The sequence below is a fragment of the Benincasa hispida genome, chromosome 1 (genome assembly GCF_009727055.1).
Source record: "Benincasa hispida cultivar B227 chromosome 1, ASM972705v1, whole genome shotgun sequence".
Classification (NCBI taxonomy): Eukaryota; Viridiplantae; Streptophyta; class Magnoliopsida; order Cucurbitales; family Cucurbitaceae; genus Benincasa; species Benincasa hispida.
The window spans coordinates 69788526-69860614 of NC_052349.1; the positions used below are offsets into that span (position 1 = coordinate 69788526).

Consider the following 72089-nt stretch of genomic DNA (forward strand, 5'->3'; position numbering starts at 1 on the left):
AAAAAAAAAAAAAAATGCAACCCACCTCATTTTCATTGATAATGTTTACCAAAATCAAGAATGTGAATAGAAAGGTACTACAAAACTCCACATTTAGCAAGCCTAATTTCTCATTTCTCTCATTCTTGAAAAATGTCAATCTCATTTCTATTTCTTATTTTATGGCGCTCACACCATTTTTTTTTTTTTTTTTTTTTTTGTTACGTGACATTGCATCATTTTTACTTCTCTCTCCTAAAAATTATAATCCCTCAAACTTTTGTATCTCTCTTCTCTATTCCCTCTGTCTTTCCTCCCACATACTCTTCTTCTTCATCATATGTCATTTTCTCCTATTCTATCATTTCAAACCTCAAAAACTTCGTTTGCAACACCACTTACTCCTCCTCGGTGCTCCAACTGTATCAACTAAAATTTAATAGAAAAACAGATTATTATAGTTTTAAAAAATAGAACCACATGGCTTCTTCGACAGCATCTGCCAAAGCCATATGTTCTGTCTCTATTGAAGACAAAGCAACTCCTCTTTGAAGAGTAGATCTCCAGCTCACAACATTTCCATATAACATGACAGAGATCTTCTCTTATCAAGATCAGCAGCATAATCTGAGTCTAACGTACCTGACAAGTGCATCATCATCATTCAAGTTTTTGGTGTACAATAAGCCTCTATGTACAAAACTTTTAACATACATCAATATCCGCATGAATCGACTCATAATACTCATTGAATAAGTCAAATCAATGAGTTAATGCATTTTAATTTTTTAGAAACATAAAAGAGAATTCATCTAATCATCTATATTTCATTTTGACTTCTTTTGAAAGTAAACACTATCAATAAGTAATTTCTGATTATGATTTCATACAGTTGTAACTCCTAATATATAAACATTGAAGGAAAATCATTATGAGTTTGAATAATTTTATTCTAATTGACTTCATTCTCATTTCTGGTAAGTAGGGATTAAAGAATTTCTATTCCAAAAGTAATTTTGAAAGTTTATAAAAAGTCAGGAGTAATATTGAAACTTTTAGGTAAAGTTGAATATATAACAATTTAGCATAAAATACATAAACACACACAAATACAATTTTATGTTAAATAATACATAAATACCCATAAACTTTGGAGTAGATTTCAACTGTGCTATTGTAGTTTTTTATTTTTTTACCCTTTTTCATAATTTGTTAAATAAAACAAAATAAAATAAAAATCCTTTGACTTTGGAAATTTTTCTAATAAAACATATCAAATTTATGTTAAAATAAAGGATGAAAATTGATGTTAAAATTAGAAAATATGTTGTGTTTCTTTAGTTTCTAAACTTTCGTGTTTTTCTTTTTTTTATTCCTAAATTTCAAAAGTGTCCAACATATTAAAGATTTTTAAAAAGTGAATGATAGATATAAATTTGAATTTTGTTTTCAATAGAATTTCTCTACTCAATTTATTTGGTAACCATTTGGATTATGGTTTATGATTTTTAAAAAGTAAGTCTATTTCCATTCAATTTCTTACAATGTATTTAACTTTCTTAAATAAAAAAGTTGAATCCTTAGCCAAATTCTAAAATTAAAAACAAAATTTTAAAAATTACTTTATTTAGTTTTCAAATTTTGGATTAGTTTTTTAAAACATTAGTAGAAAGTAGATAACGTAAAACAATAAATTTAGTGGTGGAAGATTTGTTTATAGACTTAGTTTTCAAAAACTAATAACTAAAATTAAATGGTTATTAAACGAGATCTTAATTATGTGATTTTAATTTTTTTTAAAAAAACATCGAATTTGCCAAGGACCTATTAAAAATAGAATTGAAAATTAGGCATATGACTGAAATTTTACAAACTTATATTATTAAAATCAATTAACTAACCAATTAGTATGCATTAGCTTGATATCAATTCACGTGAATGATCTTGTAAATGATATCATGCATATCTTCTAATATTTATACATTAGTTAGTACATTAGATTGACTTAACAAAAAAGTATTTTTCAAAAAACTCATTTTTATTTAAATCTTTGGATTAAAAAAAGATTAAAATACACTTGGAAAATTATTTTGAGTTATTACTAAACACTCTAATTTCTTCCAAAATGATTTATTTTTTTTAAATTAAACACTTGAAAATATTTTCCAAACACACCATTCATCTTATTTTAACTAAAAAAAAATCATCAAATACTCTTTACAACAGATTTCATAGCTAAGGGTAGAATAAAACATAAATATTAAATTATAAAAAATAATATCCTTGAAATTACAATTTGTTTAAGAAATACTCCTATATTTTCAAAAGTTGTAATATTACCCCTAAACATTTTTAAACATTTCAAATATGCATCGAAGTATAATTTTTTATAGAATTTTGGACAGATATTAAGACATCAAATAGTATGACAATGATTTAGAATGAAAATTTAGATCACTGCGTTGTTTTATATCATCAAGACATGATTCGAAGTCCCAATTTTTATATGAAATTCCATAGAATTTTTATTCTAAAAATAATTTTAGAATACTTATGAAAGTGTTTGAGAAGTAATATTTGAACTTTTGAAAGTAAGTTTTTAAACAAATAACAACATTTCAAAGTTATGCAACTAGATACCCATAATTGGAACCTAAAAATCATACATGGAGAAACAAAGGGCCTTATTTGAAAGGCGGAGTAGGAAGAACAATACAAGTACACATACATGGAGAAATTAGTGTTGTTCTAACTAATGAGAGGGAAATGAGAAAAATGGGAAGTCTGTATTTCATTCTAGAAAACTCCATATAAATACATATCTTGAATCTAAAAATAGATTCCACAATGTTAGCAACTAATCCCACTAACTCCACAAAAATAGGAACTTAGACTTGACTACAACTAAAAATAATTTCAACTATTTCCTAGACTAGGAATTGACTAGACCAACTCAAAAACTAATTTGCAGTTTTGAGTTACTAACATTCACCTCCTAACTCAAATACTGCAAACACCTAACTTGCTCCTAAGAGCTTGAAAATGACTCACACAAAACCTAGGTTCAACAAGTGATCATCCATCTTGTTGTACCATGCCCTAGGAGCTTACTTCAACCATAGAGAGCCTTCTTCAACAAATAAACCTTCTGCTCCTGTCCTGGTATGATGAATCCATCTGGTGGCTCAACATAGATCTCATCTTCTAACACTTCATTTGGGAATGCTAACTTCACATCTAGCTGATACACCTTCCATCCATGCTAGGCTGACACGGCCAGTAGCAACCTGATTGTGTCTATTCTTGCAACTGGTGTAAAAGTCTCAGAAAAATCAATTCCCCAGACTTGTGCATATCCTTTTTGATGAAAATGCCCCAACCTTTTATGCTATAACTCAATGTCATTCACTTGACACTTGAAAGCTATCTGCTTCTTCTCGAGTGGATCCAACGAGAAGCTCTTGTGTTGCATCTTTATTTTGAACAACTCATTCTTATTGGAATCAGAAATGAGGCACTTTCCTTCTTCAAACAACACTTTCAATCCCTTCTCTACTAATTGACCAATGCTTAACAAGTTTTGATCAATTTCAGGGACAAACAACACTTCAGTAATCAACTTGCTTCCAGCACAACTCTCTATTGACACTGCCCTTCCCCTTTACTTCTAGATACTCACCGTTTCATATCTTCACCCTTGACTTGAATGACTTGTCAAGGTCCTTGAACAACTCTTTGTCACTTGTCATGTGATTGGTACACCCACTATCAACCAACCAACCATCACATTGAGTGATTGATGAGAAACAAATAGCTATAAAGAGTTGATCTTCTTCTTGCTGTACTAAAAGATGTGCTCCTACTTGCTGTTGAGTTTTTGCTTCCTTACAGAATCGTTCAATGTGCCCCTATAAATGACATCTTCTACACTTCACATCTAGCCTTCTCCAGCATCTGAAATATGGATGATTCTGCTTCCCACAGTGCTTGCATGTACTACCAGTATCCTTTGCAGCAGACTCTGAGCTACTGCTGCCACTTCTTGAAGGATCTCTTACCGAAGAGTTCCATGAGCGCGTTCGTATCACTCCGATATCATAGTGACCGAAATACAATATTATACATTCATACAAATAGTTATGCAAACAAACAATAATTATCGGCATGCTATGAACAACAAAATAACAAGGGAAAGAGTGTCATACTAGTTGAAGACGTTCTTCAGACTTCAGCACTCAAAGCAGCGAAAAACCTCAACACGATCTACCAATGCCCAGTGGAAGCGTCGACTGCAGCAACATGAACAACTGCGAACACGAATGTCGTAACGTCGCTGTAAGTGGGGTGTACAAATAACTAGTACAAAATAATAAACTAGAGTATAAAAGCCCAATACAAGAAAATCTCCCACTTACCCTAGTCCAGCCGCGGGCGATCCTGTAGACCCATACTCCGCAGGTAACCCTCAAACATTGTAGCCGTGAGATGTAGGATTGTATCAACATCACCAGAAGAATAAGGATCATCTAAGCACTCAAATTCTCTAATTTTGGCATAATATAAAGCATGCTTCTATAGGAAAAACGAGTTTTAAGACATACCTCTACTAGAACTTCTTCAAAGCTCCTTCTCCAGCTGCAATCTTCTCCATATTTTGTGTGTTTTGTTTATCAATTTACCAATTTTATCTAAAAATAAAAATTTGATTTTATAAAATCTATTTTGATTTTAAAAAAGAAAATTTAATTAATTTCATAAATTAATTATTAAATAAAACTTAATTAATTTAATATCAAATATTAAATTAATTTTAACACATATCCATCTTTATATATTTAAATCATATTTAAATATATAAATTCTCCTATTTCGTTTAATTAAAAAATTAAACATATAATTATATCTCATATAATTACTAATTCCCTTAATTCTGATTTGAACATTTCAAATTAACTTATCCTGCTATTCTAGAGCTACTCTGTTACGAGCTAGTAGGGGGACCTCGTGGACCTACAGATCATGGGCTCCAATGATCCGAGATTAATTGGCTAAACTCATTAGACCAAATTAATCCCCGTTAACTAATGGGTCATTCCACTAAAGTCCATAGTTGCACTCCCCTCACTGTAGATATATTATGTCCACATAATTTAACCATAATCAGCAAGTCGACCCTTCACAGGTTGTTCGTAATAACGGCTGGGTCAAATATCTGTTTTACCCCCGAGATTACGTCTTATTCCTCAAGTCCCTACTGATCCTCTAATGAATAACTGGTTTGTGATCCAATCACCAAACCAAACTCTCTCAGCCCAGTGAGAGAGTGAGGTCCCTTGTTCAAGACCTGGATTCAGTACTTGAGAGAACAACCTTTCTCCTATCCCTTAATCGGGTAGGTGTGAACTCCGTCTTGCACTCTATGTCCCCAGCTATCTATCGAGTCTTACCCCTGAAATGGGAGACTTATTGAGCCGGCGTTGTTGAACCAACCTTCAACTATGCAAATCTAAGAGCAATCCCGAATAAAAAAGAGTTCATAGTTAGCTCAGGATTAAGATCGAGTTACCTATGTCATTTAGGTGAAATAGTTAGTCTTAAACAGTAAACAGCGTTATAATGTAAGAGTGACTTATTTCTTGGTCCTAATCTTATGCAAACCCATTGCATAGGACGCCCCACTCCATATGTCATAACATGTACAAATTAAGATCACATCGTATGTACTATTTTACGACTCTTTGTAACAACTACAAAGTAGGCACATCCAATGGCGTTACCAGAATAAGGTACCCAACCTCATTCATGTACCATAGATCATTTTGACTATTTACTCGAACCCGATTCACACTTATGTCTCCACATAAAGTTCAAGTACTCATACAATAGTCATGGGTCTTAGTTTATTGGATTTAGACTTTCATACAATTTATGAGATCAATAACTAGTATATTGATAATAGAAAATGTTTATCATTTTACAAACTGTGAGATTTTAGGACATAAACCCAACATGAGAGCCGTCGTAAACGGGTCAGCAATATTAAAATGGTCTGGGTTAGACTGATCCATCTCATCTCCTCAACCTCTTGAGGCGTCTTAGAACACATGTCCGTAGACAAAGTGACTCCATGCCTGAACAGCAGTAGGCCTCTCTTGGAGTCCTGCATCGAGTACTTGAGTAACATCTTGTCAATGTACAATGTCTAAGACAGTGCTAGCACTTTGTTCTTACGATCCCAAATGATCTGTATACCTAGAACAAACTGAGCCTCTCCCAAATATTTCATTTAGAATTGGGTCACTAACCAGTTCTTAACTGCAGTCAGTAGATGTACATCATTCCCAATGAGTAGGATATCGTCTACATACAACACTAAGAAGACTACTGAAGCGTTGATGATCTTCTTGTAGACACAAGGTTCATTAATGTTTTGGTCAAAGGCATACGACTTGATCGCAGTATCAAATCGTATATTCCAAGATCGAGATGTCTGTTTCAGTCCATAAATGGACCGATTCAATTTGCAAACCTTTTACTCTTGATCTTGGGCTATGAATCCCTCGGGTTGCACCATGTAAATGGTCTCCTCAAGATTGTCATTCAGAAAGGCCGTCTTGACATCCATTTGCCAAATCTCATAATTATAATTGAAGAAAATCGGAATTGAGATTTCCATGAGCAGCGGAACAAGACTATTCCAAATTACAATCATGAATGAACATATATTTACAGTCGACTTCAAATAAGCAGTTATGCAAATTATACAGAAATTACAGCATGAAAATCTCAAATGAACAATGAGAAAAACTCTATGCACATAAGCAGAAACATCTCCGCGCAAACGCTCAAACAACAGCAACCTCGAACGCCCGATCTACATGACTGCAACACAGCAACGAACACAGTGATGACGGCAGAAATGCACGTTATTATAGGCCTTTTATTTAGAATTATGAGGGCTGATAAATAGAATGTGCGATGATTATACTAAGAATTCATGTGAAAAGTGAGCTTGCATCGATCAGCATGTAAAATCTCAGCTAACCCACTATTAAGCGTTATTTTGCGTCCAATTGTCTATTTTTAAAGCTATCGCAGGAATCGATCGCATGTGGTGAATTTCACCATCGCAGAGGCGATTGCATACGTTCGACGCATGGATGTTGCGGCCATTAACCGCATGCATCCATCGCATAGAGGTTGCGACTACAGAGTAATAACAATAATAGAGGGATTATTGCAAGGGTGGTGGAATGCGATGATACTTTGGAAACCAAGCATGAACGCATACCTTGGGAGTATCAAAAGTTGATGTTGATATTTCACCTACCACGCTGTTAGTAGTAGAGATTCAGAGCAGGTCCATCATGCCGTTACCAGTAGAAATTCAGAGAAGGACCATTAATGTTGTCGGCGATCAAGCTTTATAAATAGAAGCCTTAGAGCCCAACTTGAAATCATCCGAGGTTTCTGCCGCAGGGCAGATCCTTGTGATCATAGACAAAAGCATGAGAAGACATTCTTTGAGAGTTCTTCATTCCTCCAACCATTCCGAGTGACGACCGGAGCTTCGCTGGAGATAGATCTCGAGAAAGACTACTCTACCGCCCATCCATGGCACCCCCGACAACCTTGACACACATCTGATGGAAGCAAGACATTGCCCATCTGGCCCTCCATTTCTCTTCTATCTCTGTATTGTACTACATTTTGGCTTAAGACATTAATACATTTTATGATTAATGAATTTCTCTATTTCCTTCGATTCCATCTTCATTTACCTCTACTTTATTATCCTTTACTTTCATTGCAACGAATAAATAAGATTGCTAGAGTGTCGCATATTTAATCATGCGGCATAGACATATGAAGCATCCAGCAAACCATCAAAAGGTGTGCGTTGCGCGCGTGTTGTGAGAAAATCCTCTTTACTTAGTGTGATTTTGTAGTAACACTTGTCTATGAGCAGAATCAGCAGCAACTAACTACCTGAGAGGGTAAGTAGTTGAACTCACTAAGCGAAGTAAGTAGTGTTTCTAGGGATAGGAATAATCTTATGTCAACCATGCTTTATGTGATTACCTTGTCTTATGAGTGCATCATTCATTATTTGGGCATACTTGAGAGAGTAGTCTAATAACAAAATCTAGACTTGGGAGAGTCAGATTAGATCACATAAGCAAGAATAGAGGCTTAGGAATAAGTTCTGTTTCTATTACACAGCGTATGCACCCTATAGATAGGATATGATAGTATACGGTCACATCGCATACGTCTAAAAGTAGAATACGGTGGTATGCGGTCATTTTGTTTATGTGTGGGAACGCGTGAGCAAGAATAGACTTAGACATAAGTCCTATCGACATTATCACATATGCATTGCATGCGTCTTAGTCAATTATGTGTAGCATAATTGCATAACTTGTGCTAGCTGGGGTTACCCTTGCGATCAAGCTTATTGATGCGATGAAGTCATCCCCTCCACCATTTTATCTATTTTTTCATACATCTTATTACGCGTTAACAGTTGCCATGTCTCTAACTCTTATAATCATACTTCCATTGCTTAATCTATTTAGTTAGGAGTAGGAGTAACGCATAGCCCTTAAACTTCAATATTCTTTTATTCTTCGCCTTAACACATTACTTCAAAATATTTAGCTACAAATCCCTGAGTTCGACTTCGAATCACCCGTAGAAACTTGCGATCTCGTTATACTTGGCGAGAGAGCAAGAAAACTTGTGGCAGGAATGCATGGTCATCACATAGATCCTTAGACGCATATTGCATATCCATTAGTACAACGCATGACCAGTGACGCATGGAGAACGAACAATGAATGCATATTTATTTACTCCATTTTCCATGCATCACACAACATGAACACTTTGCGCTCGTCCTCATCGATCTCCTCGGCACGAACTTTTCACACTCATCCTCAACCATCGCCTTGGCCACGAACTCCTCAGTAACACGAACGGCCTCCACAGCACCACGAACGACCTCCAGAAAACCTCGACGGTGTCGAGTTAAGTCTGACACCACCAAAAAGGTGTCCTTGGAATTCTCGGTGTGAGAATCCAGAGGGTGGGATCTGTTTGGACTTGTATGAGGCAGTAACGAACGAGGAAACAACATGCGTACACGACTGGGCAAGTGGGAGATTACAGAGACCTATCGCATAGGTGTGCCCAATCGTTTAGATAAAGCTATGCAATCATATAGCAAAAGCTATGCAATCGTTTAGCTCGCTCTATACTTACAGACTCTACACGATCGTTACCTTGAGCCAGCGATCGTCTAGCAAAGCTATGCGGTCATTTAGTAAATACTACACAATCGTTTAGCTCTACTCTGCATGATCGGTTAGCTCGCCCAAGCCGTCATTTAGTAAATCCAAATTTACTTGACGACCTCGTGAGTTTCTTTTACATGGAGAGAAAACTCAAAACCTTTTCAAATCTTTTGTAAAACCTTCTTTTTAAAATAGAAAACCATTTTTCTTTTAAACTCACGGTTACCATGATTCAATAACCACCCACTACTTTGGTTATTTAAAAGAAAAAGAATTAATTATCAAATAATTAATATTATTATAAACATAAATGATAATCCAACCTTATCATACTATATTTATAACCTATAGTTTTAATATTTCATCTCATGAAACATATAAACCATAGTTCTTTTTCTATTCCATGGTACTTAATGTAAATCTCATGTACATCAATCCTCCACTAAATGTATCTCATACATCAAACCGATTATATCATATATAATCAAAATACCTCAAATCAATTTGAACATTTCAAATCAACACTAAGAACAGATCCTCAAGTGAATCCATTGAGCTACCAAGGAGACCTCATGAACCTATAACTCGAAGCACCAACGGTACGTGAATAACTGACTAAACTCTTTAGTCACAGGATTCACAATCCATTAACTGTCAAGCACTCCAATAAAGACCAACAGCTGAACTCTTCTTACCATAGATATATTATGTGTCCATCTTAACCAATCAACAGTGCGACAACCCTTTACAGATCGCTCGTAAATACACCTGGGCCAATAACCATTATGCCCCTATAGTTACATCTGTCTTTTTAAGTACCATTGCTTCCTCTAATGAACATAAGTCATAATCCTACTATGACTGAGTCTTCTTTTCCAAAGAGAAGCTGTGACCACTATGTTGAAGCCCTGGAATGAACCCTTAGGAGAGCAATCTTTCTACTTATCCCTGCTTCAAGAAAGGAGTGAATTCCATATTATGGATTGAGATTCCAGCTCCTAGATCAGGCAAGTCCCCAAAAAGGTAGGCATGTTGAGTTTGCAATCTGACCACTCTCACCCATATTAATCAAAGGACTGCCCTCAAAGGCAAGAGTTCCCAAAACACTCGGGATTGAGGTCGTGTCACCTATGGTCGTTTAGGTGAGATGCAAGTCTCTAGTATCAACGACGTTATATACAGAGTCTAGTCATCTCGTGGTCCAAGTCTTATACAAACTCTTTGTATAGGACACCCCCACTTCACGTCTCCACATGAATGGTTAGAATCTATGATCTGTAATAGTTTATAACACTTGCAAACCTCTACAAAGCGGACCGTATCCGTAGTCTCACTAGGATCAGGTATCGTACCTTAATCCTTATACTATAGACCTATTTAGGTTATCACTTAAGGCATGATCCACTTGTATATCACATATACATGCTTAAGTTCACATAAGATAACCAAAGAGCTTTATTTCTTGGATATGAGTAAATGCGAGAATTAAAATAACACTATTTCTTCATTAAACAATGTGTATCTTATAAAAAAAACGAGACTCCGGGAGAATTAAGACATCAATCCCAACAATCTCCCACTTGTCCTAATAACTCGGGAGGACTAATGTACAATACAATATAAAAATGTACAAATATACAATAAACTAGGGCATACCCCAATATCATTCTCACTTGCCCTAGACAAGATAGTGCATGTCCTGCAGACCCAGACTCTCTAGGTGACCCTCGAACACTTTAGCCGTGAGGGCCTTTGTAAAGGGATCAGCAACATTGTGCTCCGATGTGATCTTCGTGACTATCACATCACCGGTGATGCACAATCTCCCTAATCAAGTGATATTTCGTTCTATGTGTTTACCCAGATGATGATTATGAAGCTCCTTCAAATTTGCCACAACCTCACTATACACAATAAAAGATGATAGGAAAATCTATATTTGGAACGACTTCCAAATCTGAAAGGAACATTCCTAAGCCAAACAGCCTCCTTAGCTGCTTCACAAGCCGTACGTATTCAGCTTCCATAGTGGAGTCCGCGATGCATCCTTGCTTGATGCTTCGCTAAACTATAGCCTCTCCATTAAGAGTAAATACTGACCCCGATGTCAATTTGCGAGAATCTCAATCGGTCTGAAAATCAGAGTTCGTGTATCCTGTAAGGATCAGATCCTTATCTCCATACACAAGCATATAGTCTCTCGTGCTCCGAAGATACTTAAGGATCGTCTTGACCGTCGTCCAGTGATCAAATCCTGGATTGGACTAATACCGACTGACAATCTCTATTGCATAGCAAATGTCGAGTCTAGTAAACAACATTGCATACATCAAGCTTCCTACAACAGAAGCATAGAGAATTCGTCTCATCTCCTCAACCTCTTGAGGTTTCTTAGGACATTGATCCTTTGACAGAACGATTCCGTGCCTAAAGGGTAACAAACCCCTTTTGGAATCCTGCATCCTGTACCTGATCAACATTTGATCAATGTATGATGCCTGAGATAGGGCTAACCATTTGTTCTTACGATCCCGAATAATCTGAATCTCGAGAACATACTGTGCCTCACCTAAATCTTTCATTTGGAACTGGGCAGCTAGCCAACTCTTAATGTCAGTTAGATACCCTACATCATTCCCAATGAGTAGAATATCTTCCACATACAGTACCAGGAAAGCTACTGAGTTGTTGATGATCTTCTTGTAAACACAAGGCTCATCAATGTTCTGGTCAAAGCCAAATGATTTGACAACAGTGTCAAATCTGATATTCCAAGATCTAGATGCTTGTTTCAACCCATAAATGGACCTATTAAGCTTACAAACTTTTTGCACTTGATCTGGAACTACAAACCCCTCTGGTTGAGTCATATAGATGGTCTCCTCAAGATTATGATTAAGAAAGGCAGTCTTGACTTCCATTTTCCATATTTCATAATCATAAAATGTGGCTATGGACAGGAGAATCCTGATAGACTCCAGCATGACAACAGGTGAGAAAGTTTCCTCATAGTCAACTCCCTCAACCTGGGTATAACCATTTACCACGAGTCTAGCCTTAAAGGTTTGCACCTTTCCATCTACACCTCTCTTTCGCTTGAAGATCCATTTACACCCAATAGGTCTTGCCCCATCAGGTGGATCAACAAGCTCCCAGACGTTATTAAAGTACATAGACTCCATTTTCTGGTTCATGGCCTTAACCCATTTATCTTTGTCAACAACCTCCATTGCTTTCTTAAAAGACAACGGATCCTCGACCCTATCATTCGTAATGACGTTTTGGGCTTCAGTCAAGCCCATGTAGCGATCTGGTGGGTTCATAACCCTCCCACTACGTCGAGGCAGTCTCAACTCTTGAGCTGGATGACTAGACGTCCTAACCTCAACAACTCTTGTTAATCTGTCGGCCTGTTTAACAACTCTTGTTGAACCTTCAGCAGTCTCAGTCTCACTAGAGATCTCAAGTAAAACGAGCTTACTTCGTGGCTTATGATCTCTCATTTGGTCTTCTTCCAAGAATATGGCATTAGTGAAAACAAACACTTTGTTCTCACTCGAATCATAGAAGTATCCTCCTCTCATTTCCTTGGGGTAGCCCACAAAGAAGCAAACCTTTGAACATGGTTCCAACTTCTTTGGGTTAGTCACAAGCACATGTGTCGGACAACCCTAAATTTTGAAGTGGCGTAAACTACCTTTACGACCTCTCCATATAACTAAAAAGGTGTTTCATAAACACTTTTCAAGGGAACATTGTTTAGAATATAACATGCATTCTGCACTACATAACCCCAAAACGAGTCTGGAAGATGAGCATAACTCATCATAAACCGAACCATGTTCAACAAGGTCCTGTTTCTTCTTTCTGGTACACCATTCTGCTGAGGTGTACCAAGGGCCGAGAGTTGGGACGCAATCCCATGTTCTATCATATAGTTCTTGAATTGGAGATCCATATACTCTCCACAACGATCAGATCGTAGTGTTTTTATCTTCTTACCTAACAAGTTTTCAACTTCAGCCTTATACTCCTTGAACTTGTCAAGGGCCTCAGACTTATGTTGCATTAGGAAAAGATACCCAAACCTTGAATAATCATCTATAAAAGAGATGAAATATTCATACCCACCTCGAGCTCTAATATTCATCGAACCACAGAGGTCTGAATGTATAAGCTCAAGGTTTCTTTGGCTCTGTAACCTTTTCCAATAAAAGGTTGTTTGGTCATCTTGCCTTCAAGGCATGATTCACATACCGGCAAGGAGTTTTCTTCTAAACTCTTTAGAAGTCCACTTTTCACCAATTTCTCAATCCTATTGAGGTTGATGTGACCTAACTTTAGATGCCAAAGATGGGCGTTTTCCGTTGGAGAAACCTTTGGTCTTTTAGCTGTTGTTGCCGTACTGAACATTTCAATGTTAAACAAGGCTTTTATGACTAACAACCTTAGTACATATAAGTTATTTTCTATTGAACCATAACCAATATCCATTCCATTCTTGAAAATAAACACTTTATTCTCAGAAAAAGAGATGGTATAGCCTTGTTCAATGAGACATGAAACCGATATTAAGTTCCTCTTAATATGAGGAACTACAAAAACATTATCCAGTAACAGATAACATTTCTTGTCAACAAATAACTTCAACCTGCCTATAGCAACAGCTGAAACAACCTCACCAGTACCAACTCGAAGAGTCACTCTCCCTGTGGCAACGTTTGCCATGAACTGAATCCTTGATAAGAGGAACTGACATGATTGGTATCACCTAAATCAAGGATCCAGGCAAAATCATCTACCAGACATGTCTCCAAGACCAATAAATCATATTTACTGTCTTGTCTCCTCTTTTGGAGAGTATTGGAATCGAGGATGTTTGCCACAAAATTCGTTTCACAAGATTCTTTCCACTATAAATAATCGGTCATTTTTAAATGCTTTAAACGGAAATACTAACAAGTTGCTGAAAAGAAAAACACATTGACCTACGTTAGGTTTTAAGCAAATACCCGTTGCAAAACAAAACAACATCCAATAAGGTTTTAGCAAAACTAACATGAATTCCGTGTGACATCTAGTTTCGCAATGACGCTTCAAAGGTTTAGGACAAAAGCCGCCGAAGGGAGGTTAGTTATCCCTCCTCTGAATTGAGAAGTTCTCAACCAGTCATTAATACCAAAACAACTCTTGTTCCTATAACGACAAGCTATCATTGATTTTGCCAAGAGATCATTAACTTACTTAACAATCTTCCGTAAGTGTGACCCGTCATTTTAAGCCCTAGAGGTCCGTCCTAAAAGGTCAATCCGAAGGAAAAAATCCAATTAGGGCAAAACCTAAAGCGACCTTATCCATTTCATGAGTTCACCTTGATATTGACCAACTGCACAAAACCCATCTGAAGGGGGACGCTCCGAAGGCGACATGAAGGTGTACAGAATGATCTCACGATGTGAACCAATGACAGAGACCATAAGATGTGTTGACTCACACCCTTCACCCACTTACTATAAATACTCTTCCCGTTCACCTTGATATTGACTCATGCAAACACCATCTGAAGGGCGATACATCCTGGGCATCTCGAGGCCAAACATGAATCTCATGGTGTGAACATACATGAAGAACGTGAGTGAAATCATAGACATATCTGATACGCCTCTTCCTCCCACTGAGTATTTTATAACCTAGGGTTTAGCTTACTTAGAAAAAACACGTCCTAGGATTTTAACTAAGTGACTTTTAGGTTTTTCCAAGAGTAACTTTTACTTTGGATAGTTGAACAACTTTTGATCATCATCCATTAAAATCTTTAACGGAATCTTTGACCAAATCGTCGTATGCTTGTTGAAAATCTATCTAATTCACCTTTCCAGGTAGGTTCCCAGGTAGGGGTGTTACATTTCTGTCAACTTAAGAACCCCAGCCTAGTCAGAACCCGCCTTAGACAAAAGGTCCCTTATAGATAGGTTTACAATAAATTTAATCTTTTATTCAACCAATTTAATCCTATTAAACTGATTTTAAAAGATTAATCTAGGTTACTAAACTTTTTAGAACCATTTGAACTTAGGTCTATCTCAATCTAATATTAAAACCCTTTTAAAAACTTGAGTTCACCTTAAGTCCACATGCAACTATGAATTATTGATTTTAGGTCTAATTTCCTTTATAACACTTATAAACGGAAACAACCACTACAATGCAAAGCTAACACATGCAAGGCATTCATAACGATTATAAACAACCTAAGTGTCATGCTCAATGCATTGTCCATTCATTGCTACTTTTTTTATATAACACTTATACAAAACAACAATGAAACAAGCAAAACATGCTTCCATTCACCCTTAGACTATAACATTTCTAATAAAAGGATGATGCATGATAATGCACAATGCATTCAAAATATACCTTTTATATTTCATGATGCATGCACATGCTTTCAAGTAATTTCTTTATGCTCGATTATAACATTTATAATCCATGATGCATGAATAATTTCACAACCTAAGGTGGGTTTTTAACTATATGACAAACACTTTGGCATATAAGCACCATACATCACATGTATAAGCAATAAAGTTGATGAACTGGGTAAAATTCCCTTAAAACACAAAAGAAAAGCCAACTATTACAAAGATAAGGAGTCTTCAGTTCAAACACGCGAACCGGGTCTTGAACCGCTCGACAAAGCATTGCTTCTCCTACCATCGTGTACTAAGCACCCCCCGATCATCTACACGATAAAAAAAACACTTCGTTCTATCGCTTACCAGCGCTCTAAAGCTAAACGATCGTTTAGCAATGACTATACGATCATTTAGAAAAATCCAAACGATCGTTTAGCTATTACTACACGATTGTGTACCTTTACTAAGCGATGAAGCCTGAAGTACATAATCGCTTAGCGCGCCCCGCATAGCGCCCGCCTTCCGCGATCGTCTAAGCCACTACGATGTTGCGAAGCACCATCGCTAAGCGATCGCTTAGCTAGCGCCTCCATATTACATACGCACGATCGCATACGTAGTAACAAAGCGATGAAGCTTGCTAATTACGCGATCGTTTAGTGCACGTCTTTTACTAAACGACGAGCATCGCATGCTCCCACTACGTTCGTCTACCTCCAACGCCTACGCAATCGCGCAACTAACACCACGCGATATGGTAAACGATTTACCCCATCACTTAGCATTAGATAAACGATCACTTAGTTAAATCCAACGATCGTTTACCTGAGGCTACACGATCCGACCAACGCTTGGTCTTCTTCTTCGTTGAGAACTGCACCGCCATGCGCCGAAGCTTCAACACGAACGACTCAACGAACTTGAACTTTTCGAATTATAGACTCGATAGCCTTGTTAATTTCGCCCAAAAAACACAAGGGCCTTTACAATTAACACTTTGTAATACCGAAAGCTTTAACAAAAAAGGCAATTTAAACCCGAGACGTTCATCAAATACATCCACAAATGAAGAAAAGGATTAACCACAAATGTAGAAACCCACCGCGACTGAAATTGCGTTCAATTCAGATCTATAATTTGGAATATCAGAGAACCTGGCTCTGATATCAATTGAAGGAAATTAGAATCGAGATTTTCATGAGTAGCGGAACAAGACTATTCCAAATTACAATCATGAATGAACATATATTTACAATCGACTTCAAACAAGCAGTTATGCAAATCATACAAAAATTACAGCATGAAAATCTCAAATGAACAATGAGAAAAACTCTATACACATAAGCAAAAACGTCTCCATGCTCCATTATGCGAACATTCGAACAACAGCAACCTTGAATGCCCAATCTACACGACTGCAACATAGCAACGAACACAGCACGAACACTTCGCGCTTGTCCTCAACAATCTCCTCGACACGAACTCTTCGCACTCGTCCTCAACGATCGCCTCAGCCACGAACTCCTGAGCAACACGAACAGCCTCCACAGCACCACAAACAACCTCTAGAAAACCTCGACGGTATCGAGTTGAGTCTGACACCACCAACAAGGCGTCCTTGGTATTCTCGGTGTGAGAATCCAAAGGGTGGACTCTCTTCGGACTTGGTATGAGGCAGACGAACAGAGGAAACAATGATCGCATACACGACCGGGCAAGTGAGAGATGGCGGAGACCTATCGCATAGGTCGATGCCCAATCGTTTAGATAAAACTATGCAATCGTCTAGTAAAAGCTATGTGATCGTTTAGCTCATTGTTTAGCTCGTTCTGTCGCCTATAGACTATACACGATCGTTTACCTTGNGCTCATTGTTTAGCTCGTTCTGTCGCCTATAGACTATACACGATCGTTTACCTTGGGCCAGCGATCGTCTAACAAAGCTATACGGTCCTTTTGTAAATATGGCACGGTCGTTTAGCTCTACTCTGCACGATCGTTTAGCTCACTCAGCCGTCGTTTAGTAAATTCAAATTTACTTAACGACCTTGTGAGTTTCTTTTGCGTAGAGAGAAAACTCAAAATCTTTTCAAATCTTTTGTAAAACCTTCTTTTTAAAATAGGAAAACCATTTTTCTTTTAAACTCACGATTATCATGATTCAATAACCACCCATTACTTTGGTTATTTAAAAGAAAGAGAATTAATTATCCAATAATTAATATTATTATAAATATATATGATAACCAATTTATCATACTATATTTATAACCTATAGTTTTAATATTTCATCTCATAAAACATATAAACCATAATTCTTTTTCTATTCAATGGTACTTAATGTAAATCTCATTTACTTCAATCCTCCACTAGATGTGTCTCATACATCAAACCGATTATATCATATATAATCAAAATACCTTTTGTCAATTTGAACATTTCAAATCAACACCAAGTACTGATCCTCAACTGAATCCATTGAGCTACCAAGGGGACCTCATGGACCTATAGCTCGAAGCTCCAACGGTACGTGAATAACTGAATAAACTCTTTAGTCACAGGATCCACTATCCGTTAACTGTCAGACACTCTACTAAAGACTGACAGCTGAACTCTTCTTACCACAGATATATTATGTGTCCAGCTTAATCAATCAGCAGTGCGACAACCCTTCACAGATCGCTCGTAAGTACAACTGGACCAATAACTGTTATGCCCCTGTAGTTACATCTGTCTCCTTAAGTACCATTGATCCTTCTAATGAACATAAGTCATAGTTTTACTATGACTGAGTCTTCTCTTCCAAAGAAAAGTTGTGGCCACTACGTTCAAGCCCCAGAATCAGCCCTTAAGAGAGCAATCTCTCTACTTATCCCTGCCTTGGGAAATGAGTGAATTCCATATTGTTGATTGAGTTCCCAGCTCCCAGATTAGACAAGTTCTAAAAAAGGTAGGCATGTTAAGTTGGCAATCTGGCCACTCTCACTCATACTATTCAAAGGACTGCCCTCAAAGGCAGAAGTTCCCAAAACACTCAAGATTGAGGTCGTGTCATCTTTGGTCATTTAGGTGAGATGCTAGTATCTAGTATCGATGGCGTTATATACAGAGTCTAGTCATCTCGTGGTGCAAATCTTATACAAACTCTTTGTATAGGACACTCCCACTCCACGTCTCCACATGAATGGTCAGGATCTACCATCTGTAGTAGTTTACAACACTTGCAAACCTCTACAAAGCGAGCCGTATCGGTAGTGTCACCAGGATCAGGTATCCCACCTTAATTCTTATACTACAGACCTATTTAGGTTATCACTTAAGGCATGATCCACTTGTATATCACATATAGATGCTTAAGTTCACATAAGATAACCAAAGAGCTTTGTTTATTGGATATGAGTAAATGCCAGAATTAGATAACACTTATTTTATTCATTGAACAATGTTTACAAAACAATGAGACTTCGGGAGAATTAGGACACCAATCGCAACAATAATAAGTTGCAATGGACAGAAGGATGCATATCGACTTTAACATGGCAACAGGCGAGAACGTCTCATCATAGTCGACTCCCTCTACCTAGGTATAACTCTTTGCCACAAGTCGAGCCTTGAAGGTCTGTACTTTCCCATCAGCACCTCGTTTGCACTTGTATATCCATTTACAACCTATAAGGCGAACCCCATCAGGCTGATCTACAAGATCCCATACTGAGTTGAAGTACATCAACTCCATCTCGAAATCCATGGTCTTGACCCATTCATCTCGGTCAACATCCTCCATTGCTTTCTTATAAGACAGCAGATCCTCAAAGTCGCCATCTACTACCATAGCAAGGATTATCATGAAACCCAGATAGAGAACGAGTGGGTTTGCAACCCTCCCACTACGACGAGGTTCCCTCAATTCTTGAGGTGGAACTAACCTACTAGATGAACTCTTATCAACAACTCTTGCTGATTTAGCAGGCTCTTCAACAACTCTTGTTGAAGTTTCAGTAGTTTCATTGAAAAGCTCACACAACATGACTTTGTTTCGAAGACTGTGCTCCCTTATATGATCTTCCTCCAGGAAAGTAATGTTTGTCGAAACAAACACCCTATTTTTCGTCAGATCATAAAAATAACCCCCTCATGTGCCTTTGGGGTAGCCTACAAAGAGGCATAACCTCGACCGTGGTTTCAACTTCTTGGGATTAGCCTCAAGCACATGTGTAGGGTAACCCCAAATGCAGAAGTGACGTAAACTAGCTTTACGCCCATTCCACAACTCCAGAGGTGTTCTTGCAACACTCTTGAAGGGAACACAGTTGAGTATGTATACCGCAATCTCCACTGCGGAACCCTAAAATGAGTCCGGTAAAGAAACGTAACTCATCATCGAGCGAACCATGTCTAACAAGGTCCTATTTCTCCTCTTCACTATACCATTCTGCTGAGGTGTACCCAGCGCTGAGAGTTGGAAAACGATTCCTTATTCTATCAAATAGTCCTAGAATGTCAAGTCCAAAAACTCTCCATCTCGATCCGATCGAAGTGTTTTAATCCATCTATCTAATACGTTTTCAACTTCAGCCTTGAACTCTTTGAACTTTTCAAAGGATTCAGGCTTCCGTTGCATAAGATAACAATACCTGTACCTGGAGTAATCATCAGTAAAACTGATAAAATACTCATAGTCACCTCGGGCTCGCACATTCATAGGACCACAAAGGTCTGAATGTACTAACTCAAGAGGCTCCTTGGCTCTATAACCTTTTCCAGTGAAAGGTCGTTTAGTCATCTTACCCTCAAGGCAAGATTTGCTAAACCACTTTTAAATCAATCAGTTTTGCAAAACAGTTTCAAGTACCCTACATTATAGACTTCTATTTTGCAATGATGCCATAGTGAGGCAGGACAAACGTCACCGGTGGGGTGATCAGTTGCCCCTTCGCTGGGATGAGATATTTTCAACCATTAGGCAGAACCAATTCTTGGAACTGAACCTAACAGCCACCATTTTTCGGTCCAGAATCGTTAACCTTTAAAACTATTCCGCGTAAGTGTAATCCCTCGCTTTCGGTGCTAGAGTCCCAACCTAATGAGCCCACCGTAGGGAAGAAGCAGATTAGGACAAGAGACTAAGTTACCTTATCCTCTTACAGGAGATCAAATAAAGAAACGCGCAAAACTACCATCCTTTAGAGGGACACTCCTAGAGTGCCTCGAGGCGATGCGCAGTAACTTTATTCAACCTAACAAAGGAGACCGAGGGATATGCTTTCACACTTCCCGCTCCCACTTACTATGAACACTCTCTCCATCCACCTTGATATTGATCAACCCAAACATCATCCGTTAGGGAGACACACTAAAGGTATCGCAAGGCCGAGGGTAGATCTCACGGTGTGGACTATTTAGGAGAAACGTGAAAGGTTTAAGTAAAGCATCTTATACCCCAAGTACCTTCCACTGAATGTTCTACCTAGGGATGCATTAACCTAGACAATCCGGCTACTGATTTTAGTCTAAGTCGTCTTTTTAAACTCTACTCATAAACAACGTTTATCTATGAAATATGAACAAGTTCAAGTAGTCACATTTAAACACTTTAATGGACTGTTCTTAACTTGCATGCATGCATCAAATCTATCTAATTTACCTTTCCAGGTAAGTTCCCAAGTAGGGGTGTTACATTTCCGTCAGCTTAAATCCCCAGCCTAGACAGAACCCGCCTTAGAAAAAAAAGGTCCCTTATAGATAGATTTGCTACACTTTAACCTTTTATTAGCCAATTTAATCCTATTAAACTGATTAAAAGATTAAAGCCTTAGGGTTGTTAATCGTATTAGAACCGTGATCTTAGTTTTATGTGATCCAAGTTTTAAACACTTTAAAAACATGAATTAAACCTAAGTGAACATGCATGTCTTTCTTATTTCTTTTAGTTCTAATTTCTCTTTAACTTTTAAAAAGAAACAACTAAAATCATTATGCATAACGAGGTGTTTATAATATTATAAAATAATCTATGTGTCATGCTTCATGCAATGTCCAGTCATTACTATATATAACTTTTATATAACGCGTAACAACCAAGCAAACATGCTATCATTCACCCTTGTACTATAACAATTATAATACAAAGATGATGTATGTCAATGCTTTTTATTCATGCATAAATGTAACTCTTATATTATATGATGCATGAGCATGCTCTTATATAATTAAATCATGATTCTCTAAATTATAACAATTACAATAAAGAAATGATGCATGACCATTGCATAACCTAAGGTGGGATTTACTATATGTGCATAGCATATGACATATAAAAACATACATCGCATGTAATAAATAAAGGATTAATGAATCGGGATGAGCCTTTACAAAAATCGGAATGAAGAAATCCTATCTATTATATTTTCCATCGAGCAAACCGATTCACAGGCGAACCAGGTCTTGAACCGACAAGAGGACGCCATCGTGTACCAGTAGGTAGACGATCGTTCAACGCGCACTAGACGATATGAGCATTATTTAAACGATCGCGTAAATGACGACGAGGTAGCGAAGCCTGATCGTCCATGTGATCGTGTAGCGCGACAACAGGTAAACGATTTACCATTTGTTACTAAACGATCATTTAGTCAGTTACTAAGCGATAAAGCTTGCTGACCTAAATGATCGTCTAGCGCGTGCGTGCATTAAACGATACTCAGTGATCGCGTACATGATCGTTAAAATGATACGATCAACTCTTGATCGCATACCCCATCGTTTAAACGATACGTTTATCAGCGATCGCGTACCACATCTTCTACACGATGCGATCAACCCTAGATCGCCTTCTTCTTCGAAGAACCACAACGGTTGCCCAGAACTTCTTCGACGAACGACTCAAAACTTCAAAAAAACTTTGAATACATACTCGATAATGATTACTAATGCCCAAAAACGCAGGGGCCTTTACAAACAATCGCAAATGTAAAAGGATCTAAATCAAACCGAGGCTACTCATCCCGAAAACATCCATTAATCCGCACATCCACAGCAAATTTAACCATTAAATCAGTGTAGAAATGCACCCACCATAAATGTAAATCTCATTTCATTTCAACGGATGAAATCGGAGTATTAGAATCTGTCTTTGATACCAATACAAGGTTCTCTTACCGAAGAGTTCCATGAGCGCGTTCGGATCGCTTCGATCTCATAGTGATTGAAATACAATATTATATATTCATACAAACAGTTATGCAAACAAACACTAATTATCGGCATGCTATGAACAACAAAATAACAAGGAAAATAGTGTCATACCAGTTGAAGACATTCTTCAGACTTCAGCACTCAAAGAAGTGGAAAACCTCCACGCAATCTACTAATGCCCAGCAGAAGGGTCGACTGCAGCAGCACGAACAACCGCGAACACGAACGCCGTAGGGACGACACCACCAAAAAAGAGCCCTGGGTATTCTCGGAGTGAGAACCCAAAGCGTGGTCTTTGGTGAATTTGGTAGAGGAAGGAGGAAAACCAGATCATGTAGGCGATAAGCAAGTGGGAGGGAAGAAGACGCTATCGCATAGCAAAATGCTTATCGTTTAGGAGAAGCTACACGATCGTGTAGATTTTATTGAACGATCGTTTAGGAAAAGGTATACGATCATTTAACAAAATCGACACACTATACAATCGTTTAGAGAAGCTATGTGATCGTGTAAGAACAAGTGTGCGATTGTTTAGGCGCGAAGTGGACGATTGTTTAGGCGCGAGGCAACTATCGTATAGGCTCTCGAAAATCTTAAGCGATCGTTTATCTTTTCACCAGCGCGCACTTATGAATTCTCTTGGGCAATCGATTGAACGATTCAAAAATGAAAATATTTTTCATTTTAATTCATCAATTACAATAACTAACGTTACCCCACTAACCCATGTTCGAACGTGAATTTTGGATTAATTATCATATAATTAATCGATTAAAATATTAATAAATATAATCATATTATATTTTTAACCTATAGTTTGATATCACATATCTATTATAGTATTTTCTCCTCTACTTGATATAAATCATATTTATATCTAATTTCCTCCAAAATAATGTATCTCATACATTTAGCCAATTATATCATATATAATTAACCAGTCCAATTATATCATATATAATCGAACTTCCTCTTGTCAATTTGAACATTTCAAATTAACCCAAACAATGGTTCTCAACTTTATCCAGGCTACCCAAGGGACCTAATGGACCTCTGGCTCGAAGCTCCAACGGTCAGTGAATAGCTGACTAAACTCTTTAGCCACGAGATCCACCATCCGTTAACTGTCAGACATTCCACTAAAGACCAACAGCTGAACTCTTCTTACCACAGATATATTTCTGTGTCCATCGGATATAACCAATCATGAGTACGATGACCCTTCACAGATGCTCGTAAGTACAGCTGGGCCAAATTACCGTTTTGCCCCTGTAGTTACATCTCACTCCTTAAGTACCACTGATTCCTCTAATGAACAATACAACATAGTTCAACTATGTGTGAATACCTCTCGGGCCAAGAGAAGGTGTGTGGCGCCACATCGTTCAAGCCCCAGAATTAGCCCTTAAGGGAGCTATCTATCTACTTACCCCTACCTCAAGGAATAAGTGAATTCCATCTTGTGTAGCTGAGTTCCCAACTCCCAAATCAGACGAATCCCCAAAATGGTAGGTTTAAATCGACGACCTGGCCACTCGCACCTATACAAATCAAAGGACCGCCCTCAATGGCAGGAGTTCCCAACTCATTCAGGATTGAGGTCATGTTACCTATGGTCATCCTAGTGAAGTGAAGTCTCTGTCATGAACGGTGTTATATAACGAGATGTTAATACTTCGTGGTCAGGTCTTATACAAACTCTTTGTATATGACGCCTCCGCTCGCATGTTCCCAACACGAATGATCAGGATTAGACCATCTGTGACAAGTCACAACACTTGTGACCATTCCACAAAACGGGCCGCATCCGTAGCGTTACCAGGATAAGGTTTCCCTCCTCTATCCATATACTACAGACCATTTTGGTTATCACTCAAGACATGATCCACTTGTATGTCACCACATACATGCTTGAGTCACATACAGATAACCAGGGATTTTATGTTTATTGGTTTGTGGTAAAGCAAATAAAACAAGCAACTGAGCAAAATTACAAGCTGAAAAGTAAATATCATATATTAACAACACAAGCGTTCGTACAAACTGTTTACAAACTACAGGATACGAGACTTTAGGGCATCAACCCCGACACTTCCCTTCTTCTCTCTTCCACCTTCTCCCTGCTGCACTCTAGCTTTCAATGCCCTCTCAATGCTTCCTTCTTGTCTTATCAACCTCCTCTGCTCTTGTGCTTACAAAGCATTAACCACTTCTATCACCTTGAGTTTTGAGAGGTCTTTAGTATTTTCTAAGGAAGCAATGGTTGCTTCATATCTCTCAGGTATTGAAACTAGAATCTTCTAAACCAATCTATTGTCAGATAAATTGGTTCCTAATGCGCTTGCCTTGTTAGCAATCCCAATCAACTTATCTGAGTACTCTTTAATGGACTCATAGTCCTTCATTTGCATTCTCTCGAATTCTCGCACCAAGTTCAACACTTTCATGCCTTTAATCCTCTCATCACTTTCATACTCACTTTGGAGGAACTCCTAGATCTCCTTTGCCGACTTCAAGGCCATCATTCTGTTGAATATGATGGGAGACACAGCTGCATATAGGCAAGCTCGAGCTTTTGCCTTCTTGGTGACCCTCTCCTTGTGAGTCTTGATCTGATTTATTGTTGGGTTATCAGGAAATGGAGCAATCTCATAGTCTTGCTCAATTGCTTTACCAATAATCATAACCCTCCATGTAGGCTTGCATTCTGATAGCCCATGCCTGGTAGTTTTCACCACCAAACACAGGTGAAGCCAATGAAGAAAGCCTGTTTGATCCTAATTCCATCTCTAACAACTCTCACAGTGTATCACTCAGTTTCTCTCGGAGATATTTCATTGATTCTCACTCACAGATCCCTTAAGAATTGAGGGCTCTGATACCACTATTGTTCTAACTAATGAGAGTAAAATGAGAAAAATAGGAACTGTGTATTTCATTCTAGAAAACTCCATATAATTACATATCTTCAATCTAAAAATAGATTTCACAATGTTAGCAACTAATCCCATTAACTCCACAAGAATAGGAACTTAGACTTGACTACAACTAAAAATAACTTCAACTATTTCCTAGAAACTAGGAATTGACTAGACCAACTCAAAAACTAATTTGCAGTTTTGAGTTACTAACAATTAAAGAGCTAGGGTTTGGAATTAATGGAGAAGAAGAAGAAGGCATCTGCAATCTGTTTGATGATTATATCACATGGCGGAAGGTTGTTCAAAGCAAGAAGAAAAACATTTCTCCGAGGATGAACATCAATCAACTGGTTCACAACATCTCGCATTGCAAGTCTTTTGTTAGGATCTTGTTTTGTGCATCTTCATTGGATTAACAATATTCATTATGTATTTGTAAGAATGAATGATTACCTGGTGCAAGGAAGATGTTCCTACTTGACCAGAGGTCGCAATGTTTTGCTTGTTTCTTCCGTTATAAACCAATGCGATAAGCAGAAGAACAATGAGTAAAAAACCAAGAGACATCGCCGCAACTTGTACATTGCTAAGATGAGAGCTTAAATGAATTGCACAAAGTTTGATACTGCTACTTCTGTTCCAACTTAAGCCTTCTAGTTCATCTAGCTGATGCACAGTCCAGGGTTACCAATGAACGATGAGGAATTCAGAAGATTCATTAGTGTTTGTGGCACAGAACCTCTGAACATATTATATGAAATGTCAAGGTCCATAAACGATGAATTAAGTTCACCAAGAACACCAAGATTTCCAGTCCAATTATTGTGAGATATATCCAACCCCTCTACCTTGATCAGACTTGCTAGCTCAGAAGGTAGTTGGCCAGTTAACCCATTGTTACTTAGATTCAAGGAATAAAGTAGATTCTTCAAAGCTCCAATAGATGAAGGAATTCACCTCCAAACAAATTGCCACCAAGATCTAGCAGTAAAAGGTTTTGAACCTCTGATATTACATTTGGTAGGCCTCCAGTAAATCGGTTCTCTTTTAATATCAACGTGGATATAACTTTCCACCTGGCCAGACTATGAGGTATAGAACCATTCAATAAATTAAATCCTACATCAAACCCATCCATTTTGGTACAATTTGACAGGGAATATGGCAAAGGCCCTCCTTCCAAGAGGTTGTGAGACAAGTTCAAACTTTGAAGATTCAAAAGATTTCCCAACTCATTTGGTATATGACCTGTAAGCTTGTTGTTTGAGAAATTAATATAGGTGAGAACGGTGCAATTTACCAAACTTGATGGAATTGTTCCATTCAGATTATTTTCATTGACATCCATGTGCAATAGGCTGTGATTTCTCATAAATTATGCAGAACCCCCGTGAGGTTATTCCATTGCAAAATCAACCTTAAAAGACTTAAACAGGTTCCTATATCTGAAGGTATGCTACCTTGAAATTGATTGAAACCTAAATTTAATACGCCTAATGTCTTTCCAGAGCATAGATTGGTTGGAATTGGACCAGTAAACTGGTTATTAGTGAAATCTAATTCCACTAAGCTACTATTAAATCCCAAACTTTGAGGTATGACTCCAGAAAAATGGTAGATAGGGAAAGAGAAGCATACCATTAGGAAGAAATGGTGGGAAAGAAGAAGAAAACCCAAAGAAGAAGTCTGAAATGAAAAACTGAAACAAATCTAGGTATGGATGAGCAGTGGCGGCAATGCATGGTGTCTAATATATGGTTTGATCCCGCCATTGTCACTCGGTCTGAACTGGATGCGCAGTTTCCTGTATTTTTCCCCTCTCAACTCCACTCATCTCTACAAATATGTTTCTCATGGATTCTTCGATTTTTATTTTTCTCCATAATCATTTCCGTTCTTTTATAAACACGGAAAATATCTTTTTCTCCGTTTTGGGTCTAGTTTTCATTTACTCTTTAGATTTTGCTACACATTTAAATTCCATTTAGTAATCATTTTCTTTGTTTTTTTTATTTTTGAAAATTAAGTCTCTTTCTTTCTCATTTGTTATCATGATTTGCATATTTTTTTTCTTTACTACAATAGTTGAATTCTTTGCCAAATTCCAAAAACAAAAACAAATTTTCAAAAACTACTTTTTCTAGTTTTCAAAATTTTTGTTTCGTTTTCAAACAATTGGTATGTTGGAAAATAGAAGCATGCACAGTGGAAGCAACAGATCATAATGTTCTAATTACAAATAATTAACTAAAGATTAAGCATGCAAAGAGAGTTAGAGATACAACCTTCGTAGTTTTCACGATAAACTTCGTCTTCGTGAGCAATCGGCATCACCAACGGTAAATCTTCGATATTCTCCGATTGAAGAACACAGTTGTAGGACCGAATTATTAGTGAAAGATAGGAAATTTCACTAATTAAATTTGGAGAGTCAAAGAGAGTTTGTGGAAGAATGAAAGGTGGAATAATTAAAGAAACATTAGTTTTTACTTTTGGACATCAAAACCAATTTATAAACAAAACACATGCAAAAATCCTTCTTGTATGGCTTCCACCTCAGACTCCATTAGCATGAAAAAGATAAGTTTCAAGCTTAGCAAGAGCCACTTCAAAACCCACTTAATTAGTGGGAAAAATCCAACAATTAGATTCTTCCATTAACTAATATTTTATTAAAAATAAATTATATCATAAAATTTTTTTTGACAAAATATGAAATACTATTGTCATATTTTAGGAATTGTTTAATTAAAATAATTTAATTAAATAAAATAAACAAATTTAATATCACATATTAAATTTTTTAAGACACCTAGCTTTGATAAATCACATTAATCAAGTTTAAAAAATATTTTCACGCTAATGAGTAAGTATATTCTCCAAAATAATTAATTAATTATTTCATTGTAAATTATATCTTATATAAAATACAGTTTTCCCTTCAAATTCTCACTTCACCTAGTTCATCAATTTTGTCCGTAGTGAGCTAACAAGGACATCCGAGGGACCTACAGACTGTCTCTTATACACATCTAGATGTGTATAAGAGACAGGTCAAATTCTTTAACCTAGTTAATCAACATTCGTTAACTAACAGAACTATCCACTATAGCCTGTAGTTGCACTCCCCTCACTGTAGTTATATTACGTGCTGTCTCTTATACACATCTAGATGTGTATAAGAGACAGACATTTGTTAACTAACAGAACTATCCACTATAGCCTGTAGTTGCACTCCCCCCACTGTAGATATATTATGTGTCCATTTGATAAAAATCGTCATCGATAAGTTAATCCTTCACAGGTTGTTCGTAACCACAGCTAGGTCAATTACCGTTTTAACCCTAAGTTACATCTTTTCTTCTTAAGTACCACTGTCCTACTAATGAACAATTGATTTAGGATCTTAATCAATAAATTCATTCCCTTGCAGGCCAATAAGAGGACGGACCCCTTATTCAAGACTTGGAATCAACCCTTAAGGGAACAACCTTTCTACCATTTCTAAAAGGGGTAGAAGTGAGTTCTATCTTACAAATTCTATGTCCCTAACTATCTACCTAGACTTATCCTTGAAATAGGAGGCATATTGAGCAGCGCTGTTGAGCTTGCCCTCGCCTATGTAGATCAAGGGACAATCCCAAATAAACAAGTATTCATAGACAGCTTAAGATTCAGATCAATTTATCTAGATCATCAAAAAGTGAAATTAATTGGTGTTAATATGTAACAATGATTATTTCGTAGTCAGTCTTACACAATCTCATCATGTAGAACACCCTCACTCACATGTCTCTACATGATCGAACTGATCACATCGTTTATGACACTTTACAATATTTGTAACAATCATAAAGCAGATTTTCTTCAATAGTATCTCCAGAAATAGGTACCCAACCTAATCCAAGTACTATAAACTATTTAGGCTATTTTACTCGAACTTGATCCAGTTTATGTCTTCACATAAAGTCCAAGTATTCATTACAATAGCCAAGAGTTCGTAGTTTATTGGATTTAGAGTTATCAATTTATTTTCATTCAATAACATTTGTCTGAATAAACTTCATATATGTTTATTGTTTACAGACTACGAGTTTTAGGACATACAACTCAACAAACTCCCAGTTGGACTAAAACTCCTAATGGGTTACACAAAGTTAAGTACTGTGAGAGAAATCTAAATACAATAAACTAGGGCATTCCATACCCACAATTTCTCCCACTTGCCCTATTTATTCTACCCATAGTCCTAAACTCTTCAAGTGACCCTCGAAAATCTTAACGGGGAGGGCCTATGTAAATGGATCAACAATATTTTGCTCAGACGCTATTTTTCTCACAATAACGTCTCCTCTTAGCACGATCTCTTTGATGAGATGATATTTGCGCTCAATATATTTTCCACGCTTGTGACTTATAGGTTCTTTGGAGTTCGCTACTGCACCACTATTATCGCAATACAAAGTGATTGACAGATGCATGTTTGGAACAACTTCTAGATCAGCTAGAAACTTCCTAAGCCATACTGCTTCCTTGGCTGCTTTCATGTAGCAACAACTCTACTTAATACTTCTCCACACTATCGCTCCTCCATTTAGAGTGAACATTGATCCCGAAGTAGATCTCCTAGAGTCTATATTGGTCTGGAAATCGGAGTCAGTATATCCTGTAAGGATCAAATCATTATTTCCATATACGAGAACTTGAGGATATTCTTAACAGTAGTCCAATGTGCATAACCAAGATTGGACTGATACCTACTGACAATCCCTATTGCAAAGCATATGTCTGGACAAGTACAAAGCAGTGTATACATCAAACTTCTGACTGTTGATGCATAGGGAACCTGTCTCATATCCCCAACTTCTTGAGGTGTCTTAGGACATTCTTCCTTTGACAAATGTATTCCATTCCTAAAAGCTAAAAGTCATCTTTTGGAATCCTGCATCTTAAACCTAGACAACACCTTGTCTATATAAGATGTTTGAAACATAGCTAGCTTTCTGTTCTTTCGGTATTTGGATCCTAAGAATATACTGCGCCTCTCCCAGATCTTTCATTTGAAATTGGGTTGCTAGACAATTTTTTATATCAATTAAGTATCCTACATTATTCCTAATAAGTAGAGTATCATCTACATACAAAACTAGAAATGCTACAGTGGAGTTGATGATTCTTTTGTATACATACGGTTCATCAACGTTCTGTTCAAAGCCATAAGATTTGACCGCAGTATCAAATCTTATATTCCAAGATCTAAACGCCTATTTCAATTCATAAATAGATAAACCTTTTGCTCTTGACCCTATTTAATAAACCCTTCTGGTTGGACCATATGAATACTCTCTTCAAGATTACCATTTAGAAAGGCATTCTTGACATCCATTTGCCAAATTTCATAATTATAAAAAGTGGAAATGGATAAGAGTATCCTTATTGATTTAATCATAATAACAGGCGAGAAGGTTTCTTCATAGTCTACCCCCTCAACCGGGGGTATAACCCTTTGCTACTAACTGGGCTTTATAGATCTGTACCTTCCATGTATGGTCTCTTTTACGCTTGTAGATCCATTTACAGCCGATAGATTTTACCTCATCAGATTTATCTACAAGTTCCCGACTAAATTAAAGTACATAGACTCTTTTCAAGGTCTATGCTTTTAATCCACTAATCTCAATCAACATCATCAATTGTTTGTTTATAAGTTAATGGATCCTCTAATCCATCATCAGGTATGGTGACTTCGATTTTAGTTAAACCCATACAGCGGTCAGGCTGTCTCACATCCCTCTCATTACGTCGAGGCTCTCTCAACTCTTGAGTAGGATGTGATGGATCATATGTCCTTGATTTATCAACAACTCTTATTGATAAGCGAGCTTGATCAAGTACTTATGTTGATCCATCTGTAGCATCTTTCAAAATCTCTTCCAATACTAGTTTACTGCGAGGTTTATGATCTCATATGTGGTTTTTCTTTAGGAATGTGGTATTTTTTGATACAATTACCTTATCATCTTGAGGATCATAAAAATGACCACTCGTTCCTTTAGAGTAACCCACAAACAGGCATAATTTTAAATGATGTTCCAATTTCTTAGGGTTTTGCACCAACACATGTGTCAGGCAACCCCGGATCCAAAAATGAAATAAACTAGTTGTATGCCTATCCATAACTCATAAGATGTTTCTGAAACACTCTTAGAGGGAACGTTATTCAAAATGTAAGCTGCAGTCTCTACTGCATACCCCCAGAACGAGTTAGGCAACTGGCATAACTCATCATGGATCGAACCATGTCTAACAAGGTTCTGTTTCTAAGCTTCAAAGCTCCTATCTCTTGATTATGCGTTCTAATCTGACTCTCCCGAGCCTAAATTCTAACCTGACTTTTCCAAGCCTAGATTCTATCCTTAGACTACCCTCTCGAGTATCTCTAATGGACGAATGACACATACATAATACAAGATAATCGCATAGAGTGAAGATCCTCAGTTATGCTAGCTAAGTGCTTCTCAACCCATTTGACAGATTTAGCTACTCATGCATAATAAACAGAGAGTGAACAGATATAAATAAGTAGATTCCATTTATATAGATAAGTTCAAAGTACAAAATGACAGTGGAAGATAAGGATAGAGAGCCTGGTAGCAATCCCTTGCTTCCAGAGGATTTTACACTGTTAACTCTATTCTGTTCAAAAGATATTCCTAGTAGATTCCATTTCTATAGATAAGTTCAAAGTACAATATCCCTTGCTTCCGCAGGAGTTGGCCCTCTCTCTAGTTTCAACGCTTCCGGCACTCTTCCAAGTTCACCGGAACGATCTCTCAGTACAATCTCACTTCTCTCACTTAAGCCTTCTAAAATAAAAGAAAAACTAAGAACAAGGCTACTTCTAACTATGGAGAAAATTATCTAACTGTCGAACTCTCTAACTCGCCGAACTCCTTTACTCAAGGTGACTTCTGGTATTTATAAAGGTTCGGGGTGAAAGGCTTCTTCTCTCTTATGATTGCACTGATGGGATGGCATTAATTCTCTGTCTGAAGCGTCGAATATTTGTCACCGAAAAGTTGAGTGTACTTGCTATAGTAGATCGTTAACGGCTTGTCAACTTAATTCGGAATCAACCGTCATTAGCTTTCTGTCCCATCGTGATTTATTATGCTTTTCACTTAGATGCGCCCACCAAGTTGCGCCAGCTCTATGCGGCAACCTTCTTGAGCAGATATTTGCGAGCGCAAATCATCACATAGCCTTGCGGTAACCCAATCTTTTGATGCACCTTGCGTTAACGCAATCTCTTGATGCGCTCGTTTAGCCTGCGTTAACACAATTTCTTTATGCGCTCGGCCGTTGATTTCTTTGGATCACATTTTCCGCCTTGCGTCAATGCATATTCTGCAAAAAAATACATAAGTTAATTGATTTAATGCGTTTGACGCATGCGACCGCAATATTGTGAATTTAATGCTTTTGGACGCAATCTTGTATATTTTTATCAACGCAAACCTGCATTGTTTAATAACTTAGCATTGTAATAACGTGCATTTTTTTCTGTTATCAATATGACTCACACAATGACAAAGAGTTATCTTCTAACTTGTTTAGAAGTTCACTTTTAACTAATCTCTCAATCCTATTGAGATTAGTGTGACCAAGTCTCAAGTACCAAAGATCGGTACTTTGAGAATTGCGTTTCCTTTTTCTTTGAGTTTCAACTATTTTAAACATTTTTGTGTTATATACAACTCAACTTTAGATGATTTAACTTGTATATGTTACTTTCTAAGTTTGCGGAACAGAATTGTACACCTCTTTTTGTAATGAACGCTTCATTATGACCAAAATTTACATTTTACAAATGTTCTAAAAAACAGGAAATAGATATCAAATTTCTTTTACAAGAAGATACATAAAGAACATTTTCTAAATACAGATATCTATTTCCAAAAGTTAAATTAACTGCTCCCACTGCTTTCACTGAGATACGCTCCCTGATCCAACCCGAAGAGTAATCTCATCTTCTTCAAGCTTCCTCTAGGAACTAGTTTCCTGAGAAGAAAAACCAACATGATTAGTGACTCATGAATCCAATATCCAAGTAGAATCTTCATTCTCCACTATACATGTTTCAATAACTAGTAAATCTAATTTACCTTATTTTTCTTTTTCAGCTTTCTTCTCTACAAGATATTTAAGAAAATTTCTTTTCCAATGCCCATTTTTGTTGCAATGGAAACATTTTCTTTTATCAACTACCTTTTTCCCATTCTATGCAGTTGAAGCCTTCCCCTTCCTAGTTTAGTTCCTTTTCTTTTGAATACCATTATTCTTGGAAAAAGAAGGGCCAGATTTATTCCCAAAAGACGATTCTTTCTGGGGTTTCCTCTTTGAGGTGGAAGCAACATTTGCTTCTGCCTCTAAACCTTTATTTTTCAATAAAGATTCATAAATATGGAGTTTGTTGAGAAGAGTCATCAGGTTTTACTCTATCTTATTCATCATAGCATTCGTTTTGAATTGAAAAAAGCTCTTCAGAAGAGATTTTGCATGATGAATCCAACTTGACTCTTCTCATTCGGCTTCGTTCACTTCTGCAATATTGAAGTGAACCATCATGTTCAAAACATGTTCTCTTATGGAGGTTCCTTCCTTCATTCTGTAGTTGTAAATGAATTTAATTGCATCATGCATGGCAGGTGTGGACGGTTGTCCAAGGAGGCCCTGCAAAGTGGCCATGATCTCTCTTGCAGTAGCTAACCTCTCGTGTTTCTTAGACAGTACATCAAATATACTGACTAAAATATAAACCTGAGCCTTCTCATTAGCTTTGACCCATCTGTCATATGCATCATGAACTGTTCAGTTTGCATTGGGACTTGGGATTGGAAGACACTCCTCCATTAAAACGAATTGGAGATAATCTATTACTAGTATCATGTTGATATTCGACTTCCAAGTTTCGTAATTATCACCGTTAAGTTTTTTTTAAGCTCGCAGTTGAATAATTGATGTTGTCATTCTTTGAAAAGTAAACAATTTATTAGTGAATTGACTAACTCTAAATTTTAATCAAATTTATTAAGCAAATAGTACACACTCATTATTCTTTTGCTACGATACTTCTGTGAGTCAGAATAGCCCCCACCAAAGGACAATCAACTGCTCCTTCACTAAATCAAAACATTCTTGACTAAATACTAATATAGAATAACTCTTATCTTTTACTTAATTACCTCTTATTTGGTCAAGAACTTTACTAACCCTTAGTAAATCTTGTAAGTATAAACCCGCCATTTTCGAATTACAGAGATCGAAATCAAACAAGCCCTCAAAGGAGAAAAAATTATTTGAAAACGGACCTAAGTAACTCTATCTATTTATGGAGTTCATGGTGTTCTGAATCCTATGTTACAACCCTCCGAAAGGATCGTCGCGGTTAACGACTAGCTAGTGTCGCCTATAAATGACAACAGGCGCAACATAGAAATATGACGGTATGACCTAATAGAAGAGGTCGTAAGACGTGTTGACACACATCTTTCACCCACTTACTATGAACTACTTCCCCTATTCATCTTGTTATTGACCCATGCAAACACTTTTCGAAGGGAGATTGCTACAAATAGTAACTCGAAGCCGAGCATGGATCTCACAGTGTGAACACTTAGAGACGTGAGAGCCAAAAATAATATATCTCATATATTATTAATCTCCCACTGAAATGTTCTATTTTATAAAAATGAGTACTGACTTGGTTATTAACCAGCTAATTTTATACAACCTAAGTCTAGGTAATTTTTCCTAGTATAACTCTTATACTGGGAATTAACCTATGATGTCTAGGTGATAAACTATTTTTATTACCTTACACCACTCACACATGCTCATAAAACTAGGGTTATTGACTTAGACGCCAGTTTGATCTCCAGGTAGGAGGTGCTCTATAAACCGTCAACTTAAGTACCCCAACCTTAGACATGATCTCCCCGGGTAAGTAAACAACTCTTGTTTTACAAGTAATTGACCTATTTTAACTCTTAAAAAATCGATTGAATTGCACCAGTTAACCCTAGGTGAGCATGCAATTTATCTTTGTTATAGATTTTAAAAGTATATGTTATTTTATAACAATCATAAAAAAATTATAATAATTATAACCCTAGAACATTCATCTATAACATGCTTCCTTAAAGAAAATCATGCTTTAATATAACACTTATATTAAATTATGAAAATCTAAGCATGCATACTATATGCATTATAACATTTATAACATATAACAAATGCATGCTACATGTTTATTCTATGGTGGAGTTTTTAAAACTATATGGCATACTTTATACACACATATTAAAAACAATATCATACATCACATGCATAATACTTAAACAACACTAAAGTGGACCAGTTTTGGCATTGAAACAAACTAACTACCTAAATTATTACAAAAATAACCAAGTAGCTCCCTTGAACCGGCCTCAAACCTTTTGAACCAACCCGAACCGGCTCAAAAACTCCAAAAAAAAACAGGTTGAACCGATCAAACTGGCACAACCAAGTCGAGCCAGACCGATCAACCCTTACATTCAGGTCAACGAGCTGGAGCAAACTGGGTGCACAGATTAGCATTAGGTCGCGAAGTAGGTCGGGGCACCGGACGGGTCGAATCGGATGAAGGCAGGTGCGCGTAAGAGCTTCAACGAACTGGGTCGAGTTCAATGTTGCGGGTCAAATCGAAATGGGTGTAGACAGGGGACGCGCATAAGACTCACCGAACCAGGTCGAAATGCGGGCTGCGGGTCGAGTCGTTGGGTCTGAGAACAAGATTTCGGGTCTGGAAGGTTTTTCTTCACCTTTTCTCTCGGCCAACTTGAGTTCAACCACTTCTTTTGAGCAAATGAAAGCCTAAAAGAACTCTAATGACTCCATAAAAAATATAGACCCTTTGTAATACATTAAAGCTCATTTACGTGTGAGCAATTACAATTTCATCAACAAATTAATGAGAAAACAAATGCCACAACCGTAATGTATCCACTTTAGTCCACATTCATCACATGAATAACACCCATCAAATGTAATAGAACGTTATAAGCATGCTTTGATACCAATTGTTGGAAAATAGAAGCATGCACAGCGGAAGTAACGAATCATAACACTCTAATTACAAATAATTAACTAAGGATTAAGCATGCAAAGAGAGTTAGAGATACAACCTTTGTAGTTTCCATGATAAACTTCGTCTCCGTGAGCAATTGGCACCACCAACGGTAACTCGCTATTCTCCGATTGAAGAACACAGTTATAGGACCGAATTATTAGTGAAAGATAGGGAATTTCACTAATTAAATTTGGAGAGTCAAAGAGAGCTTGTGAAAGAATAAAAGGTGGAATAATTAAGGAAGCATTAGTTTTTTAATTTTAGAAAATCAAAACCTATTTATAAACAAAACACATGCAAAAATCCTTCTTGCATGGCTTCCACCTCAAACTTCATTAGCATGAAAAAGATAAGTTTCAAGCTTAGCAAGAGCCACTTCAAAACCACTTAATTAGTGGAAAAAATCCAACAATTAGATTATTCCACTAACTAATATTTATTAAAAATAAATTATATCATAAAACAAATTCTTGACAAAATAGGAAATACTATTGTCATATTTTAGGAATTGTTTAATTAAAATAAACAAATTTAATATCACATATTAAATTGACTTTGACACCTAATTTTTATTAATCGCATTAATCAATTTTTAAAAACACTTTCATGCTAATATAAAATATACTTTCAAAATAAATAAATAATTAATTAATTGTAAATTATATCTTGTATTTATACAATTTTCCCTAAATACCAAATTTGAACATTTCAAATTCTCACTTCACCTAATTTTTCAATTTTGTACGTAGTGAGCTAGCAAAGAGACTCGATGGACCTACAAATCATGGATTCCAACAATTTGAGACTAACCGATCAAATTCTTTAACCTAGTTAATCGACATTCGTTGACTAACAGGACTATCCACTATAGCATGTATTTGCACTCCTCTCAGTGTAGATATATTATGTATCCATTTGATATAACCGTCATCAATAAGTTGATCCTTCACAGTTTGTTTGTAACCTCTGCTAGGTCAATTGTCGTTTTACCCCTGAATTCTTTTCTCCTTAAGTTCCACCGTCTCTCTAATGAACAATTGATTTAGGATCTTAATCACTAAATCCATTCCCTCTCAGGCCAACGAAAGGATGGGGCCTCTTGTTCAAGACCCGGGATTAGTCTTAAGGGAACAACTTTCTACTATCCCTAAAATGGGTAGGAGTGAGTTCCATCTTGTAAATTCTATATCCCCAGCTATCTACACGGTCTTATCCCTGAAATGGGAGGCATATTGAGCAGCGTTACTGAGCTTACCCTCGCCTATGCAGATCAAGGGAAAATCCCGAATAAACAGGAGTTCATAGACAACTCAGGATTCAAATCAAGTTATCTAGGCCATCAAGAAGTGAAATTAATCAGTGTTAATAGTAAACGGTGTGAATACGTAACAGTGATTATTTTGTGGTCAGTTTTACACAATCTCAAAGTGTAGAATAGCCCTGCTCACATATCTATACATGAACGAACTGATCACATCGTCTATGGCACTTTACAACATTTGTAACAATCATAAAGCGGTCGCATTCAATAATATCTCTAGAAATAGGTACCCAACCTAATCCAAGTACTATAGACTATTTTACTCAAACTTGATCCAGTTTATGTCTCCACATAAAGTCCACGTATTCATTACAATAGCCAAGGGTTCATAGTTTATTGGATTTAGAGTTATCGATTCATTTTCATTCAACAACATTTGTCTGAATGAACTTCATATATGTTTATTGTTTATAAACTACGAGTTTTAGGACATACAACCCACCATGGTAAAAAGTAGATAACAAAGGAATAAATTTATAGGTGGAAGTAGGGTCTTAATTTTCAAAAACAAAAACTAAAAAAATTAAATTGTTACCAAACGGGGTCTTAGTGTTTATGCTTTAAGTTTTGTTTTAATTCAGTTCTTAAGTTTCAAAATATTATAATTTTGGTCTTGAGATTTGAGTTTGGTTTCAATTTGGTCCCTTAGTTTCAAGATCTTATATTTTTACCTCAATTTTTCATTAAATAATCATTTTTAATCATTAACGTCAATATCTATTAATTAATTTAAATTAATTGAGAAGTGAAATTTTAGATCTAATTCAATAGTGATGAAAAATAGTGTAACTTAATTAATTATAATTTTTTAAATAATTCTAAATTAACTAATCGATATTAACACTAGAAATGGATAATGAGTATTTAGTGAAAAATCGAAGTTAGGAGTGTAAATCTTGAAATCTAGGAACCAAATTAAAACAAAACTCAAATCTCTAGTAAAATTGTAATATTTTAAAACCTACCAAATTCAAAACTTGGACTAAATGTATAATATTTTGAAACTTAAGAATCAAATGGAAACCAAACTCAAAACTTAAGGTTACCTTTTTTTCCTTTTAAATATATAATAATGTTTGTATTCTTACAACTTTTTTTCCTATTAGCCAAATTAAAAAAAAAAAAAAAAAAAAAAAAAAAGTTTTTAAAATGGTTTTTTAAATTTTTAAAATTTGATTTAGTTTTTAAAAATATCATTGAAAGTAGTAACAAAATAAAGAAAAAAAAATAAGTTAAAGTGGCATTTATAAGGTTAATTTTGTGAATTCTTTTTTATCTCTCTGTCTAGTAGGGGTGTTAATGGATTGGATTGGGTTGAAAGACTTTTCAGACCCAATTCAATTTTTCGAGTTATAAATTTTTTCAACCCCAATAACTCTTATTAAAAAATGAACTCACCCAACCCAACTATAAAATATTTGGGTTGGGTTGGTTCGAGTTAATCGGGTCATTTATTTAAAATTTTATTCTAAAAAGAAACAAAATATAAATATGTAAAAATCTAATTTAATTATTTTCATATATTGAATTAAGATTAACAACTCAATTTCAATTTATATAGTGAAATTTTTTTTCTAAAGTGGAAAAAAAAACTAATTTTGAGAGTTGTTGAAGAATAAATTATTCAAAAAATATTGAAATTAAATAAAATTAAACTCAGTATATGTATAAATAATTGTGTTATGTGTAATATAAAACATATTTTAAAGTTAATAATAAATTTGGGTTAGTTCGGATTGATTTGGGTTATTTTAGGTGAAACCATGAACCAACCCAACTAATAAAATTTTCATTTATTTGAACTCAATCCAATCCAAATAAATTGATAACTCAATCCAAATTGCATGGATTAGATTTGGTTGATCAATTTTTTCGAGTCATCGAATTTTTTGAATACTCCTGCTGTCTAGTCTATTTGTTTGTGTTCATTTAGTTGTGATCTGTAGTATCGTGTGGAAGGAAAAAATAAAAAGGTTTAATTGAATAGCTCTACCAAAATTTCAAATTGATAATGTGTTTCTTTATCTTTATGTATTATTAAAAAAAAAAAAATAACAATGCTTCCACCTTGATTTTTGAGTCCATAAATAGAAAGTCAAGAATATCTTTTTAAGAGGATAAAGTCAAGAATATCTTTTTCAGAAGGATGTAGTCCATAGTTGAATGGTACATGTAACTTTCTTTTTTTTCTAATTATTTTATTTTAAAATGACAATAAATCTATGACAAATGTTAGTTGATGCTTGCAAAAAACATGGAGATAAACAAAATAGAAAATTGAAATTGTGTATAAAAAATATAAAGATGAAATTGGAGAGCTTTGAACTAGGGACAAAATATTTTTATTATGTGAGATTCTCTACTTAAAATGTAAGAAAGAGATTAGAAAAGAAAGTTTTTGAAGTAACTATTAAATTTGTCTTCTTTTAAAAAAATTCTTAAGTGGAATTTTTCGTAAGAATTGAAAAATGGAGAAATTTTTATAATTTCAATTGTTACGAGAAATTCATGTGAGTTTTTTTTTCAACTCAAAACTAAGAATGGTAAATAAGAATTTGAAATTTTGATTAGAAAAATATATTCCCTTTTGGAATTTTCTGTAAGTTTAATTGAAATTAAAATTTGTTAAAAAAAAGAAAAAGAAAAAAACTAAAGCTTATAGGAATTGAAGTTGGGTACAATATCACGATGCTCCAATGGATTCTTATTTATACACTTTTTTTTAGTCGATTTTGGGGAGCTCAATTAGAGACAATGAGTCTATATTCTATTTTGTCACACCTTTTGTCCCAAATTATCCTACCTAACCTAGGACGTGGCATGCAGACAATAGATTCTAACTAAAACATGGAACCATTGTCAAACTAAATATATATACATATATATTTCAAAACAAGTAATTAGCAAAAACTTTAATTGTAAACATAATTGAAAATAAATTTTACTAAATCAAATTCTATAATAATTTCAGTAGAGTTTTTGCCTGAAAATCGAATAAACCACACCTAAAAAGAAAACACAGCCCAAATATTTTGTTCCAAACTCAAAACTACTATTGAATTTTTTTCCTTCATTGAAGTACGTCGGCAACTTCTTGATTTGCACCTCGGAATGGATGATCGACCTCCAAGGTACTCTCTGTACTCTTTTGCACCTTCACTCCATAGCCAAAATTCACTATGAAGTGTAAAAACTCAATTATAAAAATGGCAAGTGAAACTTTAATTTTATAATAGAAATCACGATAGCACCGCAGTGTTGTTGCCTAGCGTAGTGGCGTTGGACAGTGTTGCCCCTAGTGCGTTGCAGTGCTATCGAGTGAAAAATCTTTGTAGCTTCACAGCGCTACCCAAAAACTCGCTTTCAAGTTTCCAGTGTCAAGGGGAGTGCTACAACGCTCATTCTCGAGTGTTTTAGCCTTTTTTTTCCCTTCATTTGTGGAAATAGCCCCTAAGTACCTATATTAGGCATAAATTGACTATTTTCACTCCATTTAACTCCAAATCTCACTCTTTTGCTCAATTTCTGAAAATTACTAACAACCAACCTCAAATCTATGCATATTAAATGAAAATACCATAAATTAAAAGTAACTAAAGCAATTTTCAAGTACTTTTAGGCCCAATCAATTTTAATTTATTTGTGCACAAACTAATTTACAATTTATGCTAAACTAGGCTATTGATCAAATAATCAATGATATTTTAGGCTTAATCATCTTTATATTTGATCAAACCTAACATTGTTATCAGGTGGCTAGAAAGAAAACATGTGGTACTATCAAAATCCACCGATATTTTTGTTTTCAATTTCTATATGGGACAAGTTAGCCTTAAATTTAACCATGTATGATTTCATCATTTATTTGGTAAGCAAGTTGTATTTGGTCTAAAATCAACAATATAATTAAAAGAAGAGGAAAATCGAACTACTCACTTGTATTTCATTAGAGTACACAAAAATACAAAAAAGTGGCTTAAATAATTATTGAAGACGGTTGGGGTTGAGCAGGTGGCAGACAACATTACCAAATTTGCATTTAAACATATGCAATTTCTTTTTTACCCTAAGATACAATAACCTTAATCACGTTTCTCCATTCTTAAACTCGAAAGAAGGACAAATAAATGAATAAACAAGACAAAATAAAAAGAAAAGGCCAGTAACCTTAAAATACAATATAACCTTAATCAAAATCCACCCCAAACTCCAACTGCCCTTATTAGTTAAATTATTTCACGACCAAAAGAAAAAAAGAAAAACATAAAAACATAGGTAGGAAACGACATGTCGGCAGCGAGTGTGGGTGAGTTTGATGATTTTATAGGTTTAAAAAGACAAACTCTTCAACAGCAGGAACTTGTCCAATTTTCTTTAGAGTGTCCTTGTTGGGTTCTTCATCCACACCAATTGCCATAATCGCCCTCTTCCTTCTCGTCGTTCTCCCAACGCTCATGAAATTCACATTCACATTATTCTCTCCCAGAATGCTTCCCACCCGTCCGATCATTCCCGGTTGGTCCACCTGTCTGCACAGGATTAAATTCCCTTCCAAACTCACGTCCACGTCGAACGGTCCTACACGTGTCAGATGCGGTACTCCGTATTTCACTTTCCCTTCTATCACCACGTCACCGCTCTCCGTCACCGCGCTCGCGAACTTCGAGTCCACGTGCGACACCGTGATCTGGATTGATTCCACTGGAAACTCCGGCGGCGCGTCTACCAGCACCCGCTCCTCGCTTATCCGAAGCCCCTTTTGCTTGGCCGTGAAATCCGCGTTCACCAGGTTTATGTGGCTGTCGGATATGGGCTCGATTATGCCTTTTGTGATCATCGCTCGTAATAGCCTTGTGTCTAAATCGTCTGGGACTCGCCCTGATTTGTATAATACTTTTACTGATTTTATTCCGCTACCTCCGGCCACCAGCTGCACCGCCAGCCGCCCCAGTTTCTCCGCCAGTACCACGTACGGTGCTAACTCCGACAGTACCTGCTCAATCATACAATAATCACGCTTAATTTAACTCCAATTCCAAAATTATAAGAATTTTGCATCATTTAATTACCTCCGGAGCGACCATGGGAGCGTTCACGGCGGTGGCAGAAAGTTCACCGTTCAATGCTCCGACCACGGCTTCCGCTATTTCAATGGCAACACCTTCCTGAAATATTTTTATTTGTCATTTCAACAATAAATCCAGAAAACGAGGAGATTGAACAAAAAAAAAATAATAAAAAAGTGGACAATTATTCTAATTTTTCGTGATTCAAAAAGTATTTCCACAAAATTTTGTATATCCAAGTAACTCAATTCAAAATGTCTTTATAATCTCTCCTATAATCCCTAGGGTAAATCTCTCAACCATATTGTCAAAAGAAATGAAAAACCATCATTTTGTCCCAAGTTCCTAATTCGTTAACTAACATATAAAATATTTGTTAAATTACACTTTTAACCTTTAAATTTTCATATTTCAGTTGAATAGATAAAAAAAAAAAACTTTAAAAAATTTCTAATATGTCCATAAAATTTATGACTAATAAATCTTTAAATTTAAAAATATTTAATTAATATTTTTTATTTTGTATACAACAAATCTTAGATCTTTCTATTCAATGTCTAATAGATCCTTCACTTATTAGCCAATTTCTTTATCTTCACAAATCTATTTTACACAAAAAAAAAGTAAAGTATAATCATCTATTAGTCACAAAAAATAATTTTATGTATAGTATATTGCGATCGGTTATCTATCAAAAGCAAAATTAAAAAAAAAAATGCCAATATTTTATAAAATTGAATGTTCCCTAAATTTAAAAGTTGACCACTTAGACACAAACATGCTTCCTAAATATAAAATAAAAATGAAAAGTTAGGATGTAAAACTTGAGAAGATTGTAATTCAAAGTTGATATGAATGGTGGGGAAATAAAACAGAATAGTGGGCTTGCCTGTGCCTCCTTGGTGCTGGCTCCAAGATGAGGCGTGACAGTAACATTCTTATGCTGCACTAGCTTGCTGTCTTTCGGCGGAGGCTCTTCTACAAAAACGTCAAGCGCCGCCTATTTTCACCACAGATCCATAAATCAATAGAAAAAGAAATAAAAACAGAGCCCTCCAATTTTTTAGAATATAAAAATTTACCTGAGCAACAGCTCCACTATCGAGGGCTCTAACAAGGGCATCTTCATCAATTACGCCTCCTCTAGCAACGTTAATCAAACGAGCCCCTTTCTTCATCAGAGCAAATGTATCGTCATTGAAAACCTTCGAGGTTGCGGGAGTGAGCGGCATATGGAGCGAAATGAAATCCGCCGTTGATATCGCTTGATTGAACGACACTAATTCCACTCCGATGGCTCTTGCTCTGTCCACCGGCGCGTAAGGATCGTGTGCTATTACTTGCATCCCTAATCCCTTTGCTCGTCTCGCTACTTCCGATCCCACTTTCCCGAATCCCATCACCGCTAATGTTTTTCCCACCAGTGAAACTCCGACGTACTTGTTCCGTTCCCATTTTCCTGGAAACCCATTTCAACAAATCACTCTTTTACACTTTGTGATCCATTTTTTTTTCTTTTTTACCCAGATCGGAATTTGGGGTTTTCGGTGTGATTTTATTCCAGAAAAAATCTTCGGTTTGACAGAGGAATTAATTCTTGTCATGTGCTTTTTTAGATGACAGCCAAAATAGGGATAACCAAAAAGACGTTTCAACTTTTAAGTATATATAAAAAGGAGCCAAAAGCAGAGTGTTTACATTATAATTCTGCTCCCTGATTTCAGTTAAAGTAAGCAATATAGTTTAAAATCATGAAAAATCCTTGAAATTGGAACATGGGGTTAGTAATTATAAGCAGATCTAAACGTTGAAACAAAAGGGTGTTTATGATTATGATTATGAATTAGGTACCCCTCTGAAACAGGGGAGTACCCATTTATTACCGACCTGCTTTCATGGAGGCATCGGCCTGAGCGACGTTTCTGGCCATGGCAGTAAGCAAGGCAATTCCATGCTCAGCAGCGGCGATGGTGTTGGCAGTTGGGGCATTAACAACGAGACAACCGAACTCAGTGGCGGCCTGCAGATCCACATTGTCAATCCCAACGCCAGCTCTTCCAACAACTTTCAAACGCCCTTTTGCAGCCTCAAAGACCTGCCGGTTCACCTTGGTGCCACTTCGGACAATCAAGGCGTCGCACGAAGAGATCTTGGCGCAAAGATCTTCCGGCGAGAGGTCATAAGCGCACTCAACATTCCCAAAGCTCCGGAGAAGCTTAAGACCGGCCTCTCCAAGTTTCTCGGCCACCAAAATGGTCGATCTGTCATTAGGGAAAGTGGGGCCGACGAGATCAGAGTTCTGAACCTCTAATCCCGACGATTCCACAGTCTTCAAAACGCTACGAAGTGGAATGAAATTGCAGCGGTTAGAAGAAGAAGAAGAAGAAGGAGAAGAAGAATGAAGAGGGTGGAGGTTGAGAGAAACAGAGGAGTTGGAAAAGGAGAGAAGAGGGGATTTGGAATGGGAGGATCTGTTGAATGAGGTGAAATGGGGAGAAGAAAAGAGGGATTTTGCAGAAGAGGAAGCCATGGTAGATGGATTTGGAAGCTCAGAATGATTGGGGTTGAAAGGCTTTTGAAATGGAAGAAAAGAGAAGGACTCCCTTTCTCTTGATGGTGGAGAAGGGGGGTGACCTTAAAATAGAAGTGGGGATGGGTTTAAGGTGGGGAATTTTGGGAATTCTAATTAAACATGATTTAACAACCAATTAAATTCTCTTTTCAATTATCAACCATTCAACTTCTTATGTTATTCTTCTAAACTAATGATGGTGGGAAATTGTTCTGTTCATTCTATATATGAATTGTCATTTTTTTCCTCCCTTGGTGTTTTCCCTTTTTTTTAATATATATATATATAAATGATTAAACCAGAAAAAAGTTAGTTATAAACATAACAACCGAACTCAAAATATTAACGGATATAACATAATACAAAAAAAAATTTAAATATAGCAAAATTTATATTCAGTTCTCGAAATCTATCAATGATAGACTATATCGTTGATAAGGAGTCTATTAACGATAGAGTCTATCACCGATAGATTTTGCTATATTTGTAATGTTTTAAATATGTTGCTATATAGCTAATTATTATCCCTGAAATTTTTACCCATCAATTAAAAGAAAAAAGTTAGGATTCTATTCGGTAATTATTTCATTTTTATTTTTAAGTTTTTGAAACTTAAACCTATTTTATTTTAAATACAAAAACAAGATTTTAAAAATTATATCTCTTTGGGAAGCCATTTGATTTTTTTTTTTTTTATGTTTGAAAATTAAGCTCATAAAGATTACTTTCACCTCCAAATTTCTTCATTTGTTATCTATTTTTTAGCAAATGTTTAAAAAACCAAGCCAACTTTTGAAAATTAAAAAAAAAAAAAAAAAGTACCATTTAATTTTTTTTTTTAATTTTTGAAATTTAATTAAGAATTCAATCATTATACTTAAGAAAAAGATGTAAATCATTATAAAAATTAGGAGGAAATCGGCTTAATTTTTAAAAATTAAGAACTAAAAACGAAATGATATCGAATGGGATCTTAATCTTCGTTAAAAAAAATAATAATAATAAAATTAAAAAAAATTAAAAGAAAAGACAAAAAAATAAATAAATAAAAAATAAAGGTTAGAACTCACTGCTATATACTGCGTTTTCCCACTCAAATACTTGTAATGCCATATGAAAATTTATTTCCTCAAAGAAAAAACAGATAAAAAAGCTGTTCAGACCATTCTAAAAATTAGTAAAAACATTATTTTAAAAAGAAAAAAGAAAAAGAAAAAAAAGACTATAAGAACATATTGGTAACATTTTCGTTCAAAATGATTCAAAAATGAAATAAAAAAACAGTCTATTGAAAATAGAGATTTAAATCTGATTTTTTTAATATAAAATTATATTAAAAAAAAAGTTGTTTTAAATATGTTCGATGTAATTTTAATTATCAAATTTTAGTCCTATATCTTTCAATATATCTTAAATTTAATTCCCACTACAAGTTTGCTGTTGAATTTTTAAAAAGCATTTTGTTATCTATTAGCACTTTTACTTTAAATTTTCAAAACATATTCACATATTACATCTCTTTGCATGAAAATTATTATTATTATTTAACCAATTTATGTAATATTTTATTTTATTTTGTAGATGTTGATAGAAATTGAAAGAAATCTATCAATATTGTCAATGATAGAAATTGATAAATATCTATAATTGATAGATATTGACAAAATTTTATTCGTGTTTGTTTTTTTACTACTTCTATAAATAGTTAATTTTCGCTAAACAACAATTGTTGTGCTAACCAATTTGATACGTTAACAATAATTTTACTTTTTTTAAAAAAAAAGAGAGAATCTTAGCTCCTCATAAGTATTGTTCATGTTGACACGTTAACAATAATTTTACTTAAAAAATGAAGAATGAAATCTTAACTTTCCACATCAATGAGTTACTTCTCAAACTTTATATATTCCTTTTTATTTATCATCAAATAGATGTCATATCTTTATGTATTATGAATATTATAATAACAAATAGATGCTCATTGTTCAGTGTCCCAAAAATATATATCACCTTTATGTTATCTTATAATTATTCATGTTTGGTGTCCATATCCTAATTGACACTTTACTTATAAATAGTAACATTTGGCAGATCTTAAAATTATACACATTAGGTAAATTTTCATACAAATTGGAGAAAGTGGAGAAATTTGAAAAATTTTTCATTTCTTATTTTTTTATTTTGTTATATTTTATTTATTTATAAATTATATTTTATTTATTTTAATATTATATTATATTTTATCATCATCCATGTTCTCATTGTGCTCCTCAAATTCACAACATGTTATCAGCATGAGCTCCTGTCGTTTGTCCCGCTAAAGGTATGTTAGTTTTTTCTTCTTAATTATATTAATAAATTTAATGTTATTTTGCATATTCAATCTCTATTAAATTTCTAACATAAGTACAATATTTTATGATAGTGTTGTCATGACAAATCTCACAAAATTAGAATTTGTCGCCCTTGATATTAACGACAATAATTATTTGTCATGGGTACTTGATACCGAAATTCACCTGGATGTTATGAATCTTGGGGAGACTATTAAAGAAGAAAATATGACATCTAGTCAAGACAAAATAAAATCTATGATTTTTCTTCGTCATCATATCTACGAGGGATTGAAAATTGAGTATTTTACAACAAAATATTCTTGTATCTTGTGTAAAAATTTGAAAGAGGGGTATGATCATAAAAATACAGTTATTCTTCCTAAAGCTCGTTATGAGGGGATGCACTTGAGGGTATAAGATTTTAAATCAGTAAGTGATTACAACTCTACATTATTTAAAATCAGTTCAGAATTGTTATTATGCGGAGAGAAAATTACTGGTTTTGATATGTTAAGTAAGACATTTTCTACATTTCATGTCTCGAATATACTCCTGCAGCAGCAATATCGAGAGAAAGATTTTAAACAGTATTTTGAATTAATTTCATGTCTTCTCAGATTTTAAACAGTATTTTGAATTAATTTCATGTCTTCTCATGGTCGAACAAAATAACGAGTTATTAATGAAAAATCATGAATCTCGATCAACCGGAATGACACCATTCCCTAAAGTGAATACTGTGAATTTTAATAATAATTGTGGTCGATATCGTGACCGTACTAGAGGAAGGAATAATTATTATTTCCGTGGTGGTCGTTTTAATCATTCAAATTTCGAAACGACACCATTCCCTAAAGTGGATACTGTGAATTTTAATAATAATTGTGGTCGAGATCGTGACCGTGCTAGAGGAAGGAATAATTATTATTTATGTGGTGGTCGTTTTAATCATTCAAATTTCGAAAGAACCACATAAAATGATGATCACAAAGGAAAAGCTCCACAAGATAAGAGTTCAAAAAATGTTGAAAATAAATGCTTCTCATACGGAATGACTGGGCACTAGTCACATACCTGTCGTTCATCAAAACACTTAGTTGTCCTGCCTCCCTGAAGGACAAAGAAAAAAATGTGAAAGCAATTTTTGTATACTAGGATAATGATATATTTGACCCATCCCATATGTCAAATTTGGATGTGACGGACTTTTTTGAATCTTCTGAAGAGAAGATTGACACAGTTGATGAAACATCAAGTGTTTCTTTTGATTTTGAGAATATCTAGACATAATGTTATTGTTTTCTTTTACCCATCTTTATGTTTTATTAACTTTTGTATATTTTAAGTTTTATTTTTCTTATTATAATTTTTTTTAATGAAAAAATATGGATCATTTTCATATGTTGGGTGATTAAAAAATAAGCAAAAAAGATCAATGTTTGGCAGACAATGCAATTACACACATAATACTTACAAATAAAAAATACTTTTTCAAATTGACGATGCTGAAAGCAAAAATAAATACAATATTGGGTTCTACAAACTTGATAGAAGGTTTTGGAAAAGTAAATATTATTTTTCCTAAAGGAACAAAATTTATAATTAACAATGCATTGTTCTCTAGTCAATCAAAGAGAAATTTTCTAAGTTTAAAAATATACATTGCAATGGTAATCATATTGAGAGTGTAGTAAAAATAATGTGGAATATTTATATATCATGCCCATTGTCTCAAATGAAAAACGTATATTGGAAGAGTTGTCTGTTTTATCTTCTAGATTATATTAGACTCATATACGAGTAATTGAAACATATGCAACAATGAGCCTAAAGTTCATGAATCTAAACATATTTACAATTTGGCATGACCGATTAGGTCGATCTATAATGATGAGAAAAATTATTGAGAATTCAAATGGACATCCATTGAAAAGTTAGAAGATTCTTCAATCTAATGAATTATCACGTATTGCTTGCTCTCAAGGAAATTGATAATTAGACCATCACCAGCTAAAGTGGGGACTGAATCACCTGTATTTTTAGAACGAATTCATGGTGATATATGTGGACCTATTAACCCACCAAGTGGACCATTTAGATATTTGATGGTATTAATAGATGCATCCAGTAGATGGTCACACATATGCTTATTATCAAGTCGAAATCTCGCATTTGCAAGATTACTTGCTCAAATAATTAAGTTAAGAGCACAATTTCTTGATTATACAATTAAGACCATTTGTCTTGATAATACTGGTAAATTTACATCCCAAGCTTTTGATAATTATTGTATGTCAATTTGGATAAGAGTTGAACATCATGTAGCTCATGTTCATACACAAAATAGTTTAGCAGAATCATCTATAAAACATTTACAATTAATTGCAAGACCATTACTTATGAGGACCTAAGATTTCTTCATCTATATGAGGATATGCTATTTTGCATGTAGCGTCACTTGTACGTATTAGGCCAATAGCTTATTATAGTTACTCACCATTATAATTAGCTTATGGTAATGAGCCAAATATTTTCCATCTGAGAATTTTTTGTTGCGCAGTATATGAAAACAACTTGGTTGATGATGTAAATACCCATGAAGAAATCTTCGACATGACTAGTGAGGAAGGTGAAATACCTAAAGATAATAATGAGATTTCAATAAACTATGCCATGACAAAAAAAAGATGGAATCAAACTAATGTAATTATTGACAACATTTTTGCGTATAATGTTGCTCATGGTATTATATCTGAAAATGAGGATCCTGAACCAAAATCTGTTGAAAAATGTCGAAATAGAAAAGATTGGCTTCATTGGAAAAAAGCAATCGAGACATAATTAAACTCACTTTCAAAACTTCAGGTTTTTGGACCAATGATCCGAACACCAGAAGGTGTTAAACCTGTGAGATACAAATGGGTATTTGTGAGGAAAAGAAATGAAAATAATGAGGTCACAAGATGTAAGATTGTATCAACAGCAGCAGAAGCACAAGGATCATTTAAGCACTCAAATTCACTAATTTTGGCATAATATAAAGCATGTTTCTGCAAGAAAAATGGGTTTCAAGACATACCTCTTGTAGAACTTCTTCAAAGCTCATCTCCAGCTATTATCTTCTCCACCACCTCAAGATCTTTCCCACTATTCTCTTGGTGCTCTAAATTGAGTTACAAGCTTGAATAAAGGGATGAAGGAGAAAAGTTCACTGCAGCAACCTATGTTGAAGAACCTTTCTTCAAACCGAATTTTCTCTCAAAATTCTGTGGATTGCAGACTAGATTTTCACTCCAATCTTCTCATTAAATTGCAGATCAACATGCAAAGAGAAGAGCTGCATGAGTTGCAGCTCATGCTTAGAGAAGACAAGGCAAAATGGTTGTTTCATATGTGAGCTACTTCAAAGATAGATAATGGAAAAACTCATTTTTACCTTTTGTGTTTTAGTTTTATTTTCCTTTTTCAATTTTATCTAAAAATCAAATTTTGATTAAAAAAATCTATTTGATTTTAAAAATGAAAAATGAATTAATTTCAGAAATTAATTATTTAATAAAACTTAATTAATTTAATATCAAATATTAAATTATTTTTAACACATATCCATCTTTATATATTTAAATCATATTTAAATATATAAATTATCCTATTCCTTTTAATTCTAAAATTAAACATAATTATATCTCATATAACCACTAATTCCCTTAATTCTAATTTGAACGTTTCAAATAAACTTATCACGCTATTCTAGAGCTTGGCTAAACTCATTAGACTAGATTAATCTTCATTCGTTAACTAATGGGGCACTCCACTAAAACCCATAGTTGCACTCCCCTTACTGTAGATATATTATGTCCACAGATTTAACCATAATTAGCAAGTCGACCATTCATAGGTTGTTCGTAATAACTGTTGGGTCAAATATCTGTTTTACCTCGAGATTACGTCTTATTTCTCAAGTCCCTACTGATCCTCTAATGAACAACTGGTTTGTGATCCAATCACCAAACCAAACTCTCTCAGCCCAGTGAGAGGGTGGGGCCCCTTGTTCAAGACCTAGATTCAGTACTTGAAAGAACAACCTTTCTCCTACCCCTAAATCGGGTAGGCATGAACTTCTTCTTGCACCCTATGTCCCCAGCTATCTATCCAATCTTACCTCTGAATTGGGAATCTTATTGAGCCGGCGCTATTGAGCCAACCCTCAACTATGCAAATCTAAAGGCAATCCCGAATAAACAGGAGTTCATAGTTAGCTCAGGATTAAGATCGAGTTACCTAGGTCATCTAGGTGAAATAGTCAGTCTTAAACAGTAAACAACGTTATAAAGTAAGAGTGACTTTTTCTTGGTCCTGATCTTATGCAAACTCATTGCATAAGACGCCCCCACTCCTCATGTCATAACATGTACGAATTAGGATCACATTGTATGTAGCACTTTGCAACTCTTTGTAACAACTACAGAGTAGGCCGCATCCAATGGTGTTACCAGAATAAGGTACCCAACCTCATTCATGTACCATAGATCATTTTGACTATTTACTCGAACCCGATCCACTCTTATGTCTCCACATAAAGTTCAAGTAATCATACAATAGTCATGAGTCTTAGTTTATTGGATTTAGACTTTCATACAATTTATGAAATCAATAACAAGTATATTGATAACAAAAAATGTTTTATCATTTTACAAACTGCGAGTTTTTAGGACATAAAACCCAACACAAGATATAAAACAATACTAGTTGCACAATGTTTTTCACAAAGACCTGGTATTGATTTTGAGGAGACATATTCTCCGGTGGTGGATGCAATTACATTAAGATATTTAATTGGCTTAACTATATATACAAGTCTTCATATGCATCTTATGGATTTAGTCGCAGCATATTTATATGGATCTCTTGATAATGATATTTATATGAGAATCATAGAAGGATTTGAGGTATCTGAAACATATACGTCAAATTCCTGGAAATGGTATTCAATAAAATTACAGAGATCACTATATGGATTGAAACAATCAGGACGAATGTGGTACAATTGTCTAAGTGGATATTTATTGAAAGAAGGATATCAAAATAATCCAATATGTTTGTGTGTTTTTATAAAGAAATTACAATCAAGATTTGCTATTATAACTGTATATGTTGATGACTTGAATATAATTAGAACTCTTGAAGAGCTTTCAAAGATGTTAGAATATCTTAAGAAATAATTTGCGATGAAAGATCACGGAAAAACAAAATTTTGTCCTGGTTTGCAAATTGAGCATTTAGCAGATAGAATATTTACTCATTAGTCAACTTATACAGGAACAATTTTGAAAATAATTTATAGGGACAAAGCACATCCATTAAATATTCCAATGGAAGTTTGTTCATTGAATACAAAGAAAGATATATTTCGACCTCGAGAAGATAATAAAGAACTTTTTGGTCCTGAAGTACTATATCTTATGCAATTAGTGCACTTACGTATCTTACTAATAATACAATACCAGATATTGCATTTTCAGTAAATTTATTAGCTAGATATAATTCTTCTCTTACAAAAAGACATTGGAACGGAATTAAGTGTATACTCCGTTATCTCCGAGGAACAATCGATATGGGTTTGATTTATTCAAATAAATCAAATTTTGATCTAGTTGGTTATACGGATTCTAGATATTTATCTGATCCACATAAATCTAGATTTCAAACAGGTTATCTGTTCACATGTGGAGGAACTACTATATCATGGTGATCGGTGAAGTAGACTATAACAGCAACTTGCTCAAATCATGCTGAAATTCTTGCAATTCACGAGGCAAGTTGAGAATGTGTATGGCTAAGGTCAATTACTCAGTACATTCGTCAAACGTGTGGCTTGTCTTATAATAAAAATCTTCCAACAGCTTGCGTAACCCATATCAAATGAGGATATATTAAAGGAGATAGAACAAAACATATTTCACCGAAGCTTTTCTACACACGTGATTTTGAAGAAAATTGCGACATCACTGTACAACAAATTTGTTTGAAGGATAATCTGGCAGACTTATTTATAAAGGCATTACCAACCTCAACTTTTAAAAAATTGGTGCACAACATTGGAATGCGGCGACTCATAGATCTTAAGTGATGTTTTCATGAGGGGGAGTAAATATATTATATTCTTTTAGGAGTATATATTATATGAAATATGTACTCTTTTTTCTTCACTAGGACTTTTTCCCATTGGGTTTTTCCTAATAAAGTTTTAACGAGACATATTTCATATAAATATATGGGAATCTAAGGGGAAGTATTATGAATATGATAATAATAAATAGATGCTTATTGCTTAGTGTCCAAAAAGCCATGTGTCACCCTTTATGTTGTCCACGTGCCTTGTAATTATTCATGCTTGGTGGCCATGTTAATCCATATCCTACATGCCACTTTGCATAAATAGTGCCATTTGGTGGATCTTAAAATTATACACATAAATTTCCATACAAATTGGAGAAAATGGAGAAATCTGAGAATTTTCTCATTTCATATTTTATTATTTTGTTTTATTTTATTTATTTATGTATTATGTTTTATTTATTTTTAATATTTATTTATTTTAATATTATATTATATTTTATTACCATCTGTGTTCTCGTTGTGAAGATTCTGACTATTCTTAGCATGAGGAAGCTCATTATTATTTTTTATTCTTTTAACATAGGAATCTAATAGTTATTTATCTTAATTTTCAAAACTCAAAATGATACTTCTTTTTTAGATTTGATTTTAATATTTATTGACAAAAATAGAATTGGTTTGAAAGTATTGACAAAAATAGGGTTGTGAAATCGTGGATCGGTCCACGAGTATAAGTCAGAATCATATATCTGGTCCACGATTTCCTAACCACATGTCAAGCATGCTACATTGACTAGGATATCGTGGACCAGATCCACGATTTCCTTGATCCCAAATCCTACCCACCCTTTTCTATTAGTTTCTTCCTCCCTCTCAACTCTATTTCTTTCTTCTTTTCTCTCCCGACCCGACGCGCCAGCCATCTCCCGTCACCCGCCAGTTCGCCGCACTCTTCATTGTCCACCGTTTCCTTGCTGCCATCGATCCTAGGCATTTTTTTTCCAGTATATGCAATTATACTTTGAATAACCATAGATCTAGTAGTTTGTTCAAATGTATGGATGAAAATCTAGTGTTTTGAATTAGTTTTATTGAAAATTTGGAAGATCTAATGGCTGAAGTTTGTTTTGTGAAAGATTTATATTTTTTTTTTACCGTTAGATTGGATTTGAAATTGTATTCTTGAATATTTTTAGTTTTGACCGGAAAATTTGGATTTTTTTTTTTAAATTTATTGTTGTAATTTGGACTGATTTGTTTTTTTTATGTTGGATTGGACTATAGTTTGAAATTGACTTTGTTATTGTAATTGGTTTTTGTTTATATTATTGGACTTTGTTATCGTAATTTGATTTCTTTTTTGTTATTGGACTTTGTTATTGTAATTTGAAATTTTATTTTTGAATTGTTTAATTTTGTTTATATTTTATTTATCTTCAAATAAAAGAATTAATGAAATTACATTTTATCTTGAGACATTAAATCCATTAAATGCGTATAATATAAATGAAGAAAAAAAAAACAAGTAAAGAAGAAAATTGTTAATTAAAAACTAAAAAGAACAATCTAAATTGAAAACAATAAAAAAAAATAAAAATATGGAAATCGTGGACCCTGTCCACGAGTTTGATTTTCATTGACCAAGTCATACGTTGACATGGATGCCACGCAATAATCGTTTATCGGGTACATGATTTTGCTACCCTGGTTTTGTCAATACTTTTATCTTCTACTATACTTTTGTAATTTCCTTGTATGTACCCTATTTTTGTCATTACTTTAAAAACTACATTATTCTTTGATGGAATGTATAATCGTGGAATGGAAGCCAACAGAATCAATAAGCACTCTAATTACATTTAATTTGAGTTCTAAAAGCATGCAAAACATATTTTACATAAGAGAGTTTCAAGAACATCATACCTTTGTTGAATTCCTCCAAATCTAAGATGCTCTTCATGAAATCTCAGCTCCAAATCTACAATGAATCACCAAGAGATCTTCTCAACTATTCCCAGCCTTGAATTTGAGTGGTAGAACTCAAGATTGAAGTGAATTGTGAAGCGAAATGGAGTGGGTTTGAGAGAAGAAGAAAAAAATTTGCAGAAAATCATAATTTTTGGCAATTTTTTTTTTTTTTTAAAAAAAAATCTAAGTCAATTAGAGAGTTATATCCCTCATCTTCATGTAAGCACTAATGGGGACTGTAAGCACTAACGGGGACTGTAAGCACTAACGGGGACTGCAATTGACACTTCAATTGCAACAAATCAATAGCCTAAGTGTTTGGATTGAAAAGATGACAACTCATAATAAAAAATTGTGGAAAAATCCACTAACTCAATACAATCTTCCAATTTCCATTTTGATTTTAATTAATCCAAAAATTAATTAATTTTAAAAATAAAAATTCAACTTCTCAAATTGAATAAAAATAGAAATTAATTTGATTTTTAATTAATTAAATAATAATTTAATATTAAATATTAAATTAATCAAACACCTAATTCATACATGAATCCTATTCATGTAATTAATATTTAAATCAATATTTAAATATTATAAACTCTCCAATTTCGTTTAATTTTGATAAATTAAACGGTAATTATATCAAATATAATTATACAAACCCTAATTTGAAATTGAACAATTCAAATTCAAACCCTAATTTATAATTTGAACATTTCAAATCGAAACCCTAAATTCAATTTGAACACTTCAAATTGAAATCATTTCAAATTCACTCAATTTACTAATTCAAGGTGATCATGCTTTACGAGCTAGTAGAGGGCCCTTATGAACCTAGAGATCATGAGCTCCAACGATTTGAGATTAATTGGCTAAAATCTCTTTAGACGGAATTAATCAATATTCGTTAACTACCAAGCCACACCACTATAACTCGATAGTTGCACTATCCTCACGGTAGATATATTTGTGTCTACTTGATTGAACCATAATCAGTAAGTTGACCCTTCATAGGTTGCTCGTAATAACGACTGGGTCAAATGTTGTTTTACCCCCAAAATTATATCTTGCTTCTTAAGTTCCACTGATCGTCTAATGAACAATTGATTTGTGATCCAATCACTAAACCGAATCTTTCTTGGGTCAGTGAGAGGGTGTGGCCCCTTGTTCAATATCTGGACTTGACACTTAAGAGAACAACCTTCCTCCTATCCCTAAATCGGGTAGGCGTGAATTTCATCTTGCATCCTATGTTTCCAACTATCTACCCGGTCTTACCCCTAAAATGGGAGGCTTACTGAGTTGATGCTGTTGAGTCAACCTCCGAATAAACAGGAGTTCATAGTTAGCTCAGAATTAAGATCGAGTTACCTAGGTAATCTATGTGAAATAGTCAGTCCTAAATAGTAAACAGCGTTATAAAGTAAGAGTGACTTATTTCTTGGTCCAATCTTATGCAAACTCATTGCATAGGACACCCTCACTCCTCATGTCAATACATGAACGAATCAGGATCACTTTGTTTGTAGCAGCTTACGACAAATTATAACAACTACAAAGTGGGTCGTATTTGATAGTGTTTACCAGAATGAGACACTGAACCTTATTCGTATACTATAAACCATTTTGTCTATTTACTCGAACTCGATTCATTTTATGTCTCCACATATTCATATAATAGCCATGTATCTTAGATTATTGGATTTAGTATTTATAAGTGCAATTTACAAATTCAATAACAACTTTATTGAATAAATGTTGAATAACGTCTTTGTTGATAATAGAAAATATTTAACTTTGCAAACTACGAGTTTTAGGACATACAATCCAACATTCTTGAACTTAACCCTTCTTTTGAATTTAATATTCAATTTTTAAATAAATAATATTGAACTTTTGGAAAAACCTCAAATTTAACCAGAAACATTTTCGATTATATTAATTTGGATCATAAACTTTTATTTTCATCTAGTTAAATACTAAACTTAAACCAATGTAACGTTTTCTATTATTGATTAAAATTTTGCTTATTCATTTACTGATCTTAACCAAAAAAATCGTGTAATTTTTTTTTATAAATTCTTTAATTTTGATTAAATAGAGTTTTACAAAAAATAAGTTTGGTCATTATATAAATTAATCATCTAATTTTTTTTAAAAGCTCATAAAATTATATTATAAATTAGACGCTTAAAATTGCAACATTTTTCTTTTAAATTTTAAGATTAAAGCAACTATTTTGATTAAATTGGAAGTTTAGAGTTCGAATCGAGAAAAAACAGATTTGATTTTTTACCCAAACTTTCTTTTTATTTTTCCCGAGTATTACACCGGAATCTTTGCCTCGTTGGAAAGGTGAAGTAATGGATAATAAAAACATAATAAATTTGAACTCAAATTTATGTCAACGGTAATTTTTTCATTTTTTAAAAACTAGTTTAAAGTCAATTGTTTTTTCAGAAATTTGTGAAGATGAATTGTCATGACTATTGGTAATTTTGAATCAAAAGAATATGTTGGATGAGAATGTCACCAAATTTCCATATCAATAATAAGGGGATGATCATAGATTTATAGGGAAAAACAACTATCTTCAATGGGATGAGGTCTTTTGAATGAAATAAAAAAACAAAACCATGAGGATTATATTCAAAGTGGATAATATCATACTATCGTAGAGATATCTGGAGTTTCGTCGTCTTTAACAAATTAATACCAGAGCTATGTCTTATTGGAATCCTCAAGTATCAAACAAAGAAGTGGGAGCCTCGGAAGATATAGTCATGGCCAGAGTATCTATCAGTGACTGAGCCTTTTGATAGTCAGTGTGTTCAAATATAATTTGGCTGGATGATTACTCCCTGGTTGAGTTAGTACGAAGATCAGATAACTATTTGAAGGAAGGCTCGATGGTTCTTTGTTCGAGATGATGATTATTGAGTGGGAATGCAATCAAAGTCTCACATCGGTAATAAGGGAATGATCATGAGTTTACAAGGGAGGACAACTATCTCCAATGGGATGAGACATTTTTGGTGAAACCAAAAGTAAAACCATGAGGGAGTTATGCCCAACAGACAATATCATATTATGGTGGAGATATCTGGAGTTCCATCATCCTTAACAAAATAAATCTAATAGCTAAGGGAAAAAGAAAGTCTGAGTCAAAGTCAAGACTCAGCCTTTACAGCCGACATATCAACCTCATCCTTGGCCTTTGAGGCTGTGGAGTCCAATCATCATACTCCGGTAAAAAAAAAAAAAAAAAATCAAATTGTCTAATCAAATTATCATAATTTTACTCTGCAAGGAAACATGACAAGGTTTAGGTCAACCCCGTCTATAAATTACATTATTTATAACTCCATATGAAGTAACATAAATCTTACTCTCAAACTTTTTAACTTTCACTATTTCACTCTCTGACTCAAGTATCAGAGTGTCTGTGACAAACATCATACTTGTGTATAGATTTTCTTTTTAGTAGGTTAGGTTATTTTCTCTTTCAAATAAATTTATTATTGGTGTCACGTGAAATTCAAGTAAGTTTCTCTTATCCATATTCTGGCATCAACACTATAAATATAATAATTTCAAAATCATTTAAGTGTGTACCTTTGAACAAATAACATTTTTTGAGAAATAAATTTTTTATTCAAAAAATATTTATCTTCGAAACTCATAAAGATAATATTTTCAAGCCAAACTTCATTCTAAAATGAAATAATATTAAACATTATCCCTCTGATTATTACATTGAAGAAATCTCTGTCTTCTCTAAAAGGTGAAAAAGATATGGATATGGACCAAAGTTACCACATTCTTATGAAGAAAATGGAAACTTATCTTCAAAACTCAAAAAAGATAATTTTCCTTTTTTGAAATCAAATCTGATTTAAGTAAGAGGAAATACATTGTTAAGAATCTGGTCTTCTCTAAAAGAGTGAAAAAAATATATTAAACTCTTAATTAAACTCATTTTTGTTGGATATTATATTTTAGGAATCCTGTCTTCTTCAAAGGGGGTGAAAAGTACTTTCTTTAAAATTGGAAAAAATAAATTGAAAACTGTTCTGCAGTTTGACCAAACCACTTTTGTTTTTATTTCTTTTCCTTTAAAGATTATTCTCTCTCTTAATAAATTTTTGTTGTTTTTCCCTTTTTTTTCTTTTTCATGAAGAAATTTCTGTCATTCAATCAATATGTATCACGAGACAAACTACTTGAGTTATTTAGATGGGGTGGTTTTGAAAGTTAATCGGAGAAAAGTGGTGATTTCTAACTTATTTAGAAAAAATGAGTAGTTTTTTTGTCCCCATCCGAATACGTCTTTTGAAGAGATGCATTCTGGAATATTTTATTATTTTTTTAGCCCTGTACACTGCATTAAAAAAAATTAAACCGATCATTCGAGAATATTTTATTGTTTTTCCCCTGTATGCCACATTAATGCATCTGTTGAACACAACCGTTTAGTAAATTACTATGCGATCGTTTAGTAAATTATACACGATCGCTTATTAATTTATACACGATCGCCTAGTAATTTATACATGATCGCTTAGTAATTTTAGCACAGATTTATCTAAACAATCACTTTGTTATTTATTTGCTTAGTTAAATTTACAACACCAATTGTATTCTACAAATTTAGCACAAATTTATCTAAACGATCGCGTAACAGTTAAGTAAACAATCGCTTAGTATTATGTAAACGATTGCTTAACAAAACCTAAGCGATCGCTTAGTATTAGCTAAATGATCGCTTTATAAATGAAGGTTTCGATGAAGGAGAAGATGAAATCGGTAAAGGAGGATGAAATCTATGAAGGAGAAGATGAAATCGGTAAAGGAAGAGAAATTTGTGAAATGAGAAGATGAAAACGGTAGAATGAAGGTAAAATGTGGGATTTTTTATGCTAAAACGGGGAGAAAATGCCAAATGTTGAACAGATGCATTCTGATTGATTTAATTTTTTTTTTAAATGCGGCGTACAGGGCTAATACTAAGCGATCGTTTAGATTTTGTTAAGCGATCGTTTAGAGAATACTAAGCGATCGTTTAGCTAATTGCTCCGCGATCGTTTCGATATCCATTATGCGATTGTTTAGATAATATTAAGCGATCGTTTAGCTATTACTAAGCGATCGTTTAGCTAACTGTTAACGATCGTTTAGATATCCATTACGCGATTATGTACTAATTTATAAAGCGATCACTTAGGTTTTATTATTCGATCGCTTAGATAATACTAAGCGATCGTTTAGATTTTGTTAAGCGATCATTTAGATAATACTAAGCGAGCGTTTAGATATCCATTACGCGATCGTGTACTAATTTATAAAGCGATCATTTGGCTAATACTAAGCGATCACTTAGGTTTTGTTAAACGGTCATTTAGATAATACTAAGTGATCGTTTACCTAATTGTTACGCGATCGTTTAATTTTTGTTTAGATAAATTTGTGCTAAATTTGTAGAATACAATTGGTGTTGTACATTTAACTAAGCAAATAAATAACTAAGCGATCATTTAGATAAATTTGTGCTAAAATTACTAAGCGATTGTGTATAAATTACTAAGCGAACGTGTATAATTTACTAAGTAATCGTGTATAATTTACTAAGCGATCGGGAATAAATTACTAAGCGATCGTGGATAATTTACTAAGCGATTGTGTATAAATTACTAAGTGATCGTGTATAATTTACTGAATGATCGAATAGTAATTTACTAAACGATCGTCACATTAATGCGGCGTACGGGGAAAAAATAATAAAATATTTTCGAATGACCGATTTAATTTTTTTTTAAATGCGACGTACGGGGCTAAAAAAATAATAAAATATTCCAGAATGTGTCTCTTCAAGAGGCGCATTTGGATGGGGACAAAAAAACTACCCCTTTTCCTGAATAAGTTGGAAACCACCCATTTTCCCCAATTAACTTTCAAAACCACCCCCTATCTAAATAACCCCAAACTATCTATACGTTTTTAGGAATAATTTTAATTTTAATTTTATTTTTGTCTCTGAATTTTGAATCTTGTATTTTTTAAAAAAACTTTAAAAACGCCTATTATAGTCCCTAAACTTTTAAAATGTACTTACTTTGATCCGACTTGTATTTTTTGAAGATTAGGTTACTAAATAAGTTAGTCATGCTAAAAAATATAGGGTTTCAACTTTAAATTAGATGGTAAAAAATTGTCTATAGGAGATCTCAAAAATCATTTTGCGTTCAAGATTTTGGCCGTTTACTAGTTTGACATGTTAGTTGTTAATATTCACTACTACAGAAATTGGATTACGTGGCGTTTTTCTAATGTCAAGTAAAGGGTATACCTGACACTTATAAAAGTGTCGAGTATTCGATTGTCAAGTATAATATGATAACTTAATTCTGAAAAAAAAATTCAAGACAAATGTTTCTTGATATAATTTTCGATTCAAGAAAGATAATACACTTGGTATTGGTGGTATGTCAAGTTTATTCATTCTTGACGTTTTTTATTTGTCAAGTGTATGTTTTTTTTTTCCAAATTAAATGCCTCAATTGATATTCTTTCTCTCTCTCTCTTTTGCCTTGTATTCTAACAAAACAATTACATCAACTAAATAAACATTATACATTTAAGATCTATCAAGTCAATAGATTCACTAAAAATTTCATATGTTCAAATTACGACAATATTTCTCTTTCACATTTACATGCACAAAATAAAATCTCAACTATTTCTTTTATATACAAAAATCAACTTCCAACAAACACAAAAGTGACAAATTGTTTAATAAGTAATCTTTCAACAAAGCACGTTTTTTAATATATACATTGAGTTTTGAAGTCTAAAGATCGAGAACTAAGTGTCAAACAAGCCATGTTTAAGCAAGTCAACCGACAAAATAGAATAAATAGCAATAACATCAAATTTCAAAATATTGAAATAAGTTTTAAGATACAACAATGATAAAAAGTCATGCACAAGAAAAAATGTACATGATTGGCTTACTTTATGCAATGGAAAAATATCATATTCGAAAATTAAAAAATATCTGCAACTTAAAGTTAGGACTTATTGAGATTTCATTCATTCTCTTTTGACCATCCTCAAGAAGAACAATTATCTTTCGTTGTAAAAGGAAGGAAGATGAGAGAGAATTGAGAAAATATAATAAAGAGAAAGAAGATTATCAACAAATCAACCATATGCTAAAATTTGAATAGAAGAATGCAGATAACTTTCCCTCAACTTTCACAACTTTCAAGCGAAAGCGACTTGACAATCGCAACCCCTCTATAAAGGCAATCAAAGTGCACCTTTGATAGAAAATTAATACAGGAATCAATGAGTATAAGAGAAATTGGAAGCCCAATCTTATCTATAAGCAATAAAAACATTTCTATGCATGCAACACTCATTCCCACAACTAAGTAGTATTACAACAAGTCTAAGTTCAACATAATATGAAATGTGTTAATCTTGCTAAAACTTAATCAAATACATAGAAATTTTACCAAATCATACTAACAAATGAGTTTCTAAGAGTTGAGAATAGAATTCAAACACTTAAAATCAAATCAACTAAACTATGAAATCCAATGTCGTACTCTAAAAGCATTTTTCAAAACTAAGTGGCTAGCAATCTTTCATAGTAAAAACCGTTAGAAATAGAATTTTTTAAATCAAATTTTATTAAAATTTCGACAAAGTTTCCCCCAAAAATTTGATAGGCCACATCTGAAAAAGGAAAATACACTCTTAAAATATTTATTTAAAATCAACAACCAAGTGTGTCTTACCACACACTCTTCAACAAAATACAGATCACCAGATTAGAAACACATCATTAGAATCAAAAAAGAGAAAACATGCAAGCTTGTAATTACAAATAATTTGAATCTAAGGCTAGCCACTCTAGTTACAAATTTTAAAAAAATATGATAGCAAAATTACAAATGCAGAAATTACAAATTAAAAAAAACAAGCTTCTCCTGCTAAAGTTTAGAATTATAACCTACAATCATAAATCCAAATTTAAGTCAAACCCCTAGGACCTAATTTCATTCACCAAAATAACCAATTAACTCCAAATAGATTACCCAAGGTATGGCTTGATTCGAATGTCACTTCAAAACTACAACTAAGTAATCCAACCTATGAAAAGTTCAATAATAATGGTTACAAACCCAAATTCCAGCAATTATGTAACAATTCCGAAAGAGTTTCAAGACCTCAATACCTATCCAAATATCCAAACATCATTAACTTTGATGGACAGTGACTCCAATCCCTTGAAATCTTTGAATTGAACATAAAAAAAAATTGAAAATAACTCAATTATTGTACCAATACTTCAATGGATAACAAAGAACTATTAATACTAACCTCAAAACTTATCAAAAACTTGCCAAGATCGGTTTCAAACCTATTGGACAACAACTCAACTCCTTCCCACACTTTAATCTAACACAAAAAAAAGTGACAGGTATTACTAAGTCAATGTCAAAACTTATTGAATGTTCAAAAATCTTCAAACAAAACCACCAACATCAACCAAAATATTGTGGCCAACAATGGAATAAACCCAATATCCAACAACAAACAAGATATACCTCATATACTTATCAAAAATCTTACTGAAATCGATATCAACCTATTGGACAACACATTAATGTTCTCCAAATCTTGAATCTAAAGCTGAATCACAAAGAACATCAATCAATTTGGGTAAAAAATGTATGGGTGTTTAAAAAATTCCAAGAAACCCACTAAAGTAATCAAAACTCACAAAACTTACCAAAACCTTACCCAAAAATACAAGATTCTAGTGACATGGAGTGCAGATCTGGCGAGATAGAGTGAAGTCTGTGCTTGAACAGATTTGTGACAAAGCTGGACCTCGACGACGACGTGGATGACCTCGACGATGACAAGTTGATCTCGCTGGATCGACTTGATTGGAGTCGAAACTAGCAGCAAACGATTGTAGATTTGGCAGCAAAACCCGAGAAGGAGAGGGACTGCAATATCGCTGCACGTAAGCAGCTGACAGTGACGAGATCTCTCAGATCGAGCTAAGAAGGGAAGTCGATTGGATGACAGCGATAAGAGAGAGACGACTGACGAAGCTACTTTGCACGAGGGAAAAGAGAAATTGGATAAGGGAAGGAGAGATCGAGTGTGAGAGAGAAATTAGGAAGGGAATTTTGGAGGCAGACATTTAAAAGAAATCTTAGGGTTGCTCTAGGGCATTTAACCCTTTATTTTTACGGTTGCTCTACAGAATTTAACCCTTTTACTTCTTTAAAATAATAAGTTAATTATTCTTGATATATTATTTGTGTCAAGTAAGAGCTTATTATACTTGACACGAAAAAGTGTCAAGTTATGGTTCGCATGAAAATATCTGAAACATTCTGTCAATCTCCGCCTTTTTAACCCTTTTACTTGACATTTTCTTTTCTAACAGGCCATTACTTGATGTTTTTTTTCCAAAGAGACGTCAAGTAATTAATAACTACAAGTGTCAAGTAATGTAGATTTTGTAGTAGTGATTTTACTCCACTTTCATTTGGCTTAACTCATGCTAGATGCAATTTCATTCTTAAACAGATTCCATCTTTAAAGAATTAACATAATCTTAAAAATAAGAATCATAAATACTTTTTAAAAGTTCAAGATTAAAACGGATATTTTTGAAAGTTTAGAGACCAAAATAGAATAAGATTCAAAGTTCAGGAACCAAAATAAAATTTAAACAAAAAATTTTGCATACTACTTTTGTTGATTGTTTATCATACTAAAAAAGATATTAAAAACAGTGTGGTATGTGATTGGACCGAAATAAAATAATACATTATTTATTGACATTTTAATTTTTGTGTTTTAATCATTAGATTAATTTGAGAAACCATCATTGTGTTACAGACATACATATGTACATTTCTTTTCTTTTCTTTTAATAATGAGCCTTTCGAAGTGTGGAAAGGGATATGTTTTTTTCTTGGATATGAAACACTCTCTTAAATGACTGAAATAGAACTTGGAGACAAATCTCTTTCTTATAGCCAATCTTTGAGACTAATTCGACATCAAGCTCAAAGTCGGGATGATTTATATAAAAGACATCAAGACTTTCCTGATTGATTCAAATCTCATGTAGGATGATATTAAAAGGCAAGTAACAATTACATTGAATTAATGTGAGTGACATTAGTTTTTAAGGTCTAGTATATTATATTGAATAAACAAGTTCTTTCATTGCGTGAAAATGGAAATGTATTTGATGATATATTTTCACTAGCAATGGGGCCGACTTTAAAGGTGCGCTTATACAGTAGATGTATTGCTAATGGAGTGCACTATCATAGTACACAAAATAGTAGGATTGTCGTGCCTTCAGAAAGTGAAGGTGGATGTGATCTCCATAATTTCTATGGTGTTATCAATGAAGTCTTGGACTTTCAGTATGCCAAGAGAAGGCATATAATTATGTTTAAGCGTGCATGGTTCAACACATACCCTAAAAAGTCCAGTAGAGTACACATGGATTTGGAGTAAAGGTTGGCTCAATAGTGCCGACTCAATAAGCACCTAGAGATTTGGAATAAAAAGGGCCTTCTAAAAAAATGCTAGCGTGCGCGCGCACACACACATATAATCTACAGAATTAACATAACCTTCACTAACGTGTGTATGTGCATGGATAGAGGTGAAAAGAGCTACCTTCATCGTGTCTAGTCAGGGCCCGCGAGAAAGGAGCGATAGGTTCCCTACGTGTAAGTGTAAAAGCTAACCCTCTAGGTAAAAGAAATGCCAATTACATTTTGTGTGCGTGAGTTTAAAAAGGCACCATTGCATTAGAATTTCCTCTCTCCAATGCAAGTTAGGTATATCCTAGATCGATAACGGGGCGAGTGTAGAGCGAAGAGGAATTGAGAGTTGGATGTCTTCTTTCTATTAGTTTAGGCCTTGAAGTAAACTAAAACCAGGTAGTCTTTTCTTTTATGATTTTGCAAGAAAAATACTTTTTCTTTTCAAAATAAGCTTCAACCTTTTGTTAGCAAAACTTAATTTCTAAATGCTTGCTTATATCCTTACTTCCTTGATTATTGAGAAAAGAGATGAGAATCAATTCATTGTGTAAGATAGTTGAATGTATAGATCATGTGAATGTGAGGATGAAAATGTGCCAACTTGTATAACCAATTTTGAATAAATGAATAAAACTTTGAATAAACAATAAACAATCCATATTTGCTCGAATGTGTGCATACTTCTATTTTTGACTTGTTCGGGATGACCAAGATCTAAGTTAGGGTATTTTGATAGGTCTTGTAAAGAGCTATCTTATTAGTACTAATTCCCTCAATTATTCTTCAATTATTTACTTAAAATGTCTATTTTGATAGGTAAATTCCAATCCCAACACAAACGAAGTTATTTCGAATGATTTGGAGCTAATTCGAGCCAAATGACACCAAAGAATCACTTAAGAAGAAGATCCAAGACAAATTACACTTTTCCCCTCAAGAGGAACAATTCAATACACTTTAGGAATACTCGGAGTGTCGCAACACTCCTCACAACACTAAGCTTGATGTTAGCTCAACGTTTGAAGACAGAATGCACCCATTTACTACAAAACAAGGCAGCGTCGCAACACTTCACCCAGAGTTGCAATGCTCTGGAGATTGACAGAATTATCTACGCGCTCCTTGCGCAACCGAGCATCAGCGCAATGTCAAGATGCTAGCCCAATGCTTCTTGGATTTTTTATGATTTAGCGTTGCAACGCTACACCTGCAGATATAAATTCAGTTGTTTCATTTTCAGAAAGAGGAACGAGAGAAAATTCATTTTTTTAGAGAGAGGTTAGATCGAAATTAGAGAGAAAAATACTCAATTTTATGTTTATATGAGAGATTTCTTACAACTTTTACAATTCCCTAGTGAATTTCTTAATGGAATTCATCATCCTTTCAAGGATTCCTTCAAGACTTCTCGTCTCTATAATTTTATTTCTTGGGAATTCTTAATTCTAGGTTTAATTCTTGAGTTCTTTTTGTGTATTTTCTTGAATTGTCTTCATTTTTGAATGTTCTGAGGCTGAATTTGAATAGAAATTAATGGAGGATAATTGACGCTTTGTTTTCATTGAATTCTTGTATGTAATTCTTGCTTGACACTATTGCATAATGGTGAGATAGATTACAAAATTAAGTTTTCTTGTGTCAATTAGGACTTTTTCCGGATTTAACTCTTGAAATTCTTAATTAGAACATCCATTCAATCATTCTTGAAACTTACTCTATTGTGTTTCTTGAATGTCATAATCATGATATCCCATGTCTTAAAAGCAATCTAAGGAAAAAAAAAAGATAAATGCTATATGAAAGTGTTTTTGACTTAGATTAGGGCTTATTGATGTGATTCATGTTAATTAACTATATAGGTCTTTAAGGGTTTTTCCTTATTTGATTATGAGATGTTGAGTTTTCAAGAAATGGTTCAAGAACAATGATAAGATTAAACCTAGTAACAAGAATTCCCAAGAATTCAAAGGTTATTAAACATTTTGATAATAAAGGTTCCCTTGGCCAATTAATAGAGGTTCCCTTGGTATCGCCGATACGTAGCGAAGCAGGTGTATTAGTAGTAGGATAGGCGAACAGTCGGAAATAGCTTTAAGGTCCGTAAGGAGCAGGGGTACTTCACTGGGCTTTTAGGGAAATAGGGTGAATAGTCCGAGAGTTAAGCATACTAATCTCACATATGAAATTTCATTTATTTAAAAACATAGGACATGCGTCATAGAAATCATGGTTTTAAAACAACATGTTGAATTGATTACACGTTGGAAATCATACGCAAAACTGATCATTAGAAAACGTTGATCAAAACTTGTCACTCACTGTCTTAAGCTATTTATCCAAGGGTTTGTAAGCCTCTCTTATTTGCATCTGCCCTGAAATAAGAAAAGGTCCCTTGGTCAGTATAATTAGCTCCCTTTTGAGCTTAACGCATAAACTTAACTTCATCGCATACTAGTAATTTCATCGCATCGTGACTAAGTTCATCGCATCTTAACCCATCTTAATGCATCAACTACACTTAGTGATTTTACATTATAACTTGGCTGGAAAATGGCAACTTTCTCTCATGGTGCTTGGGTAGGCACTAGAACACCCCTCTTAGCTTATGCGATGAGCATCCATTATGTGATGCACTCAATACGCCTCGATTGTGAATACTTTGTTAATGCTTACACGCATTAACGTATATCATGAGCTGGTCAACTACTTGCTTATTCTTCTATACAGCTGCCTGCTTATTCATCCACAATATCATTTTAGATTTCAATCTTCCAGATTCCATAGTTTTAATTCCATCCATTAACTAATTAGATTTCTTTTAATGAATTTTCTCATAAACATCTTAACTCTCTTACTTGAGAATTTAAGCACCAAATTCCTTTGGATTGGTTGAAATCCTCAACTCTCTTAAACTTTTCTGAGAGTTCTTTAACACCTTCTAAGCTTTAGATGGCAGCTATACTTTCTTTTAGGCGTAGGAAAATTTTGGCAAAACATTTCCCTTCTTTTTAACTTCTATAAATATGTGGGCTTACATGAAGCAGCTAACTTAAATAAATGTCATCTGGCATCCTAATCCTCAATTAACGTTCCTAACACTACCATTTAGCCCACTCACTGGTTGATTGAGCTGAATTCTCTAACTTAACTCCATCACATGGATTTATGACCACCAAAATTCTTTCTAGGTCATCACATACTTCCATTCTCATCACATCCTTTGAACGAAATCTTTGTCGCGTTGATCCATGGCCGACTCACTGGCTATTTTGAGCCTCTTGACTGGTACTTACTTTGTGATCTTCCTAAATCAAATGTTGGGTTTTATGTCCTAAAACTCGTAGATAGTAAATGTTATTAATTGACCGTCATCAATAAACAATTATGGATTCAATTAATGTTATTGCTTGTGTTATTGTCTATTTTGTCTTAATTAGCCTAAATCCAATAAACTAACATCCAAGGTTGTCTTAGGAGTCTTGAACTGTATGTGGAGACATACATGGATCAATGTTTAAAATACAGCCTAAAGGGTCTATAGTATAGGGATAAGGCTGGATACCTTATCCTGGTAATACCATGGATATGACCCACTTTGTATTTGATACAAATGTGATGATTCAACACGTTCGTGCAGGTGAAATGTGAGTGAAGGTATTCTATGCAATGAGTTTGCATGAGACTGGACAGTGAAATAGTAATGATCCAATGTGTTCTTGTCCATAGCCACATATTATAACTCTGAGATATGGAAAATGAATGTCAATAATGCTTTTCTGAATGGCAATCTTAAGGAGAATATCTTTATGTCTCAGCCTGAGGGGTTCATAGCCCAAGGTCAAGAGCAAAAAGTTTGCAAGCCGTATCGATCCATTTATGGGTTGAAACAGGCATCCAGATCTTGGAACATTAGATTTGCTACAACGATCAAATCTTTTGGTTTTGATCAAAACGTTGATGAATCTTGTATCTACAAAAAAAATCATTAACGATAAAGTAGCTTTTCTAATACTTTATATGGACGATATCCTACTCATTGGAAATGATGTAGGGTACCTTATTGACATTAAGGAATGGTTGGCAGCACAATTCCAAAAGAAAGATTTGGGAAAGATGCAATATGTACTTGGGATTCAAATAATCAGGGATCGCAAGAACAAATCGCTAGCTCTGTCTCAAGCAACTTATATCGACAAAATGTTGATTCGATATTCAATGCAGAACTCTAAGAAGAACTTGTTACCTTTTAGGCATAGGGTTCACTTGTCTAAGGAATAGTGTCCTAAGACACCTCAAGAAGTTTAGGATATGAGACATATTCCCTATGCCTTAGTTGTGGGCAGCTTAATGTATGTTATCCTCTATACTAGACCAGACATTTGTTATGCAGTGGGAATTGTCAATAGGTACCAGTTCAATCTAGGGTTAGACCATTGGACAGTGGATAAGAACATCCACAAGTATCTTAGGAGAACAAGGGACTACAAGCTGGTGTATGGAGCGAAGGATTTGATCCTTACAAGATACGCAGACTATGATTTCCAAATTGACAAGGATTCTAGGAAATCCACATCAAGATCAGTGTTTATCCTGAATGGGGGAGTTGTAGTATGGTGTAGTATCAAGAAAGGATGCATTGTAGAGACATACAGGTGGATCATGTCTTAAGTGAAAACCAAAATGATCTGTAGTATATAGATATAGGAGAGAAATCTTATCCTAGTAACACAACGGATGCGGCCGCTTTGTAGAATAGTTACAAGTGTTGTGACTTGCTACAGATGGTCTGATCCTGATCATTCATGTGGAGACATGTGAGAGGGGGCGTCCTAACAAAGGAGTTGGTATAAGACCGGAACACGAAGTGTTATAGTCTCGTTATATAACGTCGTTCATGACAGAGACTTCACTTCACTAGGATGACCATAGGTAACATGACGGTCATTTGATTTGCATGGGTGTGAGTGGCTAGATCGCCGACTCAAACCTACCACTTTGGGGATTTGTCTGATTTAGAAGTTGGGAACTCACCTACACAAGATGGAATTCACTCCTTCCTCGGAGTAGGGTTAAGTAGATAGATTGCTCCCTTAAGGGCTGGATTTCAGGACTTGAACGATGTGGCACCA

At 34.5% G+C, this 72089-nt stretch overlaps 1 protein-coding gene across 1 annotated transcript; it reads right to left on the reverse strand.

Moving 5' to 3' along the window:
• Positions 1–42262: 42262 nt before the first annotated feature.
• On the reverse strand, positions 42263–46005 carry LOC120084158 (D-3-phosphoglycerate dehydrogenase 1, chloroplastic-like). Its single transcript, XM_039040057.1, has 5 exons — positions 45254–46005; positions 44449–44825; positions 44256–44366; positions 43370–43465; positions 42263–43293 (listed from the first exon to the last, which is right to left on the reverse strand). Exons 1-5 carry the CDS (start codon positions 45894–45896, stop codon positions 42622–42624), a joined length of 1899 nt encoding a protein of 632 aa, XP_038895985.1. The 5' UTR covers positions 45897–46005; the 3' UTR covers positions 42263–42621.
• Positions 46006–72089: the final 26084 nt, after the last annotated feature.

What these genes read in the sequence shown, in the direction of transcription:
- LOC120084158 (XM_039040057.1), bottom strand. Translation starts at nt 45,896, where the DNA reads ATGGCTTCCTCTTCTGCAAAATCCCTCTTTTCTTCTCCCCATTTCACC. An exon ending in CGATGCCTCCATGAAAGCAG is followed by an intron (nt 44,826 to 45,253) that starts GTCGGTAATAAA and finishes ATGGGTTTCCAG; the next exon opens with GAAAATGGGAACGGAACAAG. An exon ending in CCAGCACCAAGGAGGCACAG is followed by an intron (nt 43,466 to 44,255) that starts GCAAGCCCACTA and finishes AAAATATTTCAG; the next exon opens with GAAGGTGTTGCCATTGAAAT.